Source organism: Vombatus ursinus, unplaced genomic scaffold (genome assembly GCF_900497805.2).
Source record: "Vombatus ursinus unplaced genomic scaffold, bare-nosed wombat genome assembly UNPS02014812.1, whole genome shotgun sequence".
NCBI lineage: Eukaryota > Metazoa > Chordata > Mammalia > Diprotodontia > Vombatidae > Vombatus > Vombatus ursinus.
The window spans coordinates 62,096,674-62,168,762 of record NW_020954590.1 but is presented as its reverse complement, the minus strand read 5'-3'; the positions used below and the strand labels follow the sequence as shown (position 1 = coordinate 62,168,762).

The following is a 72,089-nucleotide window of genomic DNA, read 5'->3' as shown; positions in this document are numbered from 1 at the left end:
TTAAAAAATTGAATAAATAATTAAATCAAACTGGGAGGTGAATACCCTCAGGGCTGCTGGCCAAAAAAGAAAGAGTTACTATTTACATTCACTAGGAGCCAGGAGAGCCCCCAAAATAAGCATGAAGTGGGCTTTGGCAGGGACCTATTGTTCAATCAATGAGATCCAGAGTGAACTGAGTTTGAAGTATGGTTGTTGAGAAAGAATTCTAGCCAGTAAACCCAAAATTGTCTAGACAGGTTTCAGTCATGAAAATTAACCTTCCTTTGGGAGGAACACCCTCAGGTAAGGGAAAGAGAGAAAAGGGGAGGAGAAGAGAGGAGAGGAGAGGAGAGGAGAGGAGAGGAGAGGAGAGGAGAGCAGAGGAGAGGAGGAGCTGAGTTGCCCAACTGGAACTGGCCAGCTGGGTCTCCATTCGGGCAGTTCAGACCACTCACAGGTTGTGGTTTGTCCTTCATTCTCAAAGAGGACCGTGACATCAGGGAGATGATGACATGACTTCCAACTGAATTGCAAAGGCTAACCTGTCTATGTTGACCTTTGATCCCATCCACTCCCGTCTTCTCCAGCAGACTGTTTACTTTATCATTCCCATTCTCTAGCTAATCTTCAATCTCTCCGTATCTTCCTTCTTTGCTACCAAACAACATACCAAAGTGACCCCCCTCTAAAAGCAAAGCAAAGCAAAACAAACAAAACAAAAAAACCCCCAACTAACTAAATCACTAGTTTCTAACTTTTTTGTTTCATGGACCCCTTTGGCAGTATGATAAACCCTTAGAGCCCTTCTCAGAATAATGTTTTTAAATAATTGAAGGAAATGCTAAATTTCATTTAGAGGCTAGTGAATGTAAAGGCATAATTCTTTCTTACTTGAGTTAATGGGCCTCCTGAACTACACAGACCCATTCATAGTACATGGATCCCAGGCTATGAATCTTTGTGCTGGACCCTGCCATGTCCTCTAGCTACCATCCTATATCTCTATTCTGCTTCTCAGCTAAACTCCTTGAAAAAACCATCTACAATCTGAACTTCCTCTTTCTCTCTTTTCACATCCTTCTAAATCTCCTGCAATCTGTCTTCTGACACCATTATTCAACTAGAACTGCTTTTTCCAAATTTACCAGTGATCTTTTAATTGCCAAATCTAGTGATTCCTCATTCTTGACTTCTCTGCAGCATTTGCCATTGCTGACCATTTTCTCCTCCTGAATACTCTGTCTCCTCTTTGGGTTTTGATGACTGCTTTCTTTAGTTCTCCTTTGATGTGTCTGTCAATTCCTTTTCACTCTGCTGGCTCTTCATGCAGGGTATACCCACTAATTGTGGTTGTTCTCCAAGACTGTTCTGGTCCTCTTCTCATGTGCTTTATGTTTTCTCACTTGGCTCATTAGTTCCCATGTGTTCAAATTACCTCTATGTTGATGATTTCCAGATCTATATATACAGCCCTAGTCTTTCTCCTGAGCTCCAGTCGTACATCATCAACTTTCTATTGGACATTTTGAATTGGATATCCTGCAAGTATCTCAAATTCAACGTGTCCAAAATAGGACTCATTATCTTTCCCCACAGACCCTCCAATCTTCCCATCTGTCCAATTACTGTCAAGGACACTGTCATTCTTCCAGTCACATAGGTCCACAGCCTCAGCTTCATCTCCAATTTTTCTCTCACCCCACATATCTAATCCATCTCCAAATCTTATAATTCCTTTTCCCAAAACATCTGTCCCTGTCATCAAATATGTCTGTGTCTCCTCTCCACTCACATAGTCATCATCCTAGATCAGGCCCTTATCACTTTTTGTCTGTACCTTCCCTCTTTTTTAGTTGAGTTTTATTTTATTTTCAGATGCTTATTTTTTGTCTCCTCCTTCCCAATGAGAAAAACAAGGAGGGGGGGGAAGGGAACTCCTGTTTTAAACATGTAGTCAAAAACCCAAATTCCTATGTTGGTTCTCTCTCTCTCTCTCTTTCTTTCTCCGCATGTGTACATACATACATATATATATATATATACACACACATATTTGTGTGTATGTGCATATGCACACACAGACACATCTGCCTATCTATCCTGAATCCATGTAGCATGTTTCTTCACGAGTCTAGAATTTTGGTTGTTCATTGTGGTGATAAGAGTTCCTAAGTCTTTCAAAGTTTGTTTTTATTATATTGTTATTATTGAATAAATTATTCTCTGGGTTCTGCTGACCTCACTCATACCCCACATTATACAAGTCCTCCAAGCATTCTTTGAAACTGAAATCACTCCCTTCATCATTTCTTATAACAATAGCTTTCCATCACATACATTTAACTGTTCAGCCATTCCCCAAATGACGGACATTTTTTCAGTTTCCAATTGTTAGTCTCCACCAAAATAGCTTTTCACCTAGACGGTTGCAATAGTTTCCCTGCCTCAAGTACTTCCCCACTCCAGTCTATCCTCTAAGCCCCTGTCAAAGTGATTTTCCTAAAGCATGGGTCTGATCATGTCATCCTATTTATTCAATGAACTCCAGTGGCTCCCAATTACACCCAGGATCAAATACAAAGTTCAAAGTTCTATTCCTTAATTTTTCTAGTCTTCTTACATTATACTTCCTTCCATATACACTAAGATCCAATCATACTGGCTTATTTATGTTTTCCTTGACCAAGACACTGCATCTCTCATGTCTGTGCCTTTTCACTGACTATTCCTCATGCCTAGAATAGTCTTCTTCCTAACACTCCACTCCTAGGATCTGACTTCTGTTAAAACAGCTCTATCTTACCCTCCTCTAAGAGCCTTTCTTGGTCCCCCCAGATGTTAGTGCCAATGTCTCTAAGGTTGCTTTCCACCTACTCTGTATTTATCTTGTGTGTTCAGATTTCTGTATGTTGTGCCTCCCTATAAAATATAAGCTTCTTGAGGGCAGGAACTGGTTTTGTTTTTTCTTTGTATCCTCCATACTTAGCAGAGTGCCTAGTACATAGCAAACTCTTAATAAATACTTGTTGACTGATTGGGAGAATATACTTTTCTCTTCTAATTTTTCTCAAATTCTTTTTCTGCTTCTCCCAGCAGTATCTCTTGAATATGAATAAGTCTCTTCTCCATGTACACAAACCTGCAGCTTCATGGGCTCAGAGGTCTGTCAGTCCATTATCAGCCACATCTCAATCAGCCTCCTCTCAGGCAGAGCTGTTCTTCAGGAAACTGCCTCGGGCATGAGGAGAGAGAGTGGGGTTACACTGGTATTTCTACATATAAAGTAGATTTTACTGTCATAGTTTTTATTTTATGTTTATGTTGATGCAAAACTATCACTCAGCCCACATTTCTTAATTTTGTTTGCAGGGATATCGTAGGAGACATTTGTGAATACCTTACTGGACTCTATGGCATTCCCTAATCTACTATTCCAGCAACTTATAATAAAATAGAAATGAGACTTTTTACTTCCTAAAGAGGAACTTTCCCCTTTAGGGGAAAAATTGTCATAAACTGAAAGGCAATAAAGAATGCAATGTCAAAAAAATGAAGCAGACAAAATTCAAATTAAAGGAAAAGGAAAAGAGATTATCAGATCAAAATGCCCGCTGAAAATATAAAAATGGAAAGTAAGCACCCCCATACAGTTAAGGGAGTGGGGACACTAGAGGGGAGAGAGCCTGGAAAAAGACAACATTAAAAAAATAATCTTGTTGGCCTTGTTGCTTGCTATATTTTGGAAGGGGAAAGGGAAAGGACGTTATTAAGTTGTCCCTGGGTCCCAGAAAGACCCAGAGCTAGAGAGCACAATCAATTCCTTGCACCTAGTTGGGGCATAAAAAGTGTATGTTGGATTAGTTTGGTATGTTGGTCGTAGTGAGCAAAACCGATTGTCACATCTTCTACTTCAATTAAAGTAATTGTGGGAAGGCTGGCTTAGAGAGAATAGAGCCAAACCCTAAACTTCGGACATATAAATATAGAACTATTAAATTTCTAATCCCATTCTCTGTCCTCCAACCCATTCATTCCCAATTTTATAATCTATGTTAGAGAAGGATTCCCCAAACAGTGTTACCATTTAACAAGTTTCTCTCTCTGTCTTCTCGATCCACCCCATCCCCAGAGCAGTGTGTGTTGCTAACCATCTCTTATCTGTCCTCATTCCTTCCTGTGGTATTACCTCATCCTCTTTCAGCTAGGAACTCTCTGATTTCCAAAGTGACAATCTGATAAATTTTCTGGGTTAATGGGAAAAAGCTAATAAACCTCCCTCCACTTCTTAGACTACACATGTAAATTATACCATGGGCCTTCTTAAGGCAATAAATAAGTTATCTGTTTTTTCTATTATACTGACTTGCATCAATAAAATAAAATAATACGAAACGAATAAACCAGTACTTATGTAAGGGAAAAGATCATTAGACTTAGAGTTAGGAAACCAGGGTTCAAATCCCTGGTCAGTTAGTTACATAAGCAAACAATTCAGTTTCCTATTCGAAAAGTGACTAGATTGGATTAGATGACCTCTAAGATCCTTTCCAGTTCCCAAGCTATTATAAATAACTGCTCTTTGGTTAAGAAGATATAAAATCTGTCTGCCATTGAATGAATATACTTGTGTGTATATCTGTATGTTTTTCTCAAATATTGTCTTCCAATTACATGTAAAAACAATTTTAACATTTATTTTAAAAAATTTTAAGTTTCAAATTCTCTTTCCTTCTCTCTCTTCTTTCCTTCCTCAATGATAAGGCAAGCAATTTGATATAGGTTATTATCTATGTGCTTTTTATGTCTTTACAAAATATGGTTTTCTGTGCACATGATATCACCAGTAGAACATCAGTGTTCAAAAAGGTGAGCCTTTGTTTCAGGGAGAAGTGTGGGTTTAATAAATGCACAATTTAGTTTCACAAAGGCAAAGCAGCCTACTCTCCTTCAATTCCATTCTGGGCCCAACTGACTGTCCATTTGTGGTATCTGTCTAAGATTTAGTGATGGATCAGCTCATTTGGCTATCCTTCCAACTGCATGTATCTGGACAATAGGTACTTTTCACCTGCTTGATTTTTCCATGTGAATAGTAATATGGTTTTTTTTTTACAATATTTTTGGGCTTGATATAGTCAACAGTGTCAGCTCCTGACAGGAGCATCTGAAGTATTTCACCATTATAGGTAATTTTTCTTCCATTTGGTGATAGATATACTCCATGAGGTAGCTAGTAATGATTACAGCACTAAACCTAGAGTCAAGAAGACCTAAGTTCAGATACTTGCTATCATTTAAACTCTCTCAGCCTCGGTTTCCTCACATGTATAATGGGGATAATAATAAAACCTTCTTCATAAGGTTGCTGTAAAGGTGGTTTTACTAAAAAAAAAGTGCTCTATGCATTCCAGTTTTATACCTTGTTTGATATTAATATTCAGAGGAACATCAAGTAAAATTGCTCCTGTCATTGCCTCTTTCAAGGAATTATATACAGCCAGATGGATAGAGCACGGAGTCTGAAGTCATGAAGACCTCAGTTAAAGTTTGGTCTCAGACACTTGCTAGTTGTGTAACCCTGGACACGTCATTTAACCTCTGTTTGCTTCATTTTCCTCATCTATAAAATGGGGATAATAAATAGCACCCACCTTACAAGGTTGTTATGAGGACCAAATGAGATAATAATTGCAAAACATTTAGCCCAGTGCCTGGTACATAATAAGTGCTGTGTAACTATTAGCTATTATTATTTTGTATGATTTTACACATGCATGTGAGATACTTTGGAAAAATGCTTTTGAGGTACATTTGGCTTTAAGGAATCAAATGTTCTTTTACAATCAACAAACAATGATCTCAGTTGAATTTTGTATCCTCTGTACATTTTAAACAATTGTATGGCCTTAAAGATAGAGTCTGCTAAAGAATATTAACATTTGTTGTTCTTCAATCATTTCAGTTGTGTTCAACTCTTTGTGACCCTATTCAGGGTTTTCCTGGCAAAGATATTGTAGTGGTTTGTTATTTCCTTCTCCAGCTCATTTTACAGATGAGGAAACAGAGGCAAACAAGACTAAGTGACTTGCCCAGGGTCACACAGCTAGTAAGCATCTGAGGTCAAATCTGATCTCAGGAAGATGAGTTTTCCTGACTCCTGGCCTGGTACTCTGTCCACTGAGCCACCTAGCTGCCCTGTTTGCACATAATAGATGTCGAATGAATGAATGAATGTATGTATTGGAAAAAGTCAAGACTCAAGACCTTCTCCCCAATACCCATGCACATTTAACCTACATCTAGATTTTCTTCCAATGTTCAGTGTTTTTTTGCCAGGTATTGAGTGTCAGCTGACCTCAGAAGTTAGACCCTTTGTTAATGGAGCAGAGCAAGTTTTATTAGATTCTTGCAATGTAGGGTTTATTTCCCAGACAGTTATTTGGGATGAAAGACCCTGTGAGTGAGGAGCATAATTTGCTAAAGATGACCACATCTTCTCTGTCTCTCTACGATGGTAATATTTGGTTGATTAGATGTCCCCTTGGAAAAATCATATCATTTGACCTTGCTTCCTTGATTGTGATGTGAGTGCCATCTGGTGGTTATAAAGTAGATGGCGCACAGCTACAGGGTCATCCTGAGCACCTTGCTTGGATTGGCCTGCAATGGCCTGGGCAGATTTTACTCTTCATCATGGGGCCATGGACAGTGGAAACATTATAGTGTTCCGTCTTCTCCATTCTCTCTCTTTTTTTAATCTATTGTTCTGTTGTTTTCTTTTTTCTTTTTTCTTTTCTTTTTCTTTTTTTTTATTCATTAATTTATTTATTTTTAGTTTCAACATTCACTTCAAAAGATTTTGAGTTCTAAATTTTCTCCCCATCTCATCCCTCCTTCAACCCCAAGACAGTGTGCATTCTGAATACCGTTTCCCCTAACCTGCCCTCCCTTCTATCTTCCCCGCCCTCTTCTCTTATGCCCTGTGTTCTCCATTCTTACCTCTGCATTTCAGAGGTATCCTAGGAGGAGGATAATTTTAACGATGATCTTAAAAGTGACCTTAGTCTATTTTGCTAGTCTTTGGCAGAGGCAGAGGCAGAGAGACAATGCATTTTCAGAGTGATATCTTTTATGCTGCTTTTTGCACATAAATCACTTGGTGATATGCTGCAGTTATTTATACCTCCCATTCACTTCCTCATTGGTCCACTTGTAATTTTAATTTTTCAGAGAGGTTGATGTTCTATGAGTTAAAGTCACATAGCATCACAAGAATAAAGGTGCTAATTTTTTTTTTTATGTGTACACACATGTGCGCCAAGGAGCAGCTTGGACAAAAGCTTAATGTGAACCTTGGATTTGAACTCGAGCACCATTCCTGGGATTAGAAAGACTCGGATATCAGGCAAAAGCCTGACACTGTCCATTCAGGTCTTCAGAGCCTGTGACTAGGGATGGAAACATTGGGACTTCAAACGAAGGCTTAGTTCCACCCCCAAAAAGCCCCAGTCACCAGCCTGAATTTGAAAATGAGAGTCATGGTCACTAGGCCTAACACAGAGCTGTTTCTTTACTCTTTGCTCCCTTATGATTTAAATACCAAGTAGGCACCATCTATTAATTTAATCTTGTTCTTGGGAGACAAACATTTGCCACAAATTCCTTGCCACAGCATTCCTAGTTCTGGAGGATTTTGAGAAGGGGATACTTACTGTAGTGGAAAAAGCACTGAATTTAGGGTCACAGCACCTGGGTTCCAATATTGGCTGTGCTACCCACTGCCTATGTAACCTTGGGAAAATAATTTATATTCAGCAGATATCAATTTTCTCATCTGTAAAATAAGGACATTTGACCAGATGGCCTAAGTCCCTTCCAGCTCCAAATCTGTAATCCTACGACTCACCTCAACACCTCCCAACAGCAAGATAGAAACCTGAAAGGACCCAACCAAGTAGGATTTCTCCAAGACTATGATTCCCTGATCCTGGTGATTCAGAGTTGCAAACTCCCAGGGCAAAACTTCATCTTCCTCTGCAACCTCTGCCTGTTTTTGTCCCCATCCATCTCAGTCCTATCACTCCACACTATTCCTTTCCTCACCTTCTCTCCTGATTCATGAGGTCCTTTCTTTTCACCCTTTCCATATTCTTGTACTTACAGAAACCTGACTCCATCCAGAAAAATATAACAATCCTGGATGCTTTCTCCTGTGTGGGCTGCTTCTTCCCTCATGTCCCCTGACACACTGAGTAAAAAGATGTACCTTTTACTCCCCACTGTCACTTACAAATTCTCCCTCTGCTACCAACAGAAACCTTTTCCCCTTTGAGGTTTGCTACATCCATCTATACCATCTGCTCCAGATCTTTGTTGTTCTGATTTACTGACCTCCAGGATGGTTTCCTTCCTTTCCCTGGCTTATAGTCATTCTTGCCAATCCAATTCTTTATTTCTTGCTTAGGTAACTTTTTAAAAAAAATTAATTTTCCAATAAACAAAAATTTATTTTCTCTTTTCCTACTTCTCCCCATCTTGGGAAAATTGAAAATCAAAATCTTTGTGACAAATCTGCGTGGTCATGCAGAGCAAATTCTTGCACCTTCTCACCCTGGAAGTTTCCTTTATCCCTGTGCCTTTCTTACCCTGGAACATACCTTCACCCCTTCCACTCCCTTTCCCATTGGGAAGTCCCTCCCAGAACTTCCATTTTGAGGAAGGGCCCAGACTGGCCACCTTTTTTGTTCTTACTTCTGACTCTCTGGACTTCACCACGCTACCCCTTCACAGGTATCTATCTTTTCTCTCTTTCTTGCTTTTCAGTTCCCTTTTATGTGTTTTCTTCCTCTATTAGAATGTAAGCTTCTTGAGGACAGGTCTTTCTTTTTGCCTGTATTTGTATCTCCAGCTCTTAGCATAATGCCTGGCACATAATAAGCATTTAATAAATTCTAATGGACTTGAGCTAACTTCACCCCTCTGTCAGGAGGTGGATAGCAGGTTTCATCATGGAATCATCATGGAATCTTTGGAATCATGATTGGTCATTGAGTTGAAGTTCCCAAGTCTTTCAAAGTTTGTTTTTACAGTTTTATTGTTATTATATAAATTATTGTCTGGTTCTGCTCACTTCCCTTGGCTCCATTTTATACAAATATCCCCAGGTTTCCCTGAAACTATCCCCTATATTTCTTATAGGACAATAGTATTCCATTACATTCATATACTATAATTTGTTCAGCTGTTCTACAGTTGATGGACATCCCCTTAGCTTCCATCTCTTTGCCACCACAAAAAGATCTGCTATAAACATTTTTGTGCATATGGGTAATTTACCACTTTCTTTGGTTTCTCTGAGGTATAATTTTAGTAGTGGCAGTTGGGGATTTCAATATGCATGTGGAGATCCCCTCAAACACCTTGACCTCACAGTTCTTCATTCTCAAATCCCATGATTTATACCTTCACAGTACCTCAGTTACTCACAATGGTGGTCAAACCTTAAATCTTACTATCACTCATAAGTTTGCCATTTTGAACTCTAAAGTTTTGAACTCTAAAATTCTCTTTAATCATAAGACATGTGAGACAAGAAGAATCAATCAAACAAAATCAAGAGAATAAAAAAAATAGAAGAAAATATAAAATACCTCATTGGAAAAACTACTGACCTAGAAATAGATCCAGGAGAAATAATTTAAGAATCAGTGGACTACTTGAAAGCCATAATCAAAAGGAGGACCTGGACATCATACTTCAAGAAATTATCAAAGAAAACTGCCCTGATATCCTAAAACCAAAGGCTAAAATAGATATCAAAAGAATTCACTGAGTACCTCTGGAAAGAGATCCCCAAATGAAAACTTTCAGGAACATTATAGCAGCCAAATTCCAGAACTCCTAGGTCAAGGAAAAATATTGCAAGCAGCCAGAAAGAAACAACTCAAATATTGGGGAACTACAGTCAAGATTACATAGGACTTAGCAGCTATAACATTAAAGGATCAGAGGTCATGGAATCTGATATTCCTGAAGGCAAACAAGCTAGGACTACAACCAAGAATCATCTGCCTGGTAAATTGAGCATAATACCTCAAGGGAAAAATGGTCATTCAGTGAAACAGAAGGCTTTCAAGCTTTCCTGAGGAAAAGACCAAACCTGAGCCAAATATTTGATTTTCAATATCAAGACACAAGAGAAGCATAAAAAAAGTAAAAAGAGAAGAGGAAACCTAAAGGATAAAATAGGGCTAAACTGTTAATATCCCTACAAGGGAAGGTGATACTTGTAATTCTTAAGAACTGTATCACTAATAGCGCATTTAGAAGGAGTATACATAGAGAGCATGGGTATAAGGTGAATTTGAGAGGATGACAAGAAAAATTAATTAAGGGCTGAGAAAGAAGATAGCATTGGGAGCAGAAGGAAAGGAGAGTTAGGATGGAGTAAATTATCACATATGAAAAGGCATGAAAGACCTATTACAGTAGAGGGGAAGATGGGAGGGTGAGCAAGGGGCATTGCTTGAACCCTACTCTCATCAGTATTGGTTCAAAGGGGGAATAACATGAATCCGGCCTCAGACACTTGATACTTCCTAGCTGTGTGACCCTGGGCAAGTCACTTAACCCCAATTGCTTCACCAAAAAGCAAACAAAAAAAAAACAAAAAAGGGGGGTGGTGGTGGAATAACATGCATAATCAGTTGGTTATAGAAATCTATGCTATCCTACAGTAGAAGAGGAGGTTAAGTAAAGGGAGGGGATGAAAGAAGGGAGGGCAAATTGAGGGAGGTGGTGGTCAGAAGCAAAACATTGTTGAGGAGGGAAAGGGTGAAAGGAGTGGGAGGATAAAAAAAGGAAAAATAAAATGGAGGGAAATACACAGTAATCATAACTGTGAATGTGAATGGAATGAACTCTCCCATAAAACAGAAGCAGACAGCAGAGTGGATCAAAAACCAGAATTCTACAATATGTTGTTTACAAGAAACACACTTGAAGCAGAGAAACACACACACAGAATGAACGTGAGGGACTGGAGCAAGATCTATTATGCTTCAGATGAAGTAAAAAAGAAAAAGAAAAGAAAAAAAGAAGGGGTAATAATCCTGATCTCAAACAAAGCAAAAGCAAAAATAGACCCAGTTAAAAAAGATTAAGAAGGAAACTACATCTTACTAAAAGGTACCATAGACAATGAAGTAATATCAATACTAAACATATATGTACCAAATGGTACAGCATCCAGATTCTTAAAGGAGAAGTTAAATGAGTTACAAGAGGCAATAGATAGCCAAACTGCAGGGGGGGGGGTACCTAAACTGTCTCTTCTCAGAACTAGATAAATCCAAAAAAAAATAAATGAGAAAGAAGTTAAGAGGGTGAATAAAATTTTAGAAAAGTTAGATATGGGGGAGTGGAACCAAGATGGCAGAGTAAAAGCAGTGACTTCCTTGAGCTCTCCCCCAAACCCCTCCAAATACCTGTAAAAAATGGCTCTAAATAAATTCTAAAGCAGCAGAACCCACAAAAAGACAAAGTGAAACAAAATTCCAGTTGAAGACAACCTGGATGATTGATTGGAAAGGTATATTGTGCCAGGGCGGGAACAGAAGAGCAGTTCAGCACGTGCTCACAGGCAAAATGGGCCTCAATGAACCTAGGGCAGGCCTGAGAGGACTGAATCATGGGCAGCTGTGGCGGTTTCTGGACTTCTCAACACATGAACACCATGAACTTAGAAGGTCAGTGGGAAAAGTCTGTGACTGCAGTAAGAGAGAGAAGCTTGGTCCCAGCCCTAGTCCTCAAGCACAGCCCTGGGACAGCAGCTGCCTCCAGAGCTTCCTGCCCACAGACTGAGGGGGAATTGGGGGGCTGATCAGAGGGAGATTGCAGGGATCTCTTTGCCAGTGCTGAGGCAGGAATCTCTTGCTTTGCCTGTGCTTGGATCTGGGCCACAGTTTTGGGTGGCGATCTGGGGGTGAGGAGGAGTGTTGGCATCATAGAGCTTGTAGTGGTGGTGGACAGGAAGTCCTCCTCACAGTTCCAAGGCAGAAAAGAATGGTTGTGGTCACTCAAAGACCTGAGTACTGGCCAGGAAAGAAGTAAACACCTAGCCCTTGATCATACCACTTTGGAAGAACTGAAAATTTACAGGTCCTTAGAAGTATCCCTGAAAACAGCTACAAAAACCCCAAAGCCTGGGGACAGTATATTCTCCACACTGGAAGCAGACCCCTACCTTAACAAAGCATTTAAAAGTCAAATAATTGGCTGGGAACATAAGCAAACTGTTCAAAAAAAAAGTCAGGCCATAGAATCTTACTTTGGTGACAAAGAAGATCAAAACATAAGACCAGAAGAAGACAACAAAGTCAAAGCTCCTACATCCAAAGCCTCCAAGAAAAATATGAATTGGTCCCAGGCCATGGAAGAGCTCAAAAAAGATTTGGAGAAGCAAGTAAGAGAAGTAGAGGAAAAACTGGGAAGAGAAATGTGGGTGATGCAATAAAATAATGAGAAACAAGTCAACAGCTTGCTAAAAGAGACCCAAAAAAATACTGAAGAAAATAACACCTTAAAAAATAGCCTAACCCAAATGGCAAAAGAGGTCCAAAAAGCCAATGAGGAGAAGATTGCCCCAAAAAGCAAAACTGGCCAAATGGAAAAGGAAGTCCAAAAGCTTACTGAAGAAAATACTTACTTAAAAATTAGAATAGAGCAATTGGAAGCTAGTGACTTTATGAGAAATCAAAACACTGTAAAACAAATCCAAAAGAATGAAAAAATAGAAAACAATATGAAATATTTCATTGGAAAAACAAATGACCTGGAAAATAGATCCAGGAGAGATAATTTAAAAATTATTGGACTATCTGAAAGCCACGATCAAAAAAATAGCCTAGACATCATCTTTCAAGAAATTATCAAGGAAAACTGCCCTGATATTTTAGAACCAGAGGGCAAAATATAAATGGAAAGAATCAACCAATCATCTCCTGAAAGAGATCCCCAAAGGAAAACTCTTAGGAATATTATAGCCAAATTCCAGAGTTCTCAGGTCAAGGAGAAAATATTGCCAGCAGCCAGAAAGAAACAATTCAAATATTGTGGAAACACAATCAGGATAACCCAAGATTTAGCAGCTTCTACATTAAGGGACCACAGGGCATGGAATATAATATTCCAGAAGTCAAAGGAGATAGGATTACAGCCAAGAATCACCTACCCAGCAAAACTGAGTATAATCTTTCAGGGGACATTCAGTGAAATAGAGGACTTTCTGGGACAGCTAGGTGGTGCAGTGGATAGAGCACTGGCCTTGAAGTCAGGAGGACCTGAGTTCAAATTCAGCCTGAGACCAAACAGTTAACACTTACTAACTGTGTGACCCTGGGCAAGTCACTTAACCCCAATTGCCTAAAAATTAAAAAAAAAAAAGAAATAGAGGACTTTCAAGCATTCTTAATGAAAAGATCAGAGCTGAATAGAAAATTTGACTTTCAAATACAAGACTCAAGTGAAACATGAAGAGGTAAACAAGAGAGAGAAATCATTAGAGATTTATTAAGGTTGAACTGTTTACATTCCTGCATGGAAAGATGATATTTGTAACTCATGAGACCTTTGTCAGTATTACGGTAGTTGGAGAGAAAAAATTATATGTATGTATGTATAGACAGGTAGATAGGTAGATAGATAGATAGATAAACAGACAAATAGAGGGCATAGCGTGAATTGAAGATGAAGGGGTGATATCTGGAGAATAAAATTAAGGGGTGAGAGAGGATTATACTGGGAGAAGGAGAAAGGAAGAGGCAGAATATGGTAAATTATCTCACATAAAACAGATAAGAAAAGGCTTTTATAGTACAGGAGAAATGGGGGAAGGTGAGAGGAAATGAGTGAATCTTATTCTCATAGGATTTGGCTTAAGGAGGGAATAACATACACACTCAATTGGGTATGGAAATCTATCTTATCCTACAGGAAAATAGGGTGGGGGAAGGGGACAAGAGAGCAGGGGGATGATAGAGGGGAGGGCAGATTGGGGAAGGGGGTAATCAGAAGCAAACATTTCTGAGGAGGGACAGGGTCAAAAGAGAGAATAGAATAAATGGGGGGTGGGATAGTATTAAGGGAAATATAGTTAGTTTTTCACAACATGACTACTATGGAAGTGCTTTGCATGGCTACTGAGTTGTTTGCCTTTTCAATGAGGGTGGGTGGGGAGGGAGAAGGGGAGAGAATTTGGAAGTTTCAAAAACACATGTTAAAAAAATTGTTTCACATGCAACTGGGAAATGAGAAATATAGGAAATGGGGTATAGAAATCTATCCTACCCTATAGGAAAACAGAAGGGGAAGGGGATAAGAAAAGAAGGGGAGAGACAGAAGGAAGGGCAGATTAGGGGAAGGGATATTCAGAATGCATGCCATCTTGGGGTGGGGGGAGAGGCGAGAAAGGGAGAAAATTTGGAACTCAAAATCTTGTGGAAGTGAATATTGAAAACTAAAAATAAATAAATTTTAAAAAATTTAAAAAAGTATTTAAAAAGTTACATATGAAAACTTCTGGAGGAAATTGAATGGAAGTTGAAAGGAATATGCCTTTTTCTCAGCAGTACATGTCACCTACACAAAAACTGACTATGTATTAGGTCACAAACCCTCAAAATCAAATGCAGAAAGGCAGAAATATTAAATGCATCCTTTTGGGATCATAATGCAATAAAAATTATATTCAACAAAGGGCAGTGGAGAACAAATCATAGAAACAATCAATGATTTCATTAAAGAGAATGACAACAGTGAGACAACATACCAAAATTTATGTGATGCAGTCAAAGCAGTACTTAGGGGAAAATTTATTTCTTTAAATTCTTACATCAATAAAATAGAGAAAGAGCAGATGAATAAATTGGGGCATGCAACTAAAAAAAAAAAACTAGGGAAAAAAACAAATAAAAAATCCCCAATTGAACATTAAATTGGAAATTCTGAAAACCAAAGGTGAGAGTAATAAAATTGAAAGTAAGAAAAGTATTGAGCTAATAAATAAAACTATGAGTTGGTTTTTTGAAAAAAAAAACAACCCAAAAAGATAGATAAAACACTGGTTAATTTGATTTTAAAAAAGGATAAAATCAAATATCCAGAATCAAAAATGAAAAGGGTGAATTCACCACCTATGAAAAGGAGATTAAAGCAATCATTAAGAAATATTCTGCCCAATTATATGCCAATAAATCTGACAATCTGAGTGAAATCAATTAATATTTATGAAAACATAAATTGCTTAGATTAATAGAAGAGGAAATAGAATAACTAAATAACCCCATCTTAGAAAAAGAAATTAAACAAGCCATGAATGAACTCCCTAAGAAAAAATCTCCCAAGTCAGATGGGATCACAAGTGAATTCTACCAAACATTTAAAGAACAATTAATTCCAATACTATGTGAACAACTTGGAAAAATAAGCAAAGAAGGAGTCCTACCAAATTTCTTTTATAATACAAACATGGGGCTACCTAGGAAAAGCTAAAACAGAGGAAAAAACAAACCGTAGACAAATTTCCCTAATGAATATTGATGCAAAAATTTAAATAAAACACAAGCAAGGAGATTATAGCAATATACCACAAGGATTGTACACTATGACCAGGTGGAATTTATACCAGGAATGCAAAGTTGGTTCAATATTAGAAAATCTATCATCATAATTGACCATTTCAATAACAAAACCAACAGAAATCATATGATTATCTTAATAGATGATGAAAAAGCTTTTGACAAAATATAGCACCCATTCCAATCAAAAACACTGGAGAGTATAAGAATAAAGGGAGCTTTCCTTAAAATGATAAGTAGTATCTATCTAAAACCATCAGCAAACATTATCTGTAATGGGGATAAGCTAGAAGCCTTACAATAAGATCAGGGGTGAAGCAAGGATGCCCATTATCACATCTATTATTCACTATTGTACTAGAAATGTTAGCCATAGCAATAAGAGAAGAAAAAGAAATTGAAGGAATTAGGATAGACAATGAGGAAACAAAACCATCATTCTTTGCAGATGATATGATGAAATACTTAGAGAATCCTAGAGAATCAACTAAAAAATTACTTGAAATAATTAACAACTTTTGGAAAGTTGCAGGACATAAAATAAGCCCACATTAATCATCAGCATTTCTATACATTACCAACAAAGCCTAGTAGCAAGAGATAGAGAAATTTCATTTAAAATAGTTGTAAAGAATATAAAATACTTGGGAGTCTACCTGCCAAAACAAACCTGGGAACTGTATGAACTCAATTATAAATTTTTTTCATGCAAAAAAGTCAGATTTAAACAACTGGAAAAATGTCAATTGCTCATGGGCAGTCTGAGCCAATATAATGAAAAATGACAATTCTGTCTGTACTAATTTACTTATTCAGTGTCATACCAATCAAACTACCAAAAATTATTTGATAGAGCTAGAAAAAAATAAGAAAATTCTTCTGGAAGAACAAAAAGTCAAGAATATCAATGGAATTAATGGAAAAAAAATGCAAAAGAAGGTGGTATAGCAATACCAGATCTTAAAAGAATATTATAAAGCAGTAATCATCAAAATTATCTGGTACTGCTATGAGCAAATTAGGATAGCATGGAATAGCTTATCTGTTAGATCTATGGATAAGGGAAAAATTAGGACCAAAGAAAATATAGAGAGCATTACAAAATGTAAAATATATAATTTTGATTATGTAAAATTAAAAAGTTTTTGCACAAACAAAACCAATGTAACCAAAATTATAAGAAAAGTAGAAAACTAGGTGGGGGGATTTGCAACAAGTATCTCTGATAAAGGCTTCATTTCTCAAATATATGGAGAACTGATTATAAAAATACAAGTTATTTCCCAACTGATAAATGGTCAAATGGATATGAACAGGCAATTTTCAGAAAAGAAATCAAAGCTATTTATAATAATGAAAAAATGCTCTAGATCACTATTGATTAGAGAAATGCAAATTAAAAAAAGACTTTGAGATACCACTTCACACCTATCAGATTGGGTAATATGACAGAAAAGGAAAATGATGAATGTTGGAGGGGATGTGGGAAAACTGGGACACTAATGGTGTGTTGGGAGAGTTGTGAACTGATGCACCCATTCTGGAGAGCAATTTGGAACTATGCCAAAAGGCAATCAAACTGTGCATACCCTTTGATCCAGAAATATCACTGCTAGATCTATAGGACCCATTTGTATAAAAATATTTATAGCAGCTCTTTTTGTGGTGGCAAGAAATTGGAAATGGAGGGGATCCCCATCAACTGGGGAATAGCTGAGCCAGCTGTGGTATACGAATATAAAGGAATATTCTTGTGTTATAAGATGACAAGCAGGCAGATTTCAGAAAAGCCTGGAAAGATTTACATGAACTGTTGCAGAGCAAAATGAGCAGAACCAGTAGAACATTGTACACAGTAACATAAACATTGTGTGATGATCAACTATGATCATCTAACTCTTCTCAGCAATATAATGATCCAAGACAATCCCAAAGAACTCATGATGGAAAATGCTATCCATATCCAGATAAAGAACTGATGGATGCTGAATGCAGATTGAAGCATACTATTTTCACTTTATTTATTTTATTTTATTTTTTGTTTTGGTCTGTTTCTTCTTTCATGACATGACTAATATGGAAATATGTTTTACATGATTGCACATATACAAAATGAGAGGGGAAGGGTGAAGGGAAAAATTTAAAATCAAAACTTTATAAAAATGAATGTTAAAAATTTCCTTTAAGTATAATTGGAAAAAATAAAGTACTATTAAAAGAAATATCTGAGGCCAGATTTGAACTCAGGTCTTCCTGACTCCAGGACTGGTGCTCTATCGACTGTGCCATCTAGCTTTTAACTAGTCCCTAAAAGACACTAAGAACTCCCCACAAAAATCTAGGGCTATTTAGTAGTGCACAGGGAAATCAATCAATTAAAACAGACATACCCCTCTCAGAATGGAAGCAATCAGTTATAGCATAGTGCCAAAAATGATATTTACAATGAAGACCTTGAGTCACTAAGAGTTCAATGTATGTGTTTAATTTTTTTTTCTATTCTGAACTTAATAAATACTAAATAAAATGGGCATTTCCATATAGATAGAAGAAAGTTGTATCTGAAACTGCAGATCTCAACTATGTTCGGCTTGCTTTTCTTTTTAAGTAGGTAAGTTCAAACTGTAGTGTTCAAAGCTATTTGGCTTGTCTGCACATTTTTCTGGAAAAAAAAGGGGGGGGCAGCTAGATGGTGCAGTGGATAGAACATTGGCCCTGGAGTCAGAAGGACCTGAGTTCAAATCTGGCCTCAGAAACAACACTTACTAGCTGTGTGACTCTGGGCAAGTCATTTAACCCCATTTCCTATCTAAAAAAAAAAAAAGCTTCAATGATTTTCTTTCTTTCTTCTTTGGTTGCCCTATCCCTGTTCCCTGAACACTCCTTCACCTCCCCAGTGGAAAAAGAAAAACCAAGCCCTTGTATAGTCAAACAAAACAATTGCCCAACACAACTGTGTTCAAAAATGTATTTTATGTCATACCTTGAGTTCATCACCTCTTTGTCAAGAAGTGGTTGCCATCCTTTGTTACCAGTTCCCTGGAAGTGTGGTCAGTCTTCGCATTCATTGATCAGAGTCCTTAATTCTTTCAAAGTTTGCTTTATAATGTCATTGTAAAAATTGTTCTTATTGTACCTACTTCACTTTGCATCAGTACATACAGGTTTATCCAGGTTTCTCTCAAGTTACTCATTTTATCATTTCTTACTGTGCAAGAATATTCCATTATGTTAACATATAATTTATATAGCCATTCTCCAATAGATGCACAACTCCTCCCATTTTCTGTGCTACTGAAAAAAAGCTGCTATAAATAATCTTATACATAGGTCTTTTTCTTTCTTGACTTCCCCGGCATAGAGGTCAAGGGGTATACACAAAATAGCAACTTTAGGGGCATAGTTCCAAATTACTTTCCAGAATGGGTGGACCAATTTATAGCTCCACCACCATTTGTGTGCCTTTTTTCTTGTATCCCTTCCAACTTTTGGGACTAAATAACATTCAATTATACTCTTAAGAAGCTGAGAAATGTGCAATGAAGTTTTTAAGAGATTTACTTCAAACTGATTTAAAATACACTATTTTGTCTCCTAGAAAGGGGTTTTAATTATCTGGGAAGTTCTTTTCGTGTTAATGCACTGATATAATAGACGGTATAAAAAAATTTGAAAAGATTCACTTAAAAATAAGCTATTTTTTCTTTTAGAAAGAGGTTTTAGTTATCAGGAGTTATCTGGAAAGTTCTATGCATTTTAATGCACTGGTATGGTATATGGTATTTGGGGCAAAGATGTCACAACATGTCAGTTGAAAGCATTGTCAATGTGACTACATGAATGCAGCAACATAATAGTAGCTTCACCTTCATGATATCTCCTCTCTGCCTTTTTAACTAAAAGCATTTCCTTATTTGTATAGTGATTTCATTTATTTGATGAGAGATTCCAGTCTCTCCTAGCCAAGACCAACAGGTTTCCCCAGCTTTGTCCCCTATACAAAGCCGGGATTTTGGCTCTGTAGAATCATGGAACAATGACCTTCCAAAGACAGGAGCTAAACAGTAACCTAACTGCAACTTCAGCAGAGAAAGCCTAGTTCACACTTGTCTTCAGGGCACCACCTCTCTATCTGGCACTTACAACTCAAACATAGTCTTTTAAAATGTCACAGAGCAATGAAAAACACGAGAAAAGGACAATGTCATAGTCTTTTTATTCAAAGTTTTCATGACAATACATAGAAATATAATTATCCAAAAGAACAATGTAAAAACTAGCTATCCCCTCAGGAACAAAGAAAGATTACTCCAGTGTGATGACCCTAAATACAGGCTGAATGTAAAGCATCCAAACTTTTACAATTTTAATATTTCGCCCTTTTAAGTGTCAAGTTCTACTTAAGCCACCTTCCATTTTTTTCCCATTTCCTTACATCTCGAATTTCCCACACAATTTGCTCTGGTTCCAGTTTTGGTAAAATGCCACTAAATACACTAATGTTTCATTGGGGCATGGAAGTGTCCTTGTATTCTCAAAGGCTATACCAACAGAATTCAAATACTGGCCAGATTCATTCTAAGCTAGAGAGGCTCAAGACATTGAATCAGACTAAATCTCATCTGAGGTTCAGCCTAGGTAAGTCTGGTAAAGGTGCCAGGGGATGAATATTTTTGAACACAGCAACTCACTAGACTTGTCTGCTAAAGACAGGAGGAATTATGGTCTATGCCAGTGAACTTGAGTGCTCACACAAATTAGAGATATTAGGTCAAATGTCACCGGTAAAGCTACAAATGAAAGTAAAAAATGTATACTACCACAGCAGGAAAAGCACTGCATTAGAAGTCAAGAAGAACTGGGTTTGAATCTTGGCTCTGTTACTAGTTGTGTGATCTTGGGCAAATCACACATTGGGGCCTCTGTTTTCTCATCTGTAAACATGAGGAAGTTGGATTAGAAAATGTCCTTCTAGTCCTAAAGTTCTATGATATGTGCTACTTTAAAAAAAAAACAATAGGAAGGAATTTTGTCATATGATAGATTTTTTGTCATTTATAGGGGAAATTTTAATTCTCTAGATTTGGGATTTCTCTTTGCCTTAGTTATGATGGGCAAATCATTCATACCCATTTTCCTGTACAGGGGTGGGATGGTAAATCAAGCTAACATAAATCAACTTTTATCTGGCTAATAGGAGTGAGAAGAGTGTCTAACATCTATTGAATTCGCTAGATGACAGGTATGAGGAAAATCACTTATGTTAAATGAATAATACAAGTAACTACTATTAATTAAGAATCTAAAAAGTTATTTTCCCAGAAAAATATCTACAAAGTCCTGAAACCACAAATTCTTCAATATTCTAAGTTACCAAAATATTTTTCTGTGTAAGAAATATTTACATGTATGCATATCTATGTGTTCTGAAACATATACATTATCAACACAGTGTTGACCTTAAGTATACACAGGAGGCACTTGATAAATTTAACTGGAATTGAATCAAGTCTTAACTAAATTTTCTTTGGCAAAAAAGTCTTCAAAAATTAAGAAAGAACAAATTGAATTTTATCATCAGGCAAAGTAAAAAGTATGACCTAATTAAGATAAATATTTTTGAAAGGGAAAAGTACAAATGTGTAACTCATTCTTAAGTTCCTAGCATGTAGGAAGTAAGTCTGATTCCTTCAAAGACCCCTCAAATTCCACGGGAATTTGCCATTGGTTCTGGGGGGGTAAATTCCATGTATCACTGGCAGATTTTGGAGAATTTGGATCAGTGGAAGGGTTGTTTGTAGGAAAATAACTGTAATATAGGTCTAATGACAGCTATAATGGGTCTTAGTTGCCTAGTTTAAAAAGAACTATCCTATATACTTGCGTTCATGCTACATGAAAAGTAATCCAAATTAACCTAGAGAAAGAGTGGCTAGGATTAAGCACTTGAGTTTTATGTATGTATTTTTAATGATTGCCTGGGAAGAAAAGGAAATGTGTGGTGCTTTCTGTGAAGCCCAAATCTGATAAAATATAACTCAGTGTGCTCAGATAAAGTCCTCAAAATCAGTTCATCTCACAGATGGATCAGAATCTTTGGATAACTATCATGGCAGACTTTGGGGAACAACACAAGACTGGATAAGGAACCTCGGGGGAAATGGGTTGTTGTAGATAATCTGGCATAAGTAAGATATGAGGCCTCCAAAGAGCTTTATGAGGATGAGAAAAGGGGAAAAAGGCAATAGAAACTCATCCAATTTAGGAAAACTTTGTAACTCTACTTTTCAACAATGTTCTTCAGTAGGCATTTTCCTTCTCATTGGACCATAAGCTCCCTGAAGATGGGGTCCATATTTTATTTCACCTTTGTATCCCCAGGGTCTCTGGTGCCTTGAGCACTTAGTGAAAAAGTGACTAATTCTTGGGTTCAAATCCCCTTTCTGTTGATTGCCATTTGTGTGACTCATGACAAGTCACTTAGCTTCCCTGGGTCAATTTCCTGATCTGTAGAATGGGTGTTTGGCTAAATGGCTTCCGAGTTCCCTTGTTTCTCTGGATTGATGTTAGGTACTTCTTGTTTACTTAACTGAAGATGGATTGTATCTATGTAATTAGCTTCATATTTTGCAGCTAACCAGTCTCCTTCCTCCAGTTATTTTGTTTGTTGGCAGCTAAGTTGCACAGAGAAAGCCAGGCCTGGAATCAAGAAAACCTGAGTTCAAATCCAGCTTCAGACACTTATTAGCTGTGTGACCCTGGGCAAGTTACTTAACCTCTGTTTGTCTCAGTGTCCTTATCTGTAAAATGGGGATGATAATAGTAGCATCTACCTCCTAGGGTTGTTGTGAGGATCAAATGAGATAGTAATTGCTGAGCACTTAGCACAGTGCCTGGTGCATAGTAAGCACTATATAAATGTTAGTTAGAATAATAATTATTACTAATACCCTCAGTAGAACACTGAAGATCCTTGAGAACTGGGATGGTTTTTTCCCCTATCTTTGTATCCTCAGTACATAGCACAATGCCTTGTACAGAGAAGACACTTAAAACATGTTTGTTGAATTGAACTGAAAAGAATTATCAGGTCACTTATTTGACGCGATCATTTTCATAACCCTAGTAGGTCAAGAGGCATTTCTGTTACACAGGCCTAGAAGCAAACAAAGGACTCTGCCATCCAGGCCTCTGCTCACTAACTCAATCTAGCTGTTTTCCAGTTATGAGTGACTGAACACCTGTGTCAGTTCTGTGAGCAGGACTCACCCAGGGGCTGGGCACTTTGAAAATATAAAATGGCTAGCTGCAAGTGGAGGGGCTGATTATTATTTTATGAATAAGAATGCTGGACAGTGCTATGCTTGGTGACTCTGGTAGAAGACATGGTCACAGCAGAATTGGATGGAACGGATTCCTGTAAATCTAAATTTTGCAAGGGGCTTAGCGTCCCGGCTCCAGAAACTACAGTCTTTGAGGCTTGCAGATTCGAGGCAGGTGTGAGCACTCTTTCTGTTACTGTCATATTCTGTCCTACTGCTAAACTGGGGACATTCTGAATGGGCTGCAGGCTTGAGCTCGGGGCCAGTAACCTCTCTCTCTCCCTCACGACAACATAGTGTGAATCGGGCAGATCCTGAATGCCTCCTAGACCACTGGCTATGCCACCACTAGGCTGGATCGTGTGTTCGGTGACCACTACATTGCTTTTATTAGTGTGCTGCTGGACAAACTGCTGGTCTACCAAACTAGAGGCAGGAGCATACACCCTCTCTGTGACCATGAGGTTCTGCGGTTGATTGGCATTGAGGATCAGAGTACTTGGTGGTAATGTGGAGCCAGTGGAATAGGAGGTTTCTGTTACGACGATATTACTGGTAGGCAATGGATTGGGGAGGGGTCTTACCACCTTCAGCTCTTGCCTGTTTGATAAAGATCTTTCAGAGACTAATTCCTGAGTCAAGGTCTCTGAAGTTGGCTTGCTCACTGGCTTTGAAGCCTGGGAGCTGGTGCCAGAGAAGGAGGAGTGGGACTTTTCTGCCTGAAGAGTATTCTGCTCATAAACTGACTGTGAAACTGTATTCACACTAGCTGGGGTGGTAAGTTTGTGCCTGAGGCCAGTTTCACTATCTGTCTCTATTTTTTGGCCTATACATATTTCTGCTAGCGTCTTGAACTTGATTCCCAAATCATCCAGGTAACGGTCATCCCAGTCTGCCTCGATGAAGCTGCAACAGCCAATAGAACCATGAAGAGATTGTGTTTCTTCCTGAGAATAAACTAGGAGACAGTCTTTCCCTGTTTGAATTTCATCACTGTCAGCATAGGAAGCAGCTTTCTAAAAAGGAAATGAGAATCAAAACATACATAGCTGAATAATAATGTCACTTTCAAATAACTATATGTATCAGAATTTAGAATAAAGAAAAAAAACTTTTAAGTGAGATCCCAAAATCTTGGGTAGTTTAGAAAAACAAATTCTTTTTTCCTATTTCCTCTATTTTCTTAATTTTATCAAACAAGATAATATATGTAAAGTGCTTAGCACACACACTGCCTGGCACATAGTAGGCTTATTTCCTTCCCTCTCCCTTTCCAACTGTGAACACACCCTTACCAATCTAATACTCTTTAAGTAACGAGAAGGGGGAAACATTGAAAAGAAAAGTGAGGTAGGAACAGGAGAACTGGCATAATTTATAACCATTTAGCCACGGGAGAGCAGAATTAAATTTGTAGAAGGAACTAGAAAAGCATCTTTTGATCTTCCTGCTCCTTCCCCAAACCTATAAATTCAACCAAAGCACTATGGACAGTCAGACACTGTTCTCAAGAACCCCAAACTCTTGAAAGGAACCTGTCCTCATCTCTGCCTCTTACTCCCAACTACCAAGAAAAAAAAAACCCACAAACTACCTCCTTATGGCATTAGAACATAATTTTTCATTAATTAAAAAGAAAAAAAATGTAATAATAATTAGCCTCCTTTTAATTTCCTTTAAATTTCTCATGAATAATTTTAATTATTTGATATATACTATTATATTAATCATAAAATCAAATGTTTCAGTTTGGAACAATGCAACATGTAAAGGGTAGAGACCTATTTTTGCTCATTATTTCTAAACCCGCTGTAAAAAAAAACTGAATTAACAACTGTCTATTTGCTTTTAAGTTGTGACTATTCTTCATTCATGTACACATGATCCCCAAACAGATCCTTACCTCACTGAAGTAGCTTCTCAGAAATTCTTCATTCAGCGCAACAGTGGTTGCCCTGGATCCGTCAGTCCCCATGACTCCAGCTGCCCCCATCGTTGCCGCACCACTCACAGCTCCAACTGCTCCCACAGTTCTTTTAATTCTACTGTTCAGAAGGCTTCTGTGCTCTTCCCATACTCCATCTACCACAGTCACAGTACGATGGCCAGAGCTACTTTCCCTCCTAGTTGTTTCACTGCCTGTCATGACTCCTGTTCTATTTCCTCCTCCGGCAGGTACTCCAAAATTTCCCCCACGATCTGTTGTCACGAGAGATGTCACGACCTATAAAAGCAAAAAGTTACATTGGAGATTTAGGAGGGGTGGAAGATCAGTATGTGGTTTTTAGACCCTGGGACGCACAAGAATATGGGCAGAATGAGTAGGTTACAGTGTTTGAAAGGAACAGGACACTTCCTTGCTGAGAAGGGTGGGGTTTCATTTGGACGGATTCTCTTTCTCTTCATTATGTTCATGGGAGAGCCTCCTGGAGCCTTTGAGGACCAACCCAATGCAAGAGTTATCTAAGTCTGGAATGTTAGGCTAATGCTCTACAATATAACTGAAATTCAAAAAGAAAATAATTTTATAGCATCTACTAGACATGCCTTGTCTTCAGGCGGCGCCCCTTCATTGTTCCATGGATGCAGCATCTCTACAGTATCAGGTATGGCTGTGAAGCCTTTGGCTCCTCCTCCTGCTCCTCCACAGTGACACAGAAGCAGTAAGAGGGGTACAACTGGAAAGGAGAAAAAAATAAGTAGAGGATAAATTAGTTTCCATATGCTAATAATATTGGGCATTCAATTCAGTCTGAGAAATATGTTTGGCATTTACTCCTCACTTTGCCCTGTAACTAGATCATAGCTTGAGAGCTGGAAGGGAGGATATCTAGTCCAATCCCTTCATTTTACAGATGAGGAAACTGAGGCCCAGACATGAAATAACTTCCTTAAGGTTACATATGTGGTAAGTGGTGCACCCTATATTTGAACCTATCTCCCTAATTCCAAATCCAATAGTCTTTCAACTGACCCACACTACCCCTATTTCTGATGCCCTGTACCTCATGCCTAAGTTTTCCCTCTTCATCTTGTCCCTCCTTACACTAAGTTTGTTTTGTTGGGAGCTCAAGCAAAGATGAGGGACTCTTGGCCAGAGGTGTCAAATAAGCTGCCGGCTGGCTGCACTGCAGCCTACAACACTCCTGAGTGCTGTCCAGATCAGATCAAACAGTACTTGAGAAATAAATTTAACAAAATAAATAAAAATCCAAAGAACATGGATAGTGTTAACGTGTGGTTTTCTAAGTCAATGAGGCTCGCAGAGATCTTTATGTATGGTTTAGTGGCTTCCATTTCTATTCGAGTTTGACACCACCACTCTTGGATGCATAATAAGAGTGTCTCAAAGAGTAAAAATAGACAGTTTCAGTTCTATGGAGATTGTCTAAGGTGGCTGCATGTTTTAAAGAAGTGCAGTGACATTTATTCTAGAGCCATCATAGAATATTTCTGTCTCTTCACTATTTTCAAGCCGGTATTCATCAACATGGGCAGCTGGGTGGCACAGTGCATAGAGCATGGGGCCTGGAGTCAGGAAGATTCTTCTCCCTGAGTTCAAATCTGGCCTTAGATACTTCCAAGTTGTATGAGCCTGGGCAAGCCATTTAACTCTGTTTGCCTCAGTTTCCTCATTTGTAAAATGAACTGGGTAAGGAAATGGCAAATCATTCCAGTATATCTGCCAGGAAAATCTCAAATGATGTCGTGAAGAGTTGGGCATGACTGAAAAACAACTGAACAACAAATTCGTTAACAAGGCACTCCTATTTTCAGGCCCTAGTTCAGGGTTTCTTAACCTTTTTAGTGTCTAAGGCCCTCCGCTTTTAGAAGTCTAGTCAAACCTATGGACCTTTTCCCAAAATAATTTTTAATGCGTAAAATAAAGTACATAGAGTACAAATGAAATCAATTACATTGAAATACTTTATCAAAATAGATTAAAAAACCAAATTCATGGACCCCAAGTTAAGAACTCCTGCTCTAGCATAAAACATTTGAATACTATCAATGTACTATTAGCTAAATAATCACAATCAATTTCAAGGTTCATTGCTAAGTCTTAGAGCTTGACAGGTAGATCTCTAATATGGGCAAACTTCTCTAAAAAAAGAATACTCTGAGTCTAAAAAAACAAACAAAAACAACAAATCAAACTACATTTGAATCTTGCTGTGATGTTTCATTAGAGAGCAAAATTTGGTGTAAGATAGGTCTTGTCTTAGATTCCTTACAAATTCAGAAGCACCAAAAGAATCTCACTATAAGGCATTTTTGTATCTTAGGTGGTTTCAGGTCATAGGTTTCCATCTTGTTTGGGTTCTCAATGAAGAAAGAAAGATGACCTCTTTCTATTTTACAGAGGCGGAAATCAATGTCATGAGAATTACTGACTTGATAAGATTCAAACAAGCCTGAAGTTGTGACAAAAACAGAGATGGGTATTTCTGAATCCCTTAGTCTAAGATGGCTGCCTCGGCTTTGGCTCATTCATCATGCCTTTCTTTTTTCAAAAGGTAGAAACATTTATTCTAATAATGGCAGGCAGCCAATTCTGCATTAATCTATTTTGCTGACTTTATGTGAATTTACCATCTTTCAAAATTCCTTTTTAATGTAGAAATGCTGGCAAAAACAATGAGTGTGTGTGTGTGTGTGTGTGTGTGTGTGTGTGTGTGTGGACACACACACATATCTGTAAGGCCACTATAAGCAGTGAAAAGACTGGGATCAAAATATGGTAATGTCTTGGTATAACAGAAGGCAGGCACCCAGGATGTTGTCTGCTGACCCAGTGTTCAAACTATGAGTTACCTGTCAAGGTTCTTAAGATACCAAGAAGTCAATAACGAGAGGTTGTTTTAATACTTACGTAGCAACAGAAGAAGTGCGAAAATCATGAGCCAAATTGCTCCAGCCCCCAGCCCCACATAGGGGTCGGCCAGTGGTTGAACACAGCCACTACCACTCACACAGCTGCAAACTGTCAATGCAAGGATCTGCTTTTCAGGACAGTTTAATCCTTGATTATCACTCACTGACAAGTGGATTTCACTTCTGCCCACTTTCAATTTTCTTGGTATCAACCATGCGCTTGTATCTGGGGTGTACAAAGGAGAGAAAGAGGAAAAAGAAAGATAATGTTTAATAATGGGCATTTTTTCCAGTCACTAAAACACATTCTGCTCCATTCATACATTTAATTTTTATCTCTGCCTTTACTTAATGAGTTTCTACATATAAATCATACAGTTTAGTAGAGAAGGATCAAAACTACATTAGAGCCAAAAATGACTTATTTGGGTGAAATGACATTTCCATTATTTTTTTCTGCTTTTTACAACCCTGGGACGTCACAAGTCTGATGTTTCTTTCCCTACTATGTCACCATACCTCTCATGATGCTGCCTCCTCTATCATGCTTTCCCTGATTACACAACTAGAAATTACCACTCCCTCTTCTGAATGCCTTAAGCATTCTATTTCTTTCATGCTTAAAGCATTTATCTTTAACTGCTTTCAAGTACACTTGGTACTGCTTGACATCAGGAGAGATTTAAATTGCACCTTTCACACTTATGAGCCATGTATTTTGGGCAGTCATTTATCCTTTCTGAGTTTCCAATTCTTAATCTGTAAAATGAGAAAAATAATACTTGTAGCACCTGCCTCTCACAGGTTTGTTTTTTTTTGGTGAAGATCAAATGACATAATCCACAAAAGATCTTTGTAAACTTAAATGTTAGCCATTATCATTGTGTACATACTTTATCTCTATTAGATTTTTAAGTTCCATAATAATTTATACATTCTCTATGGCACCTATAGCATCTTCCACATTGTAGATAGTATCCGAGTATTTTACTATAATATAAATGTTATTATTCTTTGACCACAAAATTATGAGATTTTGCCATACTGACATTAGACCTTTACTTCACATTATTACCATATGCTTGAGATGGGTTTCAACACAGGAATTAGGGCAAACTGAGTTCCTCACCTGACCACTGATTATATTTAAGAAAAAGTGAACCTTCCCTCCTACCTCCCTAAAGCCTTTTCAAAGATAATCACAACAGTTTTTTGGCCTCTAGAATGGGTGGTTTCTGAGTTTTGGTACCTATTACAAGTCTCAACTGAGTCACTGGTAACTCAATAGGGACCTTAAGAAGATTGCAATCATCAGGATGTGAGGGCCCCCTACCCTTCCCACTACTACTAACCACAGCTAGCATTTAACAGATTAGGACTTTAAGGTTTGCAAAGTGTTTTACAAATATTTTCTCATTTTAACCTCAAAACAACCCTGGGATGTATTACTTTCTGTAGCTGCCCTTCCCACTACTAATTATGGCTAGCATTACAGATGTGCTTTAAGGTTTGCAAAGCAATTTACAACAATTATCTCACTTTATTCTCATAACAGCCCTGGGACATAGGAAACTACTCTCTGTAGCTACAAAAGAGAAATTATTCCTTTGTCTGAAAGGCTAGATCCAAAAACATTTTTGGAGCTACAGCGTTTCATTTCAGTGTGCAGATGTCTAATATCTAGGTAAACATGAAAAAGATGAGTCTACTTTTCAGATGAAAAAGGAAGCTGTAATTATCAAAATGAAATGGGGCTTCCGGATTACGTTTACCTTCTTGGTGTCCAAAGTACCAATTCTCTGCCATTCCAGGCGGTTCATCAATGACAGTAAATCTGAAAGGTGAACTATTTGGATAACCATCTAAGTCCTTAGCAGTAACATTCACATACTCTGAATCATCACAGATAGTCTGTACTGGATTTATGAGTTCTGGACAGTTATCATTAAAATCTTTTACCACGATTTCAATGGTGCCAGTGACTGTCTTTCTAGGAACATCTGAAAAAAAAGAAGCATGCAATGGTTAAAATCTTGAAAGAAGTCTGCATTATGTTTTCTTCACAATCAGGTATGAGGAAAAGAATCTCATAATCACATCTTTTTTCACATATTACACACACACACACACACACACACACACACACAAAACTCATATTCAGATGACATAAGATTTTTATCAGGCTCTAAGTCAGAGATGGAGAACTTGTGGCTGAGACCACATGTGGCCTTCTAGGTACTTGGGTGCAGCCTTTTGACTGAGTCCAAGTTTTACAGAACAAATCCTTTTAAGGGAATTTGTTCTGTGAAGTTTGGATTCAGTCAAAGGGCTGCACTTGAGGACCTGTGGCCTTGAAGCCACAGGTTGCCCACTCCTGCTCTAAGTGAATAGAAATGCCAATATACCCTTGGAAGATTATCTGACCTCCTACACAAAATCAGAAAGCAGGTCTGAGTATTAGGGGAAAAAAAAAACATAATGGCATAACTATTTAAAACCCTACCTTTAGTTATAGCCAAGATCTTTGCAAAGTAAGTGCCATTAATGACATATTTAGATTCATAATCAGGAATTTTAGCAAGTTTGATTTCAGATGTGATTGAATCCACTGTGATCCAATTGTCGACATCTTCTCCTTTAACATACCTGTTCAGAGATCACAAATAAAAATGTTTAGGTTGTGAACAAATTAACCATTCTCTTTTCATAGAAAATATGGAAGAGCCAAATTTAAACTTGATGTCAAGAAAAATTTCCTAATGATTACAGACAGGCATCCGTAAACAGAATGGACTGTCTTTCTTTAAATCCCAGCTTCTCATCTTTACAGGAGATTTTTCCCAAGCCGTCTCAGCACAGAGCCTGGAACATAGTAGGGCACTTAATAAATATTTATTGATTGTTTGAATGAAGAAGGGATAGGCTTCCCTTCCATCTTCAAAAACAAACTGTATGGCCACTTGTCAGTTATGTGTCTATTTCTTCTAGGTATGGATTGAACTACATGGCTGCTGGGGTCCCTTCTAACTCTCAAATGCTGAGATTCTTTCACTTCCAATTCTAGGTTTCCAATATCTGTTTCTTTTGCAATGTGCATACACACACACACACACAAACACACACATCTTGCCAAGGGAAACAGTAACTGATTACAATTTCTTTTGGAATGAAGGAGACATGGTGCCCAGACCTAGCAAGGAAACAATCCCATGATACCATAACTTGGTATGAACACATCCAGAGTACTGTGTTCAGCTCTGGGCACCCCATTTTAGGAAGGTCACTGACAAACTGGAACACATCCTGAGCAAAACAGCTGGTACAAGGAGAAGCCTGGAGACCATGTTATAAAGGGTAGATGGAAGGTACTCAGGACCACCTAAGCAGCTATGTTCTGCTTGGCACCAGAGGGCAGAGCTGAGTGAAATGAGTAGAAGCTGCAGAGGGTCAGATTTATGCTCAATATTGAGAGAAACAGGCTAACAATTAGCACTGTTTGAGGTTAGAGCTTAGCACAGTACCTGACACATAATGGGCACTTAACGAATATTTATTGATTAATTGAAGGTGAAATGGACTGCCTCGGGAGGCAGTGGCATGTTTTTCCCATCCTTAGAGGTGTCTAAACCAGGGTAAGTTGGGCTACTTTTCAGGAATGTGAGAGAAAGCATTCTTATATGAGTATGAGTTGGAATCAGTCCTTTCTGAAGCCTATTCAAACTCAGGGATTCCATGAAACTTTTGGAAAGAGGTGGTGCCTTCTCTGAGAAATACAAAGAGTGGGGCCCAGAGACTGATGGAGTCTCTGAATTCCACCATAATTTTAATGAAAGTTAGAAAAACTTATAAAGAGAAAAAACTTAACAAATATCTTACGTTACTTGGGCTACTTGTCCAGTGTCCTCATCGTAGGCTTGAAATCTTCCAATAGTTTTGCCTATTTCTGACCTCTCCATATGTTCACTGATTTGGATCATGATTTTTTTGCTTTTAAAATAAATACCCTCCACAACATTTGTCACTTTGACCTTGATAGGAATGGGTTTTGCTACAAACTTATTTCTAATTGATTTGTGAAATGGTGCTTTGTTGGTGACAATCATCTTCAAGTCAAGAGTCTTCATTACTTCATAATCCACTTCCTAGAAAAGAAAAAAAAATGAATGCCCTTCTGCTTTTATCAAAATCTTCAAGACCTGAACCTAATAGGAAAAGCCATTATTTTCAACTTAAATTTGCAATCAACATTTTCCAACCTTTGAAAACTCGTAATACCTACCTTAATAAGAGTCACAATTCCTTCATTTGTTTGAGTATCTGTTTCTACACGAAAATAACCCCCTTCATTTCCTGAAACGAATGTAAAATTTGCCAGCCAATTATCCGAGCCTACTTCATCCAAGTCAGTTACTTTTATACGCATGACTTGCACGTTTGCTTGATTTTCTTTAATCGTTACCGCATACTACAACAGATGGACACATTGCTTTGCATTAATTATTCTTCATTCAGTCCAACAACATAAGCTGAAATTATGGCATTGGTACACAAACACATATACAATGCCTAGCATAAATACTCACTGTCTCAGATTCAGTCACAGGTATATTGTCATTGACATCTAAAATTTTAATTTGTACTGTGGCTTGATTCACTGGCTTGTCTGTTTTTTGTCCATTTCCATCAGTTGCTGCGACAATCAGACTGTAGTGGCTTTGTTTCTGTTTTTAGGAGTGAAAAATAACCATCAATTAAAGTCAATTACTTTACACAAATATGAGTTTCTGGTATCATGGAAAGAACAAAGGATTTAAAAGAATCAGGAGATGTGAGTTTTGTCTCAGGGTTCTGTCAATTACTAGCTGTGTTTTGGACAAGTCACTTAACCTCCTGGGGCCTCAGTTTCCATATCTGAAAAAACCAAAGGATTGGATTAAATAACCTCCCTCCCCCCTTTCTTTTTTTAATTTTTATTTTATTTTTTGTTTTTGGTGAGGCAATCAGGGTTAAGTGACTTGCCCAAGGTCACACAGCTAGTAAGTGTTAAGTGTCTGAGGCTGGATTTGAACTCAGGTCCTCCTGACTCCAAGGCCAGAGTTCTATTCACTGCACCACCTAGCTGCGCCGCCCCCTTCTAACTCTACAGGTTTATTATCATCTGTTTTTGATTGTTTTCATAAAAAAGCACCACTGTAGCGTTGTGCTGATCTTGGCCTCAGACACTTACTTAGTATCTGTGTGACCTTGGGCGAGTCACTTAACTTCAGTTTCCTCATCTGTTAAATAAGGATAATTACAGTATCTACCTCCCTGGATTATCATGAAGACCAAATGAGGTAATATTTGTAAAATGTGCTTTGAAAACCTTAAAGTGCTTTATAAACAAATGCTTAGCTATTAATGCACTGTTTGCTGGTGTAGCAATAAACTGGTCCAACCACACTATAAAATAATTTGGAATTATGTGAAGAAAGTGACAAAGATGTCCAACCTTTGATCCTGTGATCCCCACTGGTAGGCATGAAGAGGTCTGTGATAAAAAAGGCTTCCCCCAACCCCCAATTATAGAGCAGCACTTTTTGAGGCAGCAAAGAAGTAAAGACAAAGGTACTCATCATGAAGAATGGCTACATAAAATTTGGTGCAAGAATGTTGTGAACTATGACTATACCGTATGAAATTATGAATAGGATAAATACATATTAGCATGGAAAGACTTGTGTGAACTAATGCAAAGAGGAGTAAGAAGAACTGGGCAAACAATATATAAAATGTCTACACAATGTAAATGGAAATAATGACAAAACAACAATGGAAACTGAACGCAATGAAATTACTATTGCCATGGTTGGCTCCAAAGTGATATGAGAAGGTACCTTCCCAGCCCTTCTTTTTATAGGTAGGGAACTATGAGTGTGGAATGCTATACAATGTTGGACTCTGATGATGTGCTGGTTAATCTTGTCGACTCTTAAAGCAGGTGGAGGAATATTTGGGAATATAGTTAATGTAAAAACAAAAAAAAATTAAAAAGATAAAAGCCAGGTGTGATGGTATACACTTGGACTCTCTGCTACTAGGGAGGTGCTTGAACTCAGGAATTCTGGGGAGCAGTGTACTAGGCCAACTGGGTATCCATTCTAAGACCAGCAGCAATATGTGAGCTCCTGAGAGTGAGGGGCCACTAGGCTGCCTATGGAGGGAATGAACTAGTCCAGGTCAGACATGGAGCTGGTCTAAGCTGTTATGCTGATCGGTAGCCAGATTGGATCTGTGAATGTTCACTGTGTTTCCAGGCTGAGGTGAGATAAATAGACTGAGACTTTAAAAAACAAGTAATACCAAAGAAAGATAAAGGGTGAAAAAAGGAATTCAGCAAAACTAACCATATCAACATATCAACCATGTCTGATTTTATATTCATTATTCCACATCCATCATGTCCCACCTCTGCAATGAAGGGAAGAGGAGAGATCTTTTCAACTCTGTTTCTAGTACCAAGCCTGGGAACTATAATTACAAAACATTTAGTTTGTCTATTCTGTGTTTTCCATTTACACTGTTGTAGTAATCATGTACATTATTTTCTTATTTCTTTTTATTTCATTCTGTATCAGTTCATGTAAATCTTCCCATGAGCCTTTGAATTTTTTCTGCTTGTTTCTTATGGCACAGTAATATTCCACTATGTTCATGTATACAGTGTTTTAGTCATTTCCCAATCAATGGGCATACACTTGGTTTCCAAGTCTTTGCTACCACAAAAAGTGCCACTATGAATATTTTAGTGTAAATGGGACCTTTCTTTCTGTCTTTAACTTCTTCAGGATAAATGCTTAGCAGTGGAATCTCTGAGTCAAAATGTAAGGCATTTTAAGTCATCTTTTACATATTATCCCAAATTGCTTTCTAAACTGTCTAGAGCAATTCATATATCCTCCAATGGCACATTAGTGTGCATTTTCTTACTTAGTAACCTCAATGGTTCCCATAGGTTTAATTACCATCTTTATGCAGATGATTCCCAGATCTGTTTATCCAGCCCTTGTCTGTCTCATGAGCTCCAGTCTCACATCACTAAATGCCTTTTGGACATCTGCAACTGGGTGTCTCACAGGCATCTCAAACTCATTATGTATAAGGGAGTTCATTGGCTACAACCAGCCCAGCAGTGACTCAACCAAATAACAAGGATCTAGAGATGCCAGCCTAGAATTCCACACTATTGGCTTTGGACTTGAACTTTGTGGGATTAATGCCAAGTAAGAACTGAGCTAAATTATGAGCCTAATTTTTCTCTTTGTCCAGAGGATGAGATGGTATAGGGTAGATTATGGGGGCAGCTAGCTGGCCCAGTGGATAGAACCGGACCTGAAGTCAGGAAGATTCATCTTTGTGAATTCAAATCTAGCTTCAGACACTTACTAGCTGTGTGACCCTGCGCAAGTCACTTAAGTCTATTTGTCTCAGTTTCCTCAACTGTAAAATGAGCTGGAGAAGGCGATGGCAAACCACTCCAGTATCTTTGCCAAGAAAACCCCAAATGGGGTCATGAAGAGGTGGACACAACTGAAACAACTGAATAACAACAACATGAAGAAAGAGTGGATTGTGTTCCCAACGTGTTGGGGAAAATGTTTTAATATTTTTTTTTCTTACTGTATATCTGAAGCAAAAAGCCCTTTGTAAAAGTAGCTAAGTGGAACTGCAGTGCTAGTCACTAGGTCCCTAAAATTGTGGGGAGCATAGTCAGTGGGGCCTTAAGCCAACTGCAGAGAAGAGAGACTTCCCAACACCTTCAGGGTTCAGGGTTCTACTTTCAGAGAATATGATGTAGGTTAACAAACTTTGCTCACAGAGAGGAGCCAGTGTTGTTAATATTACACAAGCCTATATCATTACTTGAAGAGGGCACTGAAAAACTACATGAATTACAAACCAGGAAAATGATAAATGTTGGAGAAGATGTGGGAAAATTGGAACACTAATGCATTGTTGGTGGAGTTGTGAAATGCCCCAACCATTTTGGAGAGCAATTTGGAACTATACCCAAAGGGCTATAAAAATGTGCATACCCTTTGACCCAGCAATAGCACTTCTAGGGCTATATCCCAAAGAGATCACACAATGGCAAAAGGACCCACATGTACAAAAATATTCATAGCAGCTCTTTTTGTGGTGGCAAAGAATTGGAAATTGAGAGGATGCCCATCAATTGGGGAATGGTTGAGCAAGTTGTGGTATATGAATGCGATGGAATATTGTGCTATAAGAAATGATAGCAGGCTGACTTCAGAAAAACCTGGAAAGACTTATATGGTCTGATGCTGAGTGAAGTGAGCAGAACCAAGAGAACGTTGTACACAATAACAGCCACATTGTGTGATGACTAATATGGATAAACTTAACCCTTCCTGGCAATAGAAGGATCTAAGACATCTCCAGAGGCCTTGTGATGGAAAACGCTATCCACACCCAAAGAAAGAACTATGGAAGCCGAATTGCTATTTTTTTTCTCTTCTGTTGAGTTTTGTTTCCTCTTTCTGATGGTTCCTCCAATTGGTTTTAATTTCTACTTACAACATCACTAATGTGAAAATATGTTTAATAGGAATGTATATGTATAGCCTATATCAGATTATGCGCCGTCTTGGGGAGGGTGGTGGGGAGGATGGAGGAGAAAAATTTTAAACTCAAAAGCATATGGAAGTGATTATTGATAAATCAAAATGAATTAATAAAAAAAAAAAGAAAAACTACATGAATTGCCATAGGGCATACCAGTCTTTGGGAAGTTCTTTTGTGTGTGAACACATGACCACACATTTATTTAAATTAAAAATTTTGCTATTTCATGACCAAAAATAACTAAAAATAGAAGAGCTTATTATCCTTTTTTTCCAAACTCTACCCGTTCCTGAATCTCCCTATTACTGTGGAGGGCACCACCATCTGAGTTACTCAGACTATCAAGCTAGGTGTCATTCTTGACTTCTCACTCACATTCGTCTCACATATCCAATCCTTTGTCAAATCTTGTCATTTCTATCGTCAGAACATCTCTTGTATATGGTCCCTTCTCCCCACTTCCATAGCTACCACAGTCCCTCCTTATCTCTCAATTGGAATATTACAATACTTGTCTGTCTGGTCTTTTAAGAGTCTTCCTACTCCTGGTTCCAAACCATCCATGATTTTCCTTAAGTGCAGGTCTAGCCATGCAACTCCCTTACTCAATGAACTTCAATGGCCCCCTGTCACCTCCAGGATCGACCAGAAAATACTCTGGCATTTAAAGCCTTTCACAATTGGGCTCCTTCTTACCTTTTTCAGTCATCTTACATCTTACTCCCCTCCATGTAACCTACAATCCAGCTACACCAGGCTATTTGCTATTTCTTGAACATGAGATTACATCTCTTGGCTAGAGCTGTGTATGCTGGCTTTTGACCTTGTCTGGAATGCTCATCCTCCTCATTTCTGCCTCCTAGCTTCCCTTGTTTCCTTTAAGAATCAGCCCAAATTTCACCTTCTTTCCCAGTGCCTTCAACCACCCCACCTACTGCGAGTGCCTTCCAGCTAAGGCTACTCTCCATTTACACTACATATATCCCGAACTTACACTTTTTGTATGGCATCCCTGTCATTAACTCGTGAGCTACTTGAAGGTTGGGAAAGGATTTTTGCCTTTCTCTGTTATCTGTAACGCTTGGTACATATTGAGTATTTAGTAAATTTGTGCTGATTGATCGACTCTTTTAGTGGAGGTAATAATAAAGCAAGGTAGAACAATGATAGTGAAATTAAAAAAAAAAACAACAAAAAAAAATGCAGGAGACTCAAATACACATTAGAGAATATCAAAGTACTATTTTACCTCTCTATCCAGAATAAATGCTGTTGTTAGAATCTCTCCTTTGTCTTTATCAAGGAAGAAGACAAAAGGCTGGGCAGGCTCCTGAGAGACAATCTTATAAGAAATTTTGGAATTGATATGACCTTTCTCATCAGCATCTGTTGCACTAACTTTCATCACAAGTGTATCTGAAACACAACAAAAATATTTTCCACTCGATTCAACCTCCTCTTTCCATAGTTTTATACTTGATATGGGCTTTAGTTTAACTTTGAAATTCAGGCTGGAGTTGCCAAATATGTGAAGATAAACCAAGGAAAACAATTCATTATTTGCATTTTGTATTAGAGGTAAGTATGCTTCTGTTTTCCTACCTTTAAAATGTGCATATTTATACCTATTACCCCACCATCACCACCGAGGGCACATATACGCACACACATGCATACATACACACACACACACACACACACACACACACACCCCTTGTATAAACCTTTTGAGTTTTTCAAAAGAAAGATTGTACTTAGCATAGAATAATTTTATTTTTTAAAAATTTATATTCATCATAGTTCTTTTATTCCAATAAGATATACAAGAGTTAAGAGTACACTTACTCAAAGTCACTTTAAAATTACTTTAAACGTTCATTAATAAAAAAGCAAGAACTTACTTGCTGCGCTTAGTTCTTCAACAGACCCATAAAAGACATTTTTGGTGAAAATAGGCTCATTATCATTTATATCAAGAACCTTAATTCGCAACTCTAGTGGCCTTTCCACCTGGTTCCCCCTCTCATCCAAAGCATAGGCTGTCAGCTGAAATTATATTGCACAGTTAAATAAGGAATGAAATATTTCACGTTAAGTAAAATTTAAAGGTGATTTGAAAATTAAGGTAATAAATCCTACAACATTAAAACAAACGCAAAATAATCCCACTTACTATATACATTGGAACTTCTTCTCGGTCAAGAATCTTTGTAACATTTAAATCACCAGTATTTTTATCAAAGACAAATACATTAAAAGGTTGTTCTGTAATCCCTGGTCCAGTGTAACGATATGTAACTTTTATGTTTTTTTCCTCGGCAATATCTGAATGTATCTGGCAGAAAAATGACAGATTGAACATATTAATAAGTTATTTAAAACCCCTCTAAATTTTTAGGTAAAAACTTTTACAAAGGACAAATTTCCTTTGAATGGGTTGAGATGCTACAAGATAGGGTCACTTTCTTCTTGAATGTTCTTAAAATCTGGAAAAAAGTATTGACTTTTTTATAAATATGAACAGTGATACCTCACTTTTTGAAGGGAACCATCCAAGGAAACAAGCCAAGAACAAGGACGATACTTTGAGAAGTAGATATAGCTATCCAAGTCTGTGCACTAAAGCTGGGGGAGTTTATTCAAGTGAGTGCCTTAGGCCCTTATGCCTGAAACGAGGCCTCTTGTTTTAGTTTAGTGATTCTCGTTTAGTCAATTTTAAGGTAACTGTTTCTCTTATTTCCCTGACCACCAGAGAATCATACTGAAGATGACACCACACAAGGACTGAAGTCCATGACGCTCATTCTATTCATCAAAGAAGTGCTAAAGTATTTTTAGAATGCTTTCAATCAGAGACTGCTTGGATAATCATTTTGACATTAAAAGGGGACTAAATAAATAAAAGTTATCTGGAAAATTCACTTACGTGAAATATGAGAAATGCCTCACTCCCCAATGAGGTTGGACAAAAGACATTCTGATGATCTTAGATAAAAGAGGATAAGCTTTAATACTAGTCCATGGTTTATGAAAACCAAGGATGTTATAAACCAGTAACTTAAGGCATCATTTTAACATTTACCCAAGATCTAGGAGAAAAATCTGGATTTGGTCCCACCACACAATCCATGTATTTCACATAGCACACGTGCATTTTATCTTGCCTCTCAGACTTACTTTGGCAATTGGATTCCTCTTTGAGAGGTCCTCCCCTTCCCTAAGGGCCACAGGAGCAGTGGTCCACTCTCGCTTTTGTCGGTGTAAGTACCTTTGTTGAGAGATCTGATCATTTTCATTACTTGTATGTAAAACCTATGGAGATAAAACAAGGTAGATATATATGTATATATATATATATATATATATAATTTTCAAGTATAGTTTACCGTAAGTGTATTTGTCCAAACTAACTTTCAAATGCCCCCTCCTAATTATAGAAAAAAAATAGATAACAACTTTAAGTTGTAGAATATCAGTTTTTTTTTTACAGTAGTAAAACCTTTTTGGCCTCTACTTCATTTTCACTGAAGGCTGAAAGACACACAACAATTATTAGAGCTCACAAATTAGTAAAGTACTACTAATTAGTTACATCACAATTTATTATTAAATAATTTTTGTATTTAATTTTAGAGTATACACTGGTCAACTATTCAAAGTTATAAGAAAAAAAATTCTTAATGAAAAGCTGACTTAAATTTGGCCAATACCAAGTAAAATTACTGGTTTATAAAATTTACAGGTTTAAGGAATGACAAAGGGAATAAGCTTCTCTTGTTTTCAGAAGCCACCTTGGCAAACTCTTTTGAAAATGTTCGTCACCAAAGCAGTCAAAATGACTATAAAAAAATCAAAACAACAATAACCTTTGACCAGAAGACTAAACAACTTAACCAAGATCAGACCATGAAATGAATACCTTAAAATTAGGGCCTTTCCTCACTCATTCTGATGTTTAAAATCACATGGGTGACGTGGGGGGCGGTAAGGGCAACATTAAGTGAGAGATTATCTTAAAATTTTCACAATAGCCATTACAAGATCTTCTTTATAAGAGGTGAAACATTTCTTTTATGAATAATAAGCTTCTGTTCTCCAAATAAACTATTCCCTTTCCCCCACCCCTGGTGCCTACCTCTAAATGAAGTCCATGTCCAAGGTGAAAGCAGATCTATAAAATAAAGATATGTTTATTTACTTATAAGATATAGGTTTATAGAATAAAGATATGTGTTTACTTACTTATATACTCAATACATCCTATCACCATGATGGCTTGAGTATAGCAATAATATTTCAAAGAACAATATGATTAAAAAATACAGTCCAGGAAGTTACAGAAATGAAAAAAAATGACCATTATTATTACTCTACTTCAGAATCTAAATTGATTTGAATTCAACACACTAAACAATGTGTTGCTGAGTCACTTCAGTTGTGTCTGACTCTTCATGACACCATTTGGTGTTTTCTTGGCAGAGATATTAGAATGGTTTGCCATTTCCTTCTCCATTTTACAACTCATTTTACAGATGAGGGTTAAGTGACTTGCCCAGAGTCATACAGTTAGGAAGTATCTGAGGCCAGATTTGAAATTGGGAAAGTGAGTCTTCCTGATTCCAGGCCTGGCGCTCTACCCACTGTGCCACCTAAAGAACAATAATTAAATTATGATATGTTTTATCAAGGTACTTGGATAACTTTTTCTTTCAGACCCCAAGTACACTCATTTTAAAATCTGACATTATAAACTTACAGTGTCTTCACTAAAGTCTCCTGTAGGGTTGTTTCAAACTTCTCCACATTTCTTAACTCCCCACAATCTTGACATAAGACATTTCACATGCCTTATTCCAGCTCTCTCCACCTTAACATTTCTCATCATTTTCATCCATCTTCGATTCCTTCCCTTTTGTATCAGGGAAAGAGGAAGCACTCCTGCTTTCTAAGTATTCTATGGGTACCCTTAATCAAATCACCTCCACTTCCATCCAGGTACCCTGCTGCTCCATTCTTCTCTTACATTTTCAAGGTCTCATCCCACTGCACTCCTCCCCTTTGGTTAAAAATTCTTTCTATCAATGACACAGAATTCAACTGTTTTCTGTTCTTTCCATTTATAGTGTTGTTGTCATTGTGTATCTTGCTTTCCTCATTCTCTATATTTCCCTTGGCATTAGTCCATACATCTGTCTATGCTTCTCTGAGTTCTTCTTATCTGTCACTTTTTCATGGCAGAGTAATATTTCATTGAGGCAAATAGATGACTCACTGGATAGATGGCTGGGCCTTGAATCAGGAAGATTTATCTTCCTGAGTTCAAATCTGCTCTTTGACACTCACTATCTGTGTGACCCTAGGCAAGTCACTTAACCTCTGTTTGCCTTAATCCACTGGAGAAGGAAATGGCAAACTATTCCAGTATCTTTGCCAAGAAAATCCCAAATGGGGTTATGAAGAGTTGGGCATGACTGAAACAAATGAATGGATACTATCATTCTCTCCATTTTCAGATGGGAAATTGAGGCTTAGACAGTTTAAGTAACTGTTCAAGGTCACACAGTGAGTGTTTGAGGTGGGATTTGAATTCAAGTCTTCATGACTCCAAGTGCTTTATCTACTATGCCACTTTAGCTGCCGTTGAAAATCCATTATCATCAAGGCCTCTGAAAATTAAATATTTATGGGTAACAGCCTTCTTAGACTGTGTGGTGAAGGAGAAAGAAGTCTGGATTTGGAGCCAGAGGACCAGGATGACTTATCATGCTTCTTTGGGCAAATCACTTAGCTTCTGTGGCCCTCAGTTTCATCATCTGTAAAATGAAAGGACTAGGCCTGGTTGGCCTAGTGACTTATGAGATTCCCCACTAGTCCTAAATCTATGATACTGTTTTCCTCATTCCTTTAGAGCTCCTTGTTGCAGAGAATGGACAAAAGTATTGTGCTTAATTCTGTTTGGCACCTTGGTTCTCTTCCAGAATCAGGACTGTATCTGATCAGAAGGCGGAAACTTTGGCAATCAAATGTCAGCCCCTAAACAGCCTTTCCAGGATCTGTCCCTGAAAGGTCATTATTATTTCTTTCTTCATAGCTTTGCTATGCAGATGGAGAAGTCTTCCTTATTCATGGTAACAGCTGCTGACGGTGGTATATCTTTATTAAACTTATTTGCTCTGGATTCAGAGGCACAAAGAACAACACAGTTATACTGAATGAATAATTTATAACGTAACCTTTCATTTACAGAAATAGAGGCTTAACCCATTCTTAATGACAGTATGCAATGTGGGCCCATTTCTTTAATAGCTTGCATTTGTATTGTGTTTTAAGGGTTGCAAAGTTCTTTACAAATATTATCTCATTTATCTTCATAACAACTTTGGAAGTTAGGTGCTATTATTATCCTCATTTTACAGATAAGGAAACTGAGGTTGACAGAGATTCAGTGCTTCGCACAGGGTCAAACAGCTAGTACATGTTTGAGTCTGGCTTTGAACTCAGATCTTCCTGACTTCAGGCCCAGCACTCTAGCCTATGCTTCCTATATGTGTCCCAATGATCTCAATCTATGGTGGACATGAAAACTCCGGACTTAGATTCCAGCTCTCTAACTGCAGGTTGTTAGCCCAGCTTCAGGGGTGGGGAAAGGGCACAGGAGTTCCAGGGCCATATAGAAACTAAATCCATAAAATTCCAAAATGCCTGAAAATTTTGATCTCTTTTCCTCCTTTTCCCTTTTCCCTCCCCTCCATTGTCCCACTCTGACATTCATTCTTACATCCTGTAGGCACCTCCATTTCACAAACAAACAAACAAACAAACAAAAAAATCCCCAGGCACCAATCTAACCTAGAACCAAATCTATCTCATCTAGCACCCTAGCCTCACAATTATCCTTCATTTTCAAGTCTCCCCTTGAGCATATTATAATTTGTCATAACCTGCCTCAAAGATCTCAAGGTCTGAGCTTCCCCCCTCTCTGATCACAGTCTATTTACCTCCCATCTCTTCTACTCCTTCTCTCGCTAAATCTGATCTTTGTCCCTCTCCTCTAACTGTTCTGAATTCAAATCCTCCAGTGCTCCATGGCTCTTTTATGTTCTGCTGTTCTGTCATAAACAAATCCTAATTCGGATCACCAAATGATCACCCAATTGCTAATTCCAATGGCATTTTCTAAATTCTACCCGACTTCTGCAGGAAACTCAAATGTAATACATTGAAAACCAAATGTCTCCCCTTTCCCAGAAAAAATAAAAGACCTTCTTCTTGATATCATTATCTCTATTAATTACATTTACACTCAGGTTTAGATTCTGGCCACCCAGAATCATTCTTGACTACCTTTTCCCTCAAATTGCCAAAGAATCACCAAATTCTGTCATTGTCAAGATCCATACCTACATCTCCAGCCTCTTATTGGACATTGCTAATATACTCTGCTCTAGACACCAGGCCTGGAGTCCTATGTCCAAATCTGTACTATACTGTAAGAGGAAGCCACAATGGTCATGGGATCAGAGATTTAGAGCTAGAAAAGACCTTAGGATCATTCTGGTTGGACCCTCTCACTTTACAGATGAAGAAATCGAGGCCCTGGAGGTTAAGTGATTTTCTTAGTCACAACAGGTAGTAACTGTCAGAGGAAGGATTTGAACCCAGTTCCTTGGACTCCATTGCCAGTGAGTGCTCTTTCCATTAGACCAAAACTATGCCATAGAAAGTTAGTTGGAGAACAACACTTAGTGAGGCATGTTAGTTCTTTCCAAATATATAACAGGTTGTCATGAAAGGGAGTGTAGTTGTTGTGTGAGATAATGAGCTCCCCATCAATGAAAGTATGCAAATAAAGACTGGATGGCTGCCTGCCAAGGATTACTGTGCAGACCTAACTCACCGGTTGGCTAACAGGAAAATACCGAGAGTTTTCTCAAGAAAAACTCACAACTGATTTTTATAACACTGAATGTTCTGGGAGGAACCAGTCAAACAGAAGGAGAGGACACAAGGGTAGGGGTGGGGGTAGTGTTGGAGGGAAGGCACTAAGATTAAGAAGGAGTAGAAAAGCCATTTTGCAGAAGGTAGGACTTTAACTGAGACTTGAAGGAAGCCAGGGAAGCCCAGAGGCAGAGAAAAAGGGGGAGGGCATTCCAGGCACGGGGATATAAGGGTCTGAAGCAGAATCTGAACCCTGGTCTTCCAGAATATAAATCCAACATTCTATCCACTATAACACAATGCATTTTTCTAACTCCCACCATTTTCAGAAAATCAAAATTCACTTTAATAAAATAGCTGCATGGGCCCTACATTTAATACCTGATAATATAAGAATTAACAAGTAATAAAATCTATGATAACTCCCTTCTGGGCAGTACTTCTAGTGATTTAACTAACTCTAAGAGCCTCAGAAAAAAATGCCATTGAAGAGGTTTGCCTTCTGTTCACTGAAATCTCACGAAAAACACTTTCCCTAATATTAGCTGTGACTAGAACAGTATAGACAGCATCTGCAGAAATGCTCCTATATTTATGGGTACTTTATCTACCTGGAAGTCCTTTGAGTTAAAAAAAAAAAGTTATCTCCTTTTCCTACACAAACCACCCTAAATCTACGGAAGTGTTTTTTTTAAGCTGCTGAAATATGATCTATGCTTTCTGTTTGATAATGGTTAGATAACTTGCACAAGTTAAGGGAAAAAAAAATAGGCAGAGGAATGTGGAAAAGTTTGAACAACTTTGTAAAAACATAATCCAAGCTGTTAAATGCCTCCTTTGTTCAGAGAGAGGAAAACTTCAGAATGGATAGCTGGTTCTGACTTTCTATCAATGTGCCTCCACCTGCATCTAGCAGAACATTCTGCATCCCTAGTGAACTCAACCACATTGCTACAACACTGCTCTAGGGTGCCCACCACTGTGTTCAAATATTGTCTGGGACCTTCTGGAACCAGCACTAGAAACCCAATGATGTCCTGATTTGCCTCAAGAATATGGTTACTTCAGGCAAAAATCCAACTCCATTCATTTTAGGGGGAAAAATACAAAAAGCTACATAATCATAATATAAGGTTTAGTTCCTGGAATACAGTATTACAATCATATGTTAGCCCCAAACTACAAAGAACCTGCGTTGTTTACAACTTGCCTATCATCTTGATCATGAATGAAAGACAAAAGATGGTGATGTTGGTGTTCAGGTGAGCAATTCTAACTACTCAGATTTTTAAACAAATATTTTCTGTGGCCCTCAGGCATGGGATTGAAAAATTCTCTCAACACTTTCAGAGAAACATGAGAGATAAGATTTAATTCAATTCAACAATTAAGTGCTTTCTAAGTACAAAGCACTGGGGATTAAAAACAAATTTTAAAAACCAGTTCTAGTCTTCAAGAAGTTTACATTTCACTAGTGAGGGACTCCAAAAATGTATGCAGATAAGTGAAAATCTGCAAATTTTAGATATACAACACCAATGACTAAGGGGAATCAAGAAAGTCTTCATGGAGGAGGTGACACCTGAGTTGAGTCTTGAAGGGAGATAAGGATTCTGAGAGGTAGAGAGTGTAAATGTATGGAGGCAGTATATGGAATGGTATGTGGAAGAGCAAGTAGGTCCAGTCTGGATGGAATGTGGGTGGAGTAACTGGAGGGCAGTAATGTGAAATATGGTTCTAAGGGTAGACTGAAGGCAGGTTGTGAAAGCCTTAAAATGGGAGGTCTCAGTGCTTCAGGGGTAACTAGGTGGTACAATGGATATAGTGCTGGGCCTGGATTCAGAAGGACCTGCATTCAAATCCAGCTTCAGATACTTACAATTGTGTGACCCTGGGCAAGACACTTAATGCTGTTTGCCTCAGTTTCCTGATCTGTAAAATGAGCTGGAAAAGGAAATGGCAAACCACTCCACTGTCTTTGCCAAGAAAACCCCCAAATGGGGTCTCAAAGAGTGTGAAACTACCGAAAAACAACTCAGTACTTTTTCCTAGAGTCAAAGGAAAGTCCCTGAAAGTTTTTGACCAAGGCAATGACACGCTCAGACCTGTGCCTTAGGAAGAATACCTTGGCAGCTGTGTGGAGGGTAGATGGGAATAGGGAGATGATAATGGATTGAACTGTGATGGCTGAACAGTGATGATTGGATGAGTGGAAAGAGAAAAGGAACTGATGGGAGAAGTAGGTAAGATCACCAAGACTTAGCAAGTGAATGACTTTAATTAGGGACGAGATTGAATTAATAAGGGACGAGATTGGGTGAATGAAAGGTAATAGTAACCTCAATAGAAATAAGGAAGTTTAGATGTGGGAGGGGGGAAGAGGATGGGTTCCACTTTGGATGTATTAATTTTGGAAGGTACACAAACATTCAGATGGAGATCTATGAGCTAGCACTGATTCTGAATTCAGAGAATCTGGGTTCAAATACTGCCTGCCATGCTTGCAACTATATGACTTTGGGCAAGTCATTTAACCTCCATGGGCCTCAATTTCCTCATCTAAAAAACCGAGGGATTGGGACTAGATGCCCTCTGAAATCTCGTCCAGTTCTAAAACTATGATCCAAATGTTTAAACTATGATCCAATGTTCGACAAGTAGCTGACAAGTGGTGTTGGACTACAATTAGGTCTTGATGTCAAGAGGGATTGCTCAGGGCAGTCTGCATAGAGATAGTGATTGAACCTGCGGGAAAAGATACGGCCTAGAGGGAGATGCAAATAGGGCCCAAGAGAAAGATTTAGAAGAGATCTATCCTTAGATGGAAAAAATGGTACAGCAAGGTAGACTGAGGACAGGTCAGACAAGGAGGAAGGGAACCAGCAGAGGAACCAGAGGGGGAGACCATCTGAAAGGAAGGAGATTATCAACAACAACAAAAGCCGTGAAAAGATCCAGGAGGGTAAGAAGTGAGGAGAGGGCATTTTTAGTAAATCGATGGTGTCAGAAGACAGACTGGGAATGAGTGGTGAAGCAGTGAAGACTGTTAGTATATCGACTCAAGAAGTTTGGAGAGATATAGGACTGGATGGTAGGGTCAAAGTAAGATTTTAATTTTGTTTTATTTTAAGGTTGGAGGAAACCACAGCATATTTGTAGGTGGCAGGAAAATAGCTAGCACCAATAGCTAGGGAGAGATAGAAATCATAGGTGGGATAAGTCATCTCTAAAGTCCCTTTTTTTGTAACTAAAATAAAACATTTTGCTCTCTTCTAACAAATGGAGAAATCTACCTGTGGTTGGCTTTGTCCTACTTGACCCTTTATCATTAGTAACAATGACGCTATAAAAAAAGTGAAGACTGAGTGGTTTCCAATTCCCCCTCCTGGACTGGGAAAATACCCATTAAAATACATACTATCCCAAAGGAAAGGTCTTCTATACATCAAATATTCATAACAGGACTTTTTGTAGTAGCAAAGAACTAGAAACAAATGTCAATCGATTAGGGAATGGATAAACAAAGTGTGGTACATAAATGTATCGTAATATTACTATGTCATAAAAAGATAAATGTGAAGAATTGAGACAAGGATAGGAAGACGTGAACTGATGCAGGATAAAGTAAATGCTGATGATACCTAACATGCAGATAACATTTAGATAATATTTACTATGTGCCCAGCACTATGCTAAGTGCTTTACAATTATCTCATTTGATCCTCACAATAACTCTGGGAGGTAGGTGCAATTATTATTTATCCCCATTTTACAGATGAAGAAAAAGAGGCAAAGGGTTATGTGACTTGCCCAGGGGCACACAGCTATTATCTGCAGCAGGATTAGAATCAAGATCTTCTTAACTCCAGACCCAGCACTCTATCCACTGAATCATCTAGCTGCCCCAATGTGAAAGAACAAGGAAAACAATAAATGCATCTACAAAACAGAATTGGAAAGAACAAAATAATGAAACTGGACATTGTATAATAATAATAACCACACTTGGACCCTAGGAGGAAATGAGGAAATTCATCTTCCCTGTCTTTTTGTTATAGGTGGGGGACTACGGGATTTGCTTGTGGGATTAGTTTTGCTGAAGTGTCTCATCTCTATTTTAAAAAATTCTTCGTTACAAGAGGTGGCTTACTGAATATGGAGGAGGAAGAATACACTTGTGAATGAAGGTCATATAAAAATAATTGTCAATAAAAAAATTTTTAAATGGACCACTAAGGCCTTATGCATCATGTAGAGCATAAACAATGAATTATATTTCCACAAGGCGTGACAGCTTTGCAATGATCCAGCCACTGTCTGTCCAAGCCCCTAATTGTCGTACACATGCTTTTGGAGTTTCACCCCAGCCGACACAACAGAATTCCCATTTCTGGAATGATCTCCCTTCTCATTTTCACCTCCTGGCTTCTCTGGCTTCCTTCAAGACTCAGTCCAAACAATACTTTCTGAAAACAACCTTTCCTCCTCCTTTTTACCCCCCAAACCCCACATCTTACAGCCCTCCAAACACCTTCTCTCTGGGATTGCCATTAATTTACCTGTACATATCTTGTATGTACAGTCATTTATATATTGTTTCTCTCATTAGAATGTGAGCTCCTTGAAGGTAGGGACCGTTTCTGCTTTTCAATGTATCCCCAGTATTTAGCACAGTGTCTAGCACATAGTAAAGGCTTCATAGATGCTTGTTGACTTGATCTGAAACTGAATAGCTAACAGAAGGACTGACCCAGGTCACTGGTTTATTTTGGTCTCATTTTTGGGGGCAATAACAATGTAGGTAATTTTATTTTGTGTTTTGGATATGGCACATTAAGAGAGATTTCACAAAGAAAAGAAAGAGTATTGTAAGGTTGAACCATGTAGTCATGTTTCAGTTATTTTTGGTATGCCTTTTAATTTTTTTTCTCCTGGTTCCTTGTCTTCTGACTGTGAGTCTTGAAAAGGATGTCATTTGTGGGGGTTTTAGGTTCTGAAAGGGAGGAAGGATGGAGGATGAGAGCTTGAGGGGATGACAGGACTGAATGAAAATATTTTTTTTAAAGATGGGGGACTTGGGAATGTTTATGGGCAGCAGAGAAGGAGCCTAATAGATGGGGAGAGATTGTAAATTAGAGAGGATTGGGCATGCTTATTGGGGCAAAGTTCTAGAAGAAATAGGAGAAGTAGGGATCAAGGGCACAAGTAGAAAAGTTAGACTTGCTGAAGAGACAGCCTACCTCTTCATTAAAAAAAGGAGAAAATGAAGGATGATTTCAAGAGATCCTGAGATAAAGCTTAAGGGAGAAGAGGAAATTCACTGTGAAATGGCTTCTACTTTCTCAGGGAAATAAGAAGCAAGGTTCTCTGTTAAATATTGACTGAGTATCCTCAGAGTACTGAGTACATCATAACCAAATTATAACCCAATTAAGTTTTGGAGGCGTTATGAGCAAAACAACGATTATGATAAAATAAAGAAGAGGGTTTTGTGTTTTATCATCAATTTCTTGAACATTCTAGAAAGGATCTATTGAGTTACTATGTCTTCTCTCATTCAGTAATTCAACAATCGCTGAGGCCTGACTCACAGACAAGGTACCATAGGACAAAAAAAGTAGAATAAGATAAAGCTTAGATCCCTGTAACTCAGATACATAGAAACATCTGTAAGTGATAGTATATATAAAGCCAAGTACAACTTTTCTGCTTACCAGAAAATAGGAACTTCCCCAACTCTGAACAAAACTGTCAGCAAATATCTCAGTTAACTCCCAAGTTCTAAGCTACCAACACCATGAAGTCACCCTTTAGTACCTGTGGGCAAAAATGTGGTTTATTGTACCTGTAGTAGCCACTCTGAAAGAGTGAGAAATGGTTACTAAGTGATTGAGTCATAAAATTTTTATGTCAAGGACTATTCCTGTTAGGACAGGCCACCTCCTATGAAAATATTAACCATATCTCTACCAATTCCCTTGGAAATTACTACAAAGTACAGTCTATCTAAGGTACATGTCCTCTTTAAAGTCAGGTGGAAATAAATGAGAGTTCTTAATGCAATACCTGGAATAGAGATCTAGATAACATCTTAGTTGATTTGCATTTTTTACTGTTCAGTAAATACCCACAAAAATGCATTATTGCCAAAATGCATTTGTTTAAGTCTAAAACAAACAAAAACACTCCATTAAAGGGTTTGACCATAAACTAATCTGTTCAAACAAGAAGTACTAATTTTTACTATTATTTTTATTTTGAGGAATAATGCTGCAGTTCTACCAATTTAACAGGTTGTTGTGAAATAAATGCTTTATTAACTATAAAAGTACTATATAGACACAATAAAGTGTAGAGGATATGGAGCTGGCCTTGATGCCAGGAAGATCTGGGTTCAAGTCCTGTAAATGATAGATTATGGCTGTATGACCCAAGACAAGTCCTGAGTTTCTCAGTGTTCTGGGCAACTCTCTAAGACTGTAAATTGTAGAGGTGGTGTCACCCTGCACTGGTCAAAGGAGTTCCTTTACCCAGAAGTTATCGACTCTATACCAATTAAATCACAAGATCAATCATTATCCCTGAAAAAAAATAAATGTGGACTATTAAAATTATTAGGGTTTTAGGGGATATTAAGGATCTTTAGATCCTTAACTAATCCTTAGTTAGATACAATATTTACTGGGTACCTACTATGTGCAGGGAATTCTGAGGAATATAAGAATAAGTCCGTGCTCCCAATTTGCAATGTCTACCACCATGCCTCCAGAAAAGAACTCTAAGAGAAGAGAAATATAAACAGTAATGCCAGAGTAATTCAGGAACTTTTAGGAACTAGGAGGGAAGGAATTTCTTTAACTTTTATGAAAATTGGTTCTCTTCAAAGTCAGTTCCACACGAGGGCAATCACAATAAGCTATTCCATCAAACTAGATTAATTTTGTGTGCTTTTCTTTCTCCTTTCAGGTACTAAAGAATCAAATAACATCTTGGTCAACTCACTTGTAAACCTTTTCAATCATAAAGGAATTAGTACAAAAGCCAAAACAGACAAACAAAAGAGAGAAGTTTAGTTGTTTGCTGCTATTGTACCCGATTTAAAAGTTATTATTCTCCTGAGACTGCACTTTAGGAATTAGAGTATTTCTAGAAGAGTATCGTAATCATTAGGGCTGACCTCAGGAGTTAGAAGTGATCTGATGTTGCATCTGGGCCAAAAGGAAGTCATTTTAGGAAAAGACAGTCTTCCAGGGTGCCTAGCAGTCTAAAAGAGTTGAACTATCAAAGGAATCTATGAAGAACAGAGTGCAACAAGTTCAAACATTCCTGGTTTTTTGCCTTGGTTTTTTTCTTCTTTGAAAATCTTTGTTAAATTTCTGCATTTAGTGCTCAGTTGTTACCTTATCTCCTAAATAAATTAATGACAATTTGTTTGAAGTTTTTAAAGCCACTGACAAAGAATAACCACCAAGAGACAATATTCTGGTTTAATTATTAATGGAGTGAGCATGAGACAATATTCTAGTTTAATTGTTAATGAAGTGAATATTGAAAAAAAATCTGACTCGCTACAGTAATGTAAGTGATCATTCTTCTGAACAATACTTTTTATTAATAAAATAAAATGTATGTACAAAAGAACATTACAGATCTAAGGACCTATTTACAATGTTTGCTTTGTTTTCCAATTTAAGGTCTGGTTATGTACCCAACACTACATGAAAACCATGACATGATGCTACTTGTACAAGAAAGCACTAGGGACCCCCTCAGAGGACAGTAATGTCCTGTTTTCCAATCCAATTCGATTAATACTAAGAGTCAAACATGGATGTTATCCCATAGACTAAAACGGGATCAGAAAGTACTTTGGCCATAACCATTTAATTTCTTCCATCTTTAAGAGGGTACTATCTAGTCTGCAGTAAAGAACTTAAAATCTAAAGTCAACTCTGTGCATGGCCTGCTATTTACTCCAGTCAAGCAGAAATGCTAAGCACTATAGGCTATTACTTATGCCAACTTTCCATACAAAAAGGTCTAAATATTTCAAAATACCCTAAATAGGAACTGTATGAAACAAAGGGGAAAAATGCAGATATGTTTAAGTCTAACACCAAGAATTTTAAGGTTAGTCCAGTTTTCAACTGCCGAGATTATTGGGGAAAAGAGGAGGGGAAACCATTAAGTATATCTAATACTGAAGTTCTTAACATACTTTTTGGTTGCTGTGATTTTTTTTTAATGCTGATTCAAGTGTATAATTGCATGTAGCACATGAAATCTTACACCACAAAAGTAATTATGAACCAGTACAGGCACATCTTAAATCTCATGCTGTATAAAAAAGTTTAGAAGCAAGTAATTCCCATGACAACAGAAACCCCAGTACTCAAAGTGCAGGCTCTGTGTGCTCAGTACAGTAACACGCTCAGTCCTCTGCACCTGATATGTCACCTTCTATACTGTTTCTAAGAACCGAGGCTACCTTTTGCCAGAATCCTCAATGGATGTGAAGTATTATATTAGGAGGATTAGTTACCTAAGAATACTTAATTAGGCATTTCCAAGTGTTTTGTTATATTGCTAGGTTCCAGGGCTTTATACCCAGTAACGAACAATCCTTCTTCCTTCCCACAAGTACTAAAGGGACAAAGTCAACTGTATTTCAGCAAAATCATTTTATAGTCAGTGATAGTGGGGGGAGAGGGGGAGCATAAAAAACTACAATGCAACTCTAAAGTTATACTACTTGTGCCTCCAAAAGGGACTTTAATCTTAATTTGACCTCGCTATAAAAAAAATACTGATTATCAAGATTGAAACCTGAAGCTGTTTAACCATCAACTGCCCAAGATTATTGAAATTTAACAAGATTAAAGAAAGGAAATCCTTCATCAATTTTTGGCCTCCATTTCAAATTCCTGCTTCAGACTTTTCAGGTAAGCATGCACATTTCCAAAACCACAGTGCCTGGCCAAATACACCATCACACCAGTTGTACATCGTCCATCTCGTTGCCTACAAAAGCTTCAGTTGCAGATTCCACGACAAGGTGGTCAATGCTTTTTTGACCTCTTCACTATAACAATTTCAAAGACAGGGGCCATAGAACTGTCCCTAACTCCAACCATTTTGGGTTTCTGCAGTTTGTCTCAGTATCAATAGTTTCCTAAGGACATTGGCGGCAGGTGGAACCTAATGAACTGTTTTAGATCTTGTCTGGGGAGGAGATGAAGATGTTTTTCAGCTCTTCCTCTATAATCTCTTCCACTGGATGAACAACATGAGAAATAGTCATGGTACCTGTGCAACAACTTCCAGGTGTGACATCATCATCCAAATATCCATCCATGTTCTTCCTTCTTCTCACCAACTTGTACTTGTCCTCAAAATCTATTTCATCTTCTAAGTGCATATTTGGGGGTCCTACGATCAGAGACCTTGACCTAGTCATGTGGATGAGCTCTTCCTTCAGAGTTTCAACTTGAGGGATCTCTTGGTAAGGAGCTCCTTGGATTTGGCTTCAACCATGGGCTACTAGTTGGAAGCGATCTCCTTTCAGTAAATAATCCTTTGTTTCTTTAGAAACTTTCTAATTCTGACATTAGTTCTGTAAGCACTGCCTTGTTTTCCTTTACATTTGGCATCCTCTTTTCCAAGAAAACTTGAGGTTTTCTCATCTTCTGTGTCAGAACCAGAATTGTAAGTGGGAAGCTCTGGGGCTTTGGGAAGGGGCTGCTTTCTGCTTCCTTGTCCCTTTGGGGTCTCAGGTTGGAAACCTTAGAGCTACTTGCAAAGGACCCAAACGTTTCATTGACTCCCAGTTCTCCTCCCTTCATCATCAGAATCCAATTCATTCCATCTTGGACCTCACTTTCTGAGAAGCTGCAGAATGATTCATCATCAGAGTCAGCATAAAAAATGGTGGTCAGTTCTTTAGTGATATCTGCCTTCAGTTTGCGTTTGTGTAAAATTCCACAATCCTCTCTTAGGTCTCCCGCCTCACTTTCTGGAAAGCCACAGAAAGATTCATTATCAGAGTCCTGTAAAAATATTTGCCAGTTCTTCGCTGATATCTGACCTGAATTTGGGCTTTGTGTTTGCAAAATTATCAGAAGCAAAACTGTCACAACTGTCATCACAGGCTTCCATGGAAGCCAATTTCACATTAATGAATTTTTTTTTCCATTTTTTTCATCACCTTTACAGAGAGGTCTTTTTGCTGTATGCCGAAAGGATCCATGAGTGGCAGTGGGAGTCCACAAAGAGGATGCTTTAAAGGGAAGGGACCATTCCCAGGGAGTTGGGGTGGGGGCAGCAGAGAAGCGCCCACAGTGACTGAGCCAGATGAGTGACAGTGAGGCAACGACCAGCGTAAGTAAGTGATCATCCTAACAAAAATATTCTTTATCTTTTCTGTTTTCCAGGTCTGTGTACTAGATGAAATCTATCTCCATGTAAAAACTGCAACTCTAGGTGTATCTTTCCCAAATACAACTTAACAAGGCAGAAATTTTCTTCAGAAAATGGACTTTAATGAAGTTATAGATTAAAAAAAAATAACTGCAGGGTTTGTTGAATAACATACAAAACACAGGGATATATACTTATACAGGAAAAAGACAAGGAGATGTGTGAATTCTGCTTAAAAGGTAAACATGAATTTGTATGCCCATGGATACAGACTAAGACAGGCAGAAAAGAGGCCCAGTTCTGTTCCTGGTCCTAGAGCACTGGTCCTGGGGTCAGGAAGACCTGAGTTCAAATTCAGCCTCAGACGTGTATTAACTGTATGACCCTGGGCAAGTCACGTAAACGATCTGCCTCAGTTTCCTCAACTGTAAAATGGGGATAATAATAGCCTACTTTCTAATAAACTATACTTCCCAGGGTTGTTGTGAGGATCAAATGAGATAATATTTGGAAAGCCTTGGCACAGTACCTGGAATATAGCAGGCACTTCATAAATGCTCATTTCCTTCCTTCCTGTCCTGTTTTATTTTAAAATAGACTCAACAACTCAATTATAACCCCAAAGTTGAAGTGATTCCCTAATTCATTCTTGATGTCACTAAACAAGAAGATGGGGGGGGGGGTGCTCCTTGAATTTCATCAGAAATTCTGAAAATCATGTTACCCTTTGGCAGGTGGCTTCAGGCTACCAGAATGAACCTTTTTTTTAACCTGAGATATATAAAAATGCATAAAACTAGTTTGTTATACTACATTACATAATGGTGTTAGTTTTAAATGAAATATGGCACTAAATAAAAAAAAAACTTGGAGAATTACTAAAAATAATATTCTTTACCAACTTGTTTTTATGATTTAATATCTATCTTAGTTCTCTATTGAAACAAACTTATATGTGTTATGCAACTCATATTTGTTATCAAAAAAGCACCAGAGCTACACTAGGTTAGTATTGTCTTTAAAAAATAAAACAAAACAAACATCCTTTCTAATTATGAATTCACAGGTAATTTCTTTTAAGGGTTGCCAGATGAAAGAATTTTGGACTTGGAAGCAGAAAGACTTGTGTTCAAAAACTTACTGGCTATGTGAAATAAGGGAGTTGGGCTTTATGGCCTCTCAGGTCCTTATCACCTAGAAATCTGTGGTCTTATGAACAAATAATGAAGGGTGCATTTCTAGGTTAAATTAAATTATATTTATCTCCAATGAGCCATTATTTTAGGGTTTATACCGATATTAATGTTTAGAGATCAAGGACCTGCTGTCAAGAAGAACTAAGTTCAAATCTGAGTTTGAGTACTTGGTAGCTGTGTGACCCTGAGCAAGTCACTTAATCTTAGTCAGCCTCAGTTGCCTCTCATCTTAAAAAATGGGGATATCACTTACCTCCCAAGGTTGTTGTAAGGATAAACTACTTTACCATCCTCAAAGTGCTATGAAACGCCAGTAATTATTAGTGAAACCAACCAAATATTACTTTTACACGTTCATTAAAAGACAATTTTTGTACACTGAATTTTAAACAGGTATTTTCATGTTGAAGATATTGAGGACAAACCTATATCAGCCAAATTAAGAACTGAGGTCATTGAGAACATTCTAGCCAAAAATTTTATTTTTAACTTCATTTATGAGCTATTTCAGCAGGAAACTTATTTGAGGACTGGAATGTACATATAATTTTGTGCATATATATGTATATACATATATACACACATCTATATGGAGGAGTAATTTCACAAACTTGAAATTTAGCTTAAATGATAATTGGTAAAAATTTCCTTTTGTAGATTATATTTCCTATGACTACTTACTAAAAACCCTTCTGCTTTATTGAAACATCATTTGTAATCTAAAGAATTCATCACCATTATGCCAAACTGAAGTGGATAAGCCTCTTGGTTCTTAGCTAGGCTTGCTTGTACCTGGACATCAGACAGTGATTTTTAGTAAGTGTTCTTTTCCACGGGTCATACTTTGGTTGCTAAATCTAGTATGTGAAAACATATGAGCTAGTTAATCCTGCTTAAAAATAAGCATCTAGATTCTTAGATTAATATGGCATTTAAAAAATTAATGAGGAGGCAGTGTGTTCAGTGCAAAGAGCTCTGGAGTAAAAGTCAGAGGTCCTACTTTCAAACCCCAGCTCAACTACTTACTACCAGGGAAGTCATTCACCACCTTGGGCTTCAGTTTCCTCAAATGTAAAACAAAGGTGGGCTAAGTAGTTTCTAAGATCCTTTCACACTCTAAATCTGTGACCATGTGAGTGCTGATATAATTAATAAGTGTGGGAAACCAAGAATTTTCCTATTCCCCCATTAAGAGCAGGGAATTTTTTTTCTCCTTTCTTTGTATCCCTAGTGTTTAGCACTTACTTGTCACAATTAGCTGACTGACTACACATCTTAAAACGACATATTAAAAATTCCACAATTAAAGAATTCAATACAAGTGGAAAAGCCTGAGTTGCTAGAGTAAAAAATATGTTAAATTAAGCATTCATTTTTCCTCTGGTATGTACTTTGCTTTTGGCAGGCTCATCCCAAGCCTTGAATTAGTTCACTATTATGTATTTTCTTAATTAGTAGTAACTAATAAACATTAAACATCAAAAATGTCCTAGGTACCATGCTCACTTACTAATCTCTATGTTTACTAATTTTTTTTTTTTTAGGCAATTGGGGTTAAGTGACTTGCCCAGGGTCACACACCTAGTAAGTGTCAAGTGTTTGGTCTGAGGCCACACAGGTCCTCCTGACTTCAGGGCCCATGCTCTATCAACTTTGCCACTTAGCTTTCCCGTAGGTTTACTATCTTTATACATTACCAAGAATTTTTGTTTGCTTTGTTCTTTCTTGAGATAGGAATGAAACACAATTTTAAAGTCATAAAGATTTTATAACAATGTCTGAATGTGCAAAGGTTTTGGCTTTAAGATGGGTAAAATGGAGGGTTGATGAATTGTTTGGATAATGCAAGAAATAATGGTGAAGAATTGAGGAAATTACTTCGATAATTCAAGGACAGAGAGAGAGAGAGAGCGAGAGAGATATTTAGAGGATAATTGGTCAAATCCAGTCAAATACATTTAATTTAAATCATATGAGTAGGACTTGATTTCATTGCTTTTTTCTCTAAAAATAAATTTTTGTAAGTTGATATAACATAAACATATTACTTCAGAAATAAATATAAGGTTGTTTATAAAAGCTAAGTATCATTCATTTGGAAGCAACAGATTGTTTTATTAACATATAATAAAACAATTTTTATGTTTTATTAACATATAATAAAACAATTTTTATGTTTTATTAACATATAATAAAACAATGCTGATTTAGTTTTGGGCAGTTAGGTGGAACAGTGGATAAAGCACTGGATCTGGAGTCAGGAAGACATCTTCCTGAGTTCAAATCTGACCTATGACATTTATGGCTTTGTGACCCTGGGCAAGTCACTCAACCCTGTTTGCCTCAGTTTCCTCATCTGTAAATGACTTGCAGAAGGAAATGCCAAACCACTCTAGTATCTTTGCCAAATGGGGTCATGAAGATTTAGAAACAACTCAACAACAATAATTTAATTTTATTATTTACCAAAACTGACTGAAACAAATATTTGCAGTCATTTGGAGTTGAGTATCCTTTATCTTTTCAGCTACCCCTGTATGAGACCAGAGAATCCTTCAAAAGGAAACACTCCGCCACACTCATATTCATGTATTTCTGGCTAAAATGATTTCAACAAAACAGGCAAAAATATTTTATAAATTTTTTGACCATCTGCCATAAATACAAAATATACAGACTTTTTAAACAGTAAAAACCAAATAGACTATTTCCACCAGATTCATTCAACAAGTACTTATTCATTTAGAGTCTAATATATATCAGGCATTGGACTAAGTGGCAGAGATCAGAAATGAGTATAACTTCAAGGAGCTTACATTTTAAGGAATAAACTATTTCCCCTTGTCTTTATATTTTATTCTTAAGCACTATTTTTTGGAGAGACAATTCCAATTTTGAAAATGGAAACTAAGTTTAAGAATCATGGGCCACCTAGGCCAGGGGCCCCTTCCTTCTTAGGATAATTACTTTTAGTACATAAAATACATAGGATTACAAAGGAAACCAATTATATTGAAATCTTGTTATCAAAATATTAAAAAAAAACCACAAGTTAATAGGACTCCAGGTTAAAGAACCCCTAATCCTAGCCTAAGAGGCAGCTAGGTGGTACAGTGGATAGAGTGCCTGGTCTGGAGTCAGGAAGACTAATCTTCCTGAGTACAAATCTAACCTCATATACTTATTAGCTGTGTGGCCCTGGACAAGTCACTTAACCCTGTTTACCGCTGTTATCTCATCTGTAAAATGAGCTAGAGAAGGAAGTGAAAAACCACTCCAGTATCTTTGCCAAGAATGAGGTCAGGAAAAGCTGGACATGACTGAAACAACTCAGCAACAAAAATCCTAGACTTTTCACTGTGTAGAGTGTTGTTTTTCTTTGACCTTAAAATGAGCATTGTTCTAGGGGATCAATGAGGAAGATACAAAATCTAGGGGACTGGTTCCTGCCCTCACAGAGCTTATATTACATAGTAGAAGGATGGCACAAACAAGATACCTAGAACAAAAAAAAAACCAAAACAAAACCCAAAAATACATGGACAGAGCAGCAAAGTGCTAGGAAAGGCCCAAAGGGTTGTCATTACCAGCTATTTCCGTTTTTAAAAAATGGCATAGGTAACCAGCATATGGGTTCTTGGGGTCGTCTATGACCACTGCTTTGAGGGAATTAAAAAAAAATCAATCTATGAAAACCAAATTATTTGTATCCTAAATCTAGAATGTGAGTTCTTATTTAGTAGTAACTAATAAATATTAAACATCCAAAAAATGTCCTAGTCTCTGTGTTCAATCACTTTTCTCAATATTTCTTATCTTTTTATACTAACAAGAACTTTTGTTTGTTCTTTCTTGAGATAGGAATGAAACACAATTTTAAAGTTATAAAGATTTTAGTAACAGTGTGAATATGCAATAGCTTTTATCTCCCTTCAAAGAAGGGAGAAGGCAGAGCCCCGTTCCTTTTGTCTTTATCCTCCTCCCCCCTTTCCCGCGGCCCCCTTCCCCCATCTACAAGTGTCTGCAAAGTAGTAGGAGCTTAATAAATGCTTGTTGAGTGCAACTGATTGAAACCAAACTATCTGGCTTTGGCCCCAGTGCTCCGGCCCTGACTTTGCCTGGGCTTGGGCAGCCTAGGTAAAGGCTTCCTTTATGAAGCTCCAGGATAGGGAACTGCTTCCTTTATGTATCTCAAGGACAGGGACGGGGCTCCATGGCTAATAATTGCCCTGCCTTTCCCCCCTCTGGGGGAAAGGAGAACCGAACTGGCTTCTGTCCGCCCGCCCAGGTGCTGGGCAGCCCCGGCTCCAGAAGCCGGGCATTAGGAAGCTCCCGGCCCGGGTGTGGCGGGAAGACAGAACAAGGAGAGGCACAGACAAGCCCGGACTCCCACTTTCCTGCCCGGGAAGATCCGTTTTTGGGCAGCCGGGGCACTCCCCGAGATACCATCTCGCCCCAGCCCTTAGCCAGCCTCCGGGCGCGCAGAAGGAACCAAGCTCCAGCAAGTTATTAATCAATCAAGCAAGCTCGCTAATGAGCTCAATTGAGCTGGAAGTAACAGGTCCCGGGCGCCGCTCTCCCTCCCTCCGCCTAGGACGCAGGCCTGGGCGTGCACCAGCCCGAGGAAACCCCAGGGGGGACTCCAACTCACCAGGAGCAGCAGCGCGCCCAGCCTCCGGGGTCCCCGCGCCTGGTGCGCAGCCATAGCTGAGTCCTCTCCAGCTGCGTCCTGTGCCCGGGGCGGCTGTCCCGTCCCGTCCCGACCCGTCCCGTCCCGACCCGTCCCGTCCTGTCCCTTACCACCGCCCCCAGCCCCGCTCCGCCCCAGGGCAGGTCCCTCCCAGGCCCTCAGCTGCCTCCGGGGTTCTCGGCGGCACCGCCCTCTTTTCCTGCGGCGCCTACGGCGCGTTCCCTGGGGGCGCACTCCTAGCTCCGAGGTCGGTGGCAGTGACCAGGTGTGTCCCACCTCCTTAAAATAATGGTGCTTCGGGCCGGGCCGATAAGCTGAGGTTAGGAAAGGCTCTGGCAAGAGCTCACTGACCTCTCTTCCCCTTTTCCTCCTCCCCCAAACGCCCACAGGGGCACCTGGGACCGTGACGTCCCCAGAGAGGGGACCTTGGTTTGCAAGCTCCGCCTCGCTGCTTCCTTCTCCTTCTCCTCCTCCTCCTCCTCCGGGGAACCACCTTCCCCATATCACTATGCCTAATGGGGTCTGTAATTGGGGAGGGGAGGCCCCTGGAGGGGGCGCAGGGCCTGGGACCATGCAGCCTCTGCAACCTTTGCTATCCCGAAGGTTGGGTCCGCCCCTGCACCGAGGGTGTTAATCTGCTCTAGTGCTGCCTGCAGCAAGGGACGAGTGACTCTAGGAGAGTGCCCTGCGGGCTGCACACTGCGGGTGGGAACGGTGCGTGCGTTTCCAGAGCCCTGCAGGTAAAGGTGGAGTTGCGCAGAGTAACCCGACTGCTTAACAACTGCTGCTTTCCAAGGCAGAGGCTTCGACTTGGGGAGAAGTGAAGATAAAGGATTTCAGGCGTTTGCCTGGCAAAAGAAAGCTCCCCGTACACTATCCCCGCCGTTTGTGCCTCCAAACAGGCTTATCTGGCCGTGGGAGGAAGAGAGTTATTAATAGGCGAGAACTCAGGCAATGTTCTGAATTCTTTCGGCTACCACTGGCCTAGGCTGAATTTGAATATGTTTTTTAAAAATGCTTTTTTTTTTTTACATTTTTATCACTATTTTTAAAAAATTAGTATTTTATTTTCCCCCAATTACATGTAAAAACAATTTTAACATTCCTTTTTTAAAGCTTTGAAATCCAAATTCCCTCCTTCCTCCCCAAGCCCCGTTCATTTTGCAGGCAAGCAATCCGACATAGGTTATACATGTGCAGTCATGCAACACATTTCCATTTCATGTTGTGAAAGAAAACATAGACCTCTTCCCCCCCCCAAAAAAACCAAACAAACACTACAACCAGAAAAATAAAGTTAAAAAAGTATCCTTCAGTCTGTATTCAGACACCATCAGTTTCTCTCTGGGGATGAATAGCATTTTTCATCCTAAGTCCTTCAGAGTGGTCTTGGATCATTGTGTTGCTGAGAATAGCTAAGTCATTCACCGCTGATCATCTTACTATATTGCAGTTATTTTATACACAGGATATTTCACTTTGCGTCAGCCCATGTAAGTCTTTCCAGGTTTTTCTGAGAGCGTACTGCTCATCATCTCTTATAGCACAATAGTATTCCAGCAGAATCACATACCACAGTTTGTTCAGCCATTCCCCAATTGATGGGCATTCCCTCAATTTCCAATTCTTTGCCGCCAGAAAAGAGCTGCTAGAAATATTTTTGTACATATAGAGCCTTTTTGGTTTTTTTTTAATCTCTTTTGGTTTACAGACCTAGTAGTATCACTATTTTAATTGTTTATCTAAATTAGCAAAGAATTCTTTCTCCACCTTAGCTCATTCTAGCAACTGAGTCATGAGTGTCTGAAGAAAATATCTCAGGTATTAGGAAAATTCTAAGTAGAGACCTAGTCTGCTTCTACAGTGGCAAAGTATATGCTTTTCACAAAGGCCAGGTTTTAGAATATTTGGAAGCATATGAAGTTCAAAGTGAGAGTTAATTAGTATTTGTAGAAATTGCTGTGCAGGGAGTAGTGTCTGTGTGATCTTTCTTTGTTCATATTCTCTTTTCTCTGTCTCTCCCTCAAGAAGTCCTTCCAAACTTCCACCTCCCACTTTTATGCAAATCTCACTCTCCCTAAAAGGCCCAATTCAACTCGAGGAGGATGCACAGAGGCTAAAGTTTTAACTCTGTACACCATCCAGGCCAATGCCCTCCTGTTTGGCATTTAAAGCCCTACATAAACTGACTCCAGCATACATACTAAGTACACTTATTACAAATTACTCCCCTTCACAGACCCTATATTCCAACCAAAATTGACCTCTTTTCAATCACATAGGAGATATTCCACCTCCCTTCTTGCCTTTGCACACTCTGGCCCTCATACCTGAAATTCACTCCCTTGCTATTGCCCCTTCTCAGCAACCTTAGCTTACTTCAAAACTTACTTCAAAAGTAACATCCTTCAGGAGACCTTCCCTGAACACCCCTAAGCTGCTCATGTGCCCCTCCCCCCAGTGCTCTGAAATCACCTTTTATTTACTTTGAGTATATTTTTCATTTACTTTTCTGTATACATGTTATTGTTCCCTTGCTCCCCCATAGAATTTAAGTTTCGTGAGGGCAGGGATTATTTCAGTTTGAGGTTTTGTTTTGTTTTTTTTTTTTTGTCTTTGTATCTTTATCACTAAGTACAGTGCCTGGCACATGCTAGAGTCTAGCAAATCCTTTTGTTAAAGGGATTTGTTCTGTGAAATTTGGATTCAGTCAACAGGCCGCACTTGAGGACCTAGAGGGCCATGTGTGGCCTAGAAGGCCCCAGGTTTCCCCACCCCTGTGCTAGATGTCATATAAACGCTTGCTGACTCATTTCTCTTGTTCCTCTGAATTCATAGTATTTATTGTCTGCACCATTCATTTGGTGCTTTCTCAAATATTGCTCATTACATTTGATTGTTTTCTTGTATTTCTGTCCTGTTCTTGTATTATTTTTTTTATATGTATCTTTTTTTTTTTTTGTCCTAGTAGTGTGTTATAGTGGAAAAAGGGCTGGTTTTAGTATCAGAGGAGCTAGGTTAAATCGTAGCTCCACCATTACCTTGCTAAGTCACCTAATTTGTTTCTACCTCAATTTTGTCTTTTGTAAAATCAAGAGTTTTTATTAGATGGTCTGTAAGGTGCCTTCCAGCTTTAAATCTATGGTACTATAAACTAATATTTAACCTGTTTGATGATACTTCTTTATGTCCTTCCTACAATAGGTACTTAAATATTTAAATGAATGAATGTAAGAATAATCCCTAGAGCCATTATTCCATTTCTTTCCTTTTCTGTTCTTTCTCCTAAAGCCAAAGATATTGGTACCACTGATTGGGATGCTCTTTCACTATCATCAAGGCAACTCTTCTGACCAGAAGTGCAGTCCTTTCGTATCAAACATTGCCTAAAAAGTATATTAAGTTCCATTAACTTAGCATAGTGCCAGGCACATAGTGTTTAATACATGTTCTATTATCTCTCTATCTAATTTCTCTTTGTAATCTGTGCCTATCTATCTGTCCATCTATCTATCATCTGGCAGCTATGTTGGACAGTGGTTAGAGTGCTAGCCTTGGAGTCAGGAAGACCTGAGTTCAAATTCAGCCTCAGACACTTCCTAGCTGTATGATCCTGGGCAAGTCTCTTAGCCTTGTTTGCTTTAGTTTCCTCATCTGTAAAATGAGTTGGAGAAGGAAATGGCAAACCACTCCACTATCTTTGCCAAGAAAACCCCAAATGGTGTCACAAAGAGTCAGACACGACCAAACATCATTGAACAACCATCTATCATCTGTCCAAAACAATAGGTAGCTTTATGCCCTTCTACTTGAAACCTGAACCCAAGACTTGTTTTCTTGGATTCCCATCAAGTGATGGAAGACTGAATTTTCAGCATATGAAACAGAGAGGATTTTTTTGGGTAGGGGGGTGGTTTAAAGTTCTATTTGACTTTATCTGGCCCTTTACTGCTGCTTGTTCAACCTTGTATTCCTTTTAGTTAAAGGGAGCAGTACCTCAATCCTGTGAGTTTCAAGAGGTCAGTAAGGCACCTTGGCATCCTGGTTTTAGAGTCTGGGTTTGCAGTGCAACATTAATGTCCAGAAGGGTAGGGAGTAATCTCCTGGTCCCAGGCCAGCAGTAGCCGAGAGGAGGACTCATCTCTCTTGGTGCATCTGGATTTGAACTTGGTTTGAACTTTGCCAAGATCAATGTTATGTAGAAACGGAGACAAGAGTGTGTCCCAGTGGGTCTTCAAAATAGAGCACTAACAAAGTACAAAACATTCCCCTCAATAACTCTGGAACCTAATAGTTTGTAATAGCCAATCTTGTGGCCTTGCTCATAATAGATACTTAATAAATGTAGATGCTCAATAATTGCTGAATTTGATTCATTCACAGTTACTTATGAAGTTCTTAAAAACTAAATTTTTCATTCTTATCTTATCATAAATGTGAGGTCAGTGGAAATGGTTTCCATCAGTGGCTCATGCTTCACTCAGTAAGTCTCAAAACTAGTTCACTGGTTTCCATAAAAAAGATCTAAATGCGCTAGAATTATGAGCGGTTAGGTGACCTGTTGGATCCTCAAACTCAGTACGTCCCAAAATGAACTCAGGCACTGTACTAAGGGCTCACTTTCCTATTATTTTCCTATAATTTCACCACTGTTATTCTCCCTCCCAAACACCAGGAAGTGACCTCCTTGATGTCTCCTTTAACCACATACATCTAATGTTACCAAGTACTACTGACTCTAGCTCCACAATCTCTCTCACAAATGACCATTTTTGGCAATGGAATCCAGGTCTTCACCCTTTATCTGGATTATTTAGATTGCCTCTCTACTTCCAGTTTCTCCCTCAAATTTATCCTATACACTCTTGCCAGGTTAATTTTCCTAATACACTGATCTAATCCCTCTTTCCAGTGACTCCTTATTACCCACCAAACAATATCCTAGTCCCTTATGGCAGCATTCAAAGCCCTCCATAAACTGCCACCCACCTTATTCACACACACACACACACACACACACACACACACACACAGAGTAATGTTGTACAATTGTAAATTCACTGTTCCATGAACATATGTTGCTCTTTCTTTATGGTCTCAGCTCACCCACTTGTCATACTTGGAACGCCCTTCCCTTCTGCTGAAATCTTTACCAACCATCTTTCAAAACCTAGTTTATTGTCTCTTCTGATACTCTGCCATCCTGGGCCAGAAATGTTCTCCCTCTCCTTTGGACTCCCAAGAAACTTTGTACCTCTCTTAGGCACTTAGGTGAGTTCAACGGCATGAAACTCTTAACTGTCTGTGACTCAGTAGGCAAATCTCTGGGAGTTGGCTGGAAGCACACAGATTATAACTGATTTATCTAGAATTAAACGGCTTTTAACTGCCAAATGTGAGAATTGAATTTAGTGGGAAATTTGGGTTTGTCAAAAGTTTAACCCGCCTTATTGCTACAATGTTACCCAAGTATTAAACTATAGGCAGATAAGTAAATGAGCTGTGATTGCCTCCAGGAATGAGTCTCCTAGCTTTCTTCTCAGGAAACTGATCACGCCCAGTCAGGGACTTAGTTGATAAGGCCTAGGGAGTTGTCTGAGGCACTTAGAGGTTAAGGGACTTCCTCTTGGTTCAACAGTTATCGAGAGTCAGAGGCAGAATTTGGCCCCAGGTCTTTGAGCTTGCTGCTTTAACCATTAGCCTGGGGGTAAGGAAAATGGGGGAGGGCTGGGGCGGGAAGTCTTGTAACTACTTACCACCTTCTCTTTTGTATTGTGGTATTAAGTACTTGTCTTCCCATTAGATTAAAAGCTTCTAGAGAAAAGGGACCTGCTTATTTGTTTGTTTCATTCATTCGTTTATTGGCAGCTGATGGCACAGCTCTGGAGCTGAGAAGACCTCAATTCAAATTCTACTTCAGACACTTACTAGTTGTGTGACCTTGGGCAAGTCACTTAATCTCTGTTTGTCCCAGTTTCCTCAACTGTAAAATAAGGATATGAACAGCACCTTCCTGGCTGGGTTATTGTAAGGATCAAATGACATAATATTTGTAAAAAGCACTTTGCACTCTGTCTGGCATATAGTCAGTGCAATATAAAAGCTTATTCTCTTCTCTTTATTTACCTTGGTATCATTAGTGCTCTATGTATGTCACAAGGTCCCATAAGATTTAGGACTGGAAGACACTTTATTTTTAATTTTTTTTAGGCAATTGAGATTAAGTGACTTGCCCAGGGTCACACAGCTAGTAAGTGTCAAGTGTTTGGTCTGAGGCCGGATTTGAACTCGGGCCCTGCTGACTCCAGGGTTGGTGCTCTATCCGCTTTGCCACCTAGCTACCCCACCTCCTATCTATTTTCATACCACTATAAGCCTAGTCTTGGTCCTCATTACTTCTCACCTGGACTATTGCAGTAATCTTCTCATTAGCCTTCTTTATCCAGCCTCTTCGTTTTCCAATCCATCTTCCACACACCAGACAAATTTATATTACCAAAGCACAAATCTATCCGTGTCACTCTTCTGCTTAATAAGCTTCAGTGGCTCCCCATTATCTTTAGGTCTTTTTTTGGCATTTGAAGATGATATGCTATTATAAGATATCATATGATATGTCCTGGTTCCAGATTTCATTTTTCCATATGTAATGAGACTTTGGACTCACTCCCTCAAAGCAAAGGTAGCCACATTACCTCCTCAGGGTTCGGTGCCTTGGCGAGGTTGAGCCTGACTTCTTTAATGTGATCAGCTTGAGGCCCTTCCATTCCAGTGTGTGCTCTGACCTGTTAACTGCCAGTGAACCCCAGTTCCATTTAACCAATTAATATTATTTAGCTTTTACAAGGGATATCTACTGAAAAATAGCAAAAACAGAAATACAGGTACACCTGGGGGCATACACTCCTCTCTACCATTGTGAGAAATAATTCATTTGCACCCCTACTCTAGTCCAATCAGTATATTATTCTACATAAATCATATGGGGATAGATAGGTTCTTAGAGTGGGCCTCAAACTTTAATGTAATGTTCATTACTTGTTTACCAAGTTGTGAGGCTCACTTGTACAACTACAAGAATGTTGACAAAGATATCTCCATCCTGTTTTGCTCAACTTCCAGGTCCAAACCCAGCATGGGTGGGATGCCTTGAGGCTCTGGAAAGTCCCCTGATTTATTTGAGTGCCTCTGGACTTCTCTCTCTTGTCCAACTGAGTAAGTGACCATCTTACAATCACTTAGTCAGTGGAGATGCCCCATACTTCACCCAACCTATGACCCCCCACCCACCACACCCCATATGTCATTTTTGGCCCTTCAGAGCAAAATCTATCAACCAATGAGATTCTGTATTTTGCCATGCCTCTTTTGCATATTTGGGGATCAAACCCTATAAGAACAAGGTACTGGAAGAAGGGAGCATCTCAGATTGTGAAGACCTGAAGTCCACTTCATTAGAGGGGACCATGGACACTTTAATAAAGTGCCATTGGCTCAGAGCTCTGCCTCGGTGTCTTTTAGTGTATGTCGGACAGTTTTAATTCCCATATCATCTTGGTTCGTAGGGAGAGTGGGTTCAAATTTAAAGCAGTTTCTACATAGCATTCTGTCCCACTAGGTTCACTTCCAAATGTAGCATAGCTGCTAGGTGATTCCTCATCTCACTTACCTCTGACCTGAAGGACATTTTCACAGGGAGGTAGCCAGAATGGCAGAGATAAAGGCCTTTTTGGAAGCAGGCTCCTCAGCCTATTCCACATGGCGATTGCACCAGCCAAGCACACTATGCATGTTCACTAGCCCCTATTACACATCTAAAAAGAAGAGAAAAAGACGTTTTTATAGGTAACTGTGGATCTCTAACACATAGTTTTTTTTTTCCTTCCCTAAAGCGTATAAGAAATTCAACATGTTAGTTGCAAAGCTGCCCTGCTTGCCTGGGTCTGTCTACCTTGACACTTTATTTTGTTCTCTTCTGAGCATTTTAACATAACTGAGTGATGTTCTTCCTTTTCTTTTTTTGGGAGGGTTCTCTATCATTCATTCCCATTCTCACTCCCCCCCCCCCATACTACTACTTTTCTTCATGCAATACAGCTAACTTGAAACATTAGTGACAAACAATAAACCACTTGTTTACTTTTATCAGACAGAAGTCATATATTTATCTACCTTAATTTCATAAGACACTTTAAAATATATGTCATTATCAGATATATACTTGCCTTGACACTCTAAGTATTTGTGATTTTTTTTTCTCTATTGATTCACCTTCTGCTGACCAATAACATGACCCCTCTACAACTTAATTGTTGATCTACCAGAGTTTTTGTACTTTTAGAATTTACCAACAGCCCAGAGATTGAGCTTCTCTGAGGTTGATTAGGCTAATCCTTGAACCACTGATACCCAGCCTGTCTCTGGGCCCATAATCAGAGTTTTTCCAAGTTTAAAGGACCTAACAAAGGTTCTAGGCTAGCACACTTATCAGAGTCCCTTTCCTTCTGTAATCTTAAAAAAATTTATTAAAGATAAATAAACCAATAAGGGATTTCCCATCACATTTTGAGGCCACTTAATCTGTTTGCTGGAGGTTTTCAGAAGGAGGTTTGCCCAATGGTTGAATGCCTATGTAATATATAATGAAAAGTCCCATGAATAATCTGAAATTTTGACAGTTGTGTCTTTTAAGAGGAATGTAGAAGGACAGGGCTAAACCAAAATTTTTAAAACCCCTGTCATATTGAAACCAGTGGATGTATGTTTAAAATAATTTAGGGGCTGAGTGTTGCAATCTCTTACCTTGCTCAGTGTTCCATGAATAGGGAATCTGTTTTGACAAGAAAGGCAATCCTAGGACAAAATATTCCAAGGCAGTGTTAGAAGACAATACAGGCATCTTTATCCATTACGTAGTTTAGTCAGAGTATTATACATGAGGTTGACCACAAAAGGAATGGAACAAGAAGGTGTACCAGGATCAGGGCTATTAGGAAAAAGTAACCCAGAACACAAGCTTTATTAACGTTGGGTCAGCAGCTTCCTCTCTCTGTGGGAGGGACAGACAGCATTACCATTTAAGTTGTAGAAAAGATTTAGCTGGAGTTGAGAGGGAGCCACCTGGCATGATAATAGCACACACTTTCAAAGCACTTTACAATTTACAAAGGACTTTCCTTTGGAAAACTTGTGAAGGATGTAGTACAAGTATATTAATTTTAATTTTTATTATTTACTTCTTCAAAAAATCTGTGAGCATTTTGGGTTTTCTCTCCACTGGGGCAGATCACAATCCCTCTATCCACTTTGTAGATGGTAATTGTGGAAACCTGTTCAAAATAACTTGGGAACTATACTGCAAATTATAGATCAATAGATACATGTGGATCAAACCCATGACTCATTGATATTGAGAACTCCCTGTGAGGGAATTAGCTTTATCAAGGCAGGTCAGTTATTTTTTAAGGGCTAAGAGCATAATCTAGGAAATGTCTAAATTTAGAAGCAGTCAAAGGAAGAGAATCCAGCAAGGGAGTAGAGAAGGAGCAGTGAGAGAGTTAGGAGGAGGAAAGCTCATTACATCCTTCCTCAAACCAGCTTCCCTACTTCTGTGCACAGCACCACTATTCTCCCAAACACCCAGATTCAAGAGGTTGGAATCATTTTTCATATACTTCATCTTCCTTATCCCCAGTGTCCAACCAGTCACCAGGTTCTGTTGCTCACTGAGGGCAGGTTAGACTCTCTAGATTGTGGCCCGAGAAGTACAGTGTAGAATAATGAAAAGAACATTTGATGTATAGTTGGAAGACATGGGTTCAAATCTTGGTTTTCCTGTCTGTTTGACAGTTCATCTTTTGGATGCACATGTGTAAAATGGAGATTATATTGTTTTAATCATTAGGAGATAATAAGCTTAGTTTTATGCATGTTGAGTATGAGGCATTGGGAGGACAACCTAGGATAATTTCCATCAGGCAACTGGAAATTGGGCCTGGAGTTCTAGAAAGAGGCCAAGGCTGGAGGCATCAATTTGGGAGTCCATATATTATAAAAATAAACAAATAAATATCACTTATGTAGTACTTTAGGGTTTGCTTATATTATCTCATTTGATCCTCAAAGTAATCCTGTGAACTAGGTGTTATCATTATCTTCATTTTATAGATGAGGCAACTAAGGCAGAGAGAGGTTAAATGACTTTCCCCGAATTGCTAAAGTAGTAATTGGCAGCTAGGCAGTGCAATGGATAGAGTACTGGGCCTCCTGAGTTTGAAGCTGGCCTCAGACACTTACTAGCTGTGTGGCCCTGGACAAGTCACTCAAACCTGTTTGTATCAGTTTCCTCATCTGTAAAAAAAGCTGGAGAAGGAAATGGCAAACCACTCCAGTATCTTTGCCAAGAAAACCCCAAATGAGGTCATGAAGAGTCAGATACGACTCAACAATAATTTAACTCAGATTTTGGGGCAGAGCCAAGATGGCGTAGGGAAAGCAGTGACTTGCTTGAGCTGTCCCCCAAACCCCTCCAAAAACCTATAAAAAATGGCTCTAAACAAATTCTAAAGCAGCACAACCCACAAAAAGACAGAGTAAAACAAATGCCCAAGATAATCTGGATGGTTGATTGGAAACATATATTGCGCCAGGCTGCGAGAGGAGCTGTGGGTGTGCAGGCCTCAGCGAACCTGAAGCAGGCCTCAGAGGACTGAATCACGGGTAGCTGTGGTGGTTTCCAGACTTCTCAACCCATGAACACCAAAGACTACTTAGAAGGTCAGTGGAAAAAGTCTGTGACTGCAGCGAGAGAGGAGCTAGGTCTCAGTCGCAAGTCTCGAGCGTGGCCTGGGACCGCAGCTTTTACTGAGCTTCCAGCCCACAGACTGAGGGTGAATCAAGTGGCTGATCAGAGGGGGATTGCAGGAATCTCTTTGCCAGTGCTGAGGCAGGAATCTCTCGCTTTGCCTGTGCTTGGATCTGGGTCACAGTTCTGAGGGGTGGTCCTGGGGTGAGGAGGAGTGCTGGTGTGGTGGAGCTTGTTGTGGCAGTGGAGAGGAAACACCTCACCCCTTATCATACCACCTTGGAAGAACTGAAAATTTACAGATCCCTAGAAGTATCTCTGAAAACAGCTGTACAAACCCCTGAAGCTTGGGACAGTACGTTCTCCACATTGGAAGCAGACTCTTACCTTAACAAAGAGTTTAAAACTCAAGTAATTGGCTGGGATCATGAGCAAACCTTGCAAAAAGAGTCAGACCATATTATCTTACTTTGGTGACAAAGAAGATCAAAACATACAACCAGAAGAAGACAACAAAGTCAAAGCTCCTACATCCAAAGCCTCCAAGAAGAATATGAATCAGTAACTCAGCTATTGCTGACTCTAAGTCCAGCCCTCTTAACT

At 38.6% G+C, this 72,089-nt stretch overlaps 1 protein-coding gene and 1 pseudogene across 2 annotated transcripts; both read right to left on the bottom strand.

Annotated features, from left to right (window-relative positions):
* Positions 1-22,491: 22,491 nt before the first annotated feature.
* Positions 22,492-68,411, bottom strand: LOC114053885 (desmoglein-2-like). Of its 2 annotated transcripts, none has more exons than XM_027876994.1 (15): positions 68,352-68,411; positions 40,578-40,613; positions 39,620-39,754; positions 38,616-38,777; positions 38,344-38,488; positions 37,692-37,858; positions 32,398-32,535; positions 32,094-32,279; positions 31,691-31,956; positions 30,318-30,460; positions 29,587-29,814; positions 27,813-28,040; positions 25,487-25,617; positions 24,843-25,163; positions 22,492-23,955 (listed from the first exon to the last, which is right to left on the bottom strand). In XM_027876994.1, exons 1-15 carry the CDS (start codon positions 68,367-68,369, stop codon positions 22,951-22,953), a joined length of 3,309 nt encoding a protein of 1,102 aa, XP_027732795.1. In that variant the 5' UTR covers positions 68,370-68,411; the 3' UTR covers positions 22,492-22,950. The 2 variants fall into 2 exon arrangements, with proteins under 2 accessions (XP_027732795.1, XP_027732794.1); XM_027876993.1 differs by lacking the exon at positions 68,352-68,411 and adding an exon at positions 60,644-60,719.
* Positions 53,278-54,626, bottom strand: LOC114053888 (annotated as a pseudogene).
* Positions 68,412-72,089: the final 3,678 nt, after the last annotated feature.

Excerpts from the sequence above, each read along its gene's own strand:
- LOC114053885 (XM_027876993.1), bottom strand. The coding sequence starts at position 60,697 with ATGGCTGCGCACCAGGCGCGGGGACCCCGGAGGCTGGGCGCGCTGCTG. Across the intron at positions 39,755-40,577 it reads GACATGGACTTCATTTAGAG|GTTTTACATACAAGTAATGA; the intron begins GTAGGCACCAGG and ends TTATCTCCATAG. Across the intron at positions 30,461-31,690 it reads GGACAAGTAGCCCAAGTAAC|GTATGTTAAAGGAGAAGATG; the intron begins GTAAGATATTTG and ends ATCTCTGAACAG.